Source organism: Tinamus guttatus, unplaced genomic scaffold (assembly GCF_059628265.1).
Source record: "Tinamus guttatus ecotype Peru unplaced genomic scaffold, ASM5962826v1 Tinamus_guttatus_pri_ptg000168l, whole genome shotgun sequence".
Classification (NCBI taxonomy): Eukaryota; Metazoa; Chordata; class Aves; order Tinamiformes; family Tinamidae; genus Tinamus; species Tinamus guttatus.
This window is the reverse complement of record NW_028288702.1, coordinates 28462-100168: the sequence shown is the minus strand read 5'-3', so window position 1 is coordinate 100168 and position 71707 is coordinate 28462. Positions and strand designations below refer to the sequence as shown.

Genomic DNA, 71707 nt, shown 5'->3' with positions numbered 1-71707 from the left:
GGGAAGCGGGTTATGGAGTAGGCGATGCCCTGCGTTGCCACTCACAGCCGCCTAACTCCAAGGCCTGTGTAGGGCACCCTAAGCCTGAAGAGACGAGATGGGAAAATAAGAGACCTTCTGAAGGCCCGCATGGTCAAGTTCCAGCTGCCCCAGCTAGAAAGAGAGGCACATTGGGTGCCCAACTCCAATGCCTCTATGTAAACACACGCAGCATGGGGAATAAACAAGGGGAACTGGACATGCATGTGCGTTTGCAGGGCCATGATCTCATCACAATTACTGAGACATGGTGGGACAACTCTCATGACTGGAACATGGCCATGGATGGCTTTAGGCTTTTCAGAAAGGACAGGCCGGGAAGGCGAGATGGCGGAGTTGCTCTATACGTGAGAGAGCAACTGGAAGGTATGGAGCTCAGCGTAGGGGAGAACGAAGCGCGGGTCGAGAGCCTGTGGGTGAGGATTAAAGGGCAGGACAACAGGGGCGACACGGTCGTGGGAGTTTACTACAAGCCACCTGATCAGGGAGAGGAAGTGGATGAGGTCTTCTACAGGCAGCTGCAAGAAGCCTCACGACCCCAGGCCCCGGCCCTTATGGGGGACTTCAACCACCCTGATCTCTGCTGGGATAATCACACAGCTAGGAGCTGACAGTCCAGGAGGTTCCTGCAGAACATTGCAGATAACTTCTTGATGCAGGTGGTTGATGAGCCAACAAGGCGAGGGGTGCTGCTAGACCTGATACTAACAAACAGAGATGGTCTAGTGGGAAATGTGAAGGTTGGGGGCAGTCTTGGCTGCAGCGACCACGAGATGATGGAATTCACGATCCTGCGAGGAGGAAGATGGACAAGAAGTAGGATTGCAACCCTGGACTTCAAGAGAGCTAACTTAGACTTCTTCAGAGAGCTCCTTGGAGGAATCCCCTGGGCAAGGGTCCTAGAAGGAAAGGGGGTCCAGGAGAGTTGGCTAATATTCAAACACCACTTCCTCCAAGCTCAGGATCAGTGCATTCCTACAGGAAAGAAGTCGAGCAAAGGTGGGCAGGAGACCTGCGTGGATGGACAAGGAGCTGTTGGGTAAACTTAATGAGAAAAAGAGCATGTACGTACTGTGGAAGAAGGGCCAGGCCACATGGGAAGAATATAGGAACATTGTCAGAGAATGCAGGGATGCAGCAAGGAAAGCCAAGGCCCGTTTGGAATTAGAGTCAGCGAGAGATGTCAGGGACAACAGGAAGGGCTTCTATAAATACATCAGCAGCAAGAGGAAGGCAAGGGAAAATGTTAGTCAGCTGCTGAATGGGGAGGGTGCCTTGGTGGCAGAGGATGCAGAGAAGGCAGAGTTACTAAATGCCTTTGCCTCAGTCTTTACTGCTAAGGCCTGTCCCCACGAACTACAGAGCCCGGAGACAAGAGAGAGAACCAGGAGAAAGGAGGACTTTCCGCTGGTCGAGGAGGACTGGGTTAGGGATTATTTAGGCAGCCTGGGTGTCTATAAATCTATGGGCCCGGATGGGATGCACCCAAGAGTGCTGAGAGAACTGGCAGGGGTTATTGCTCAGCCGCTCTCCATCATCTTCGAGAGATCATGGAGGGCGGGGAGGTGCTGGGGGACTGGAAAAAAACAACGTCACTCCAGTCTTCAAAAAGGGCAAGAGGGAGGAGCCGGGAAACTGCAGGCAGGTCAGCCTCACCTCCATCCCTGGAAAGGTGATGGAGCAGCTCATCCTAGAGACCATCTCTAGGCATGTCAAGGAAAAGAAGGTGATCAGGAGCAGTCAGCATGGATTCACCAAGGGGAAGCCGTGCCTGACAAACCTGATAGCCTTCTACAATGAGGTGACCGGCTGGATGGACGATGGGAGAGCCGTGGATGTTGTCTACCTCGACTTCAGCAAGGCTTTCGACACCGTCTCCCATAACATCCTCATGGGGAAGCTCTGGAAGTGTGGACTGGACAAGTGGACAGTGAGGTGGATTGAGGACTGGCTGGATGGCAGAGCCCAGAGGGTGGCGATAAATGAGGCCGAGTCTGGTTGGAGGCCTGTGGCCAGTGGTGTCCCGCAGGGGTCAGTACTGGGCCCAGTGCTCTTCAACTTGTTCATCAACGACTTGGACGAGGGCACAGAGTGCACACTCAGCAAGTTTACAGATGACACCAACCTGGGAGGAGTGGCCGACACTCCCGAAGGCTGTGCTGCCATTCAGAAGGACCTGGACAGGATGCAGAGTTGGGCAGAGAGGAACCTCATGAGGTTCAACAAGGACGAGTGCAGGGTCCCGCACCTGGGGAGGAATAACTCCAGGCACCAGTACAGACTAGGGGTTGAGCTGCTGGAAAGCAGCTCTGCGGAGAGGGATTTGGGAGCCCTGGCCGACAACAGGTTACCCATGAGGCAGCAATGTGCCCTCGTGGCTAAGAAGGCCAATGGGCTCCTGGCCTGCATGAGGAGGAGCATTGCCAGCAGGGCAAGGGAGGGGATCCTGCCCCTCTGCTCAGCCCTGGTGAGGCCACATCTGGAGTATTGTGTCCAGTTCTGGGCTCCACAGTACAAGAGGGATATGGAGCTTCTAGAGAGGGTCCAGCGTAGGGCCACAAAGATGATGAAGGGACTGGAGCATCTATCGTATGAGGAAAGACTGAGCGAGCTGGGCCTGTTTAGTCTGGAGAAGAGAAGGCTGAGAGGAGACTTGATCAACATGTTCAAGTACCTGAGGGGTGATTGTAGGGAGGATGGGGCCAGGCTCTTCTCCGTGGTGGCCAGTGACAGGACGAGGGGTAACGGGTGCAAGTTGAAACACAGGCAGTTCCACCTCCATGTGAGGAAGAACTTCTTTCCTGTGAGGGTGCCAGAGCCCTGGACCAGGCTGCCCAGAGAGGCTGTGGCGTCTCCTTCCCTGGAGATCTTCCAAAGCCGCCTGGACGCCACCCTGTGCCACGTGCTCTGGGTGTCCCTGCTGGAGCAGGAGGGTTGGACTAGATGATCTCTAGAGGTCCCTTCCAACCTCAACCGTTCTGAGATTCTGTGACCTTAATAAGCAAGTTCTAGTCTATGAAATCAAGGGTTCCTTTGCATCAAATTTTAAACTTCTTTTTAAATGACTTTAGGAAAAACAACTATTACCAAATTCGTGTTATCTGACTTTTGGCTTTTAGTCAGTAACACTATCTTATACATATATGGATGTGGGTGTAGGTACAGATAGATCAGCCTGTTTTGAAATTCAATCAGAATTCACTCATGATTCTCTATGACTTTTATGTTTCCATGAATAACCTGGGATGTCAAGATTATTTTTTAGAGAACCTTCCAGTGTTGGAATATCTCATATAACTAGACTTCTATACTGAATAATGTATTCCATTAGGGAGTATCACTTTTTTTTTCTTTTTTTTTTTTTTGTTTACTAACAATTAAAAGCCATCAAACGCTCTTGAAACTTTTGAGATAATAACATAATTTTAATTCCCTTTTATGGAATGCTTCAGAGACTGAGAAAGTTTTTAGAGAGACGAAGCATATGTGTTTTCCTCCCACTTTTGATCATAATTACATCCTCTTCTATAAAACAAAATAGGGTCACAATAAAATAACAAATCTTGTTCTTATGATAAACTGCCCTTCTTTTGTTAATTGATTTTAAAGCTGAAGCGGCACAAGTTTAGCAAACATATCATTTATGTTTCTTTTCCTTCAGTGGAAGTCTAATATGCATGTAGAAATCAGTCATTTTCCATGATAATAATTTGCCTCTTCTGAAAATAATCTAAGTGAGTGTTTTAGTACTGCCAAGATATTTTTCCTTTTAAGGTTTGATAGCCTGTTATAACTGTCAAAGGGAAAATTCAAAGGGAAGAGTTATTTATTAATTTTATTTTTTATTATGAACTCTTGTGCAACAAACGTCTCTAATTTCAAATTATGCTGTCTCTACAACTCTGCATGAGTAGCTCTTAAAAACTTTTAGGGCTCTTTTCTGTGTCTATCCCTACTCTCTCCTGCATACCTTTTTACTTCAATGCAAAACAGAAAAGCAAAAGATTCTTAAAAAGCCATTCTTAAGTGGATGTGCTTTGCTAAATCTTAAAGCCTATATACTACCCCATGAGAACATGAACTGTTTCTTCTCCTGAAAAGGAGAGCATAAACCCCGCATTATTACACACCCTCAGGGACAGAGGGACAGACCAACTGATTTGGTGTTTTTTTTTGTTTTTTTTTTTTCTTTTGTTTATAAAAAGAAGGTCTTGAGATACCCATGAAAGATGTTGTTATTACAGATTATTTTATAAAGCGATGCCATACAATTGAATGCAAACCCTCTGCACAAATCTTCTGTGTCTACACAGATCATAGGCCACTCTCACTTTTTCTGTCATTGCCCTCAGGTATAAAGATTGAGGGGGAGAAAAACAGGAAAAGTCCTGTATGCCATAAAAAAAATAAGATTAAGATATGAGCCTAGAGATTTTTGTGAGAACACTGTGAAAGTCCTACTCAAACTGGTTAGCTGGTTACCTAATTTACAGCTTATTGTCACCTCTGCTTTACTCCCTCTGCTCTCTGATATTTCTAGGAATAGTTCCTTTTTCATCTTTATAGGAAAATCAGACATCAATATTATGCCTATTCAAACTAAACCAAAAGCTACCTTATTTTCCTTCAACACTATATCTTTCCTATTTAATGTTTAACTTATTCATGTATCTGAGTCTTTCTGTCAGCTTCACTTCATGTCTGCTATTACATTATTCAGAATTTCTCTACCATACATTTTCTCCTTTGTAGTGTGGTGATCTGCAATACTATTTCCAACAGCTGATCCTTAGATTTTACCTACGAAGCATCTATTTTTTATATCTGAGATTTAATTTTACACTGCAGCTAACTGCAGTAAATTTCCTTCGTTGTCTAAAGCTGGGTTCCAGGTTCACTAATTCCACATTTGTGCACTGCTGTGTCACCTTGGAGTGCAGGTTGGAGCCAGCTCAGGCACGAGGCCACTTTTCCAGCAGCGCTGCCCAGTTAGCAGCAGCAATAGCAGGGCTTGGACGGCATGAAGCCTCATACCCCGACTGCTGCATGTGGAGCTCTTCACTCCTCCCTCCTGCCTCGCCGTGGGGCTGCCTGTGAGTAGATGGGTCTCTTTGGAAGGGCTGGCCTTCTCTTCAGAACACCAGAGTTTCCCTTATGTTGCTGGCCAGAAACAATAGCTCTTAAAATACTACATCATTGCCAGGACACTGAATGTAATGCAGCACTGCAAAAGCAATACATCACTTTTGCTTTTGCCTGAGCAGTGGCTGCTTCAACAGAAGCATGAATCCTTGCCTGATGACAGCTTTACATGTCCTGATGCAGCTGCAGACTCTCTGTGCCAAGCATGAGCCTTCTTCTTCATCAATGTTCACATACAGGGAGAGAAGGTGCAGGTAGGGATGGAATAAGGGCAGGTCAGATCGGCCCCAAAGCAATAACTGGGCTGCAAATATGCAAGGGCTGACTGCCTGGTGAACTTCAGGGAGGTAAAGGCGATGTCTGTGGAGACCTGTGCCAAGTCCATTCCTTACTTTGTGTAAGCACAAAGAACATGACTAGTTTGATGCTTTTCAAAACCTTCTAGCTAATCTGGAAAAGTGACTTGTCGAGGCCTTTCACAATACTTATGTGTATCTGCAAGATCAGCAGTCTGGGCTAAATCTATCCAGGTGGACAGGGTCACTGCACTGTACCTGATATTTCGACTGTCCTACCTTATTCCCTGATATTGGAGTATATAAAATTATAAATCATTTGAAAACTCAGCAGTATCCAGGACTACTTCAGTTAATATAAGAGTTGGTCCCAAAACATGTTTTTGTTCCACAGCAGATGGAAAATGAAAACTGGAATTCAACCTCTGTTGCCTTATCTGTTTACCTGTTTACCTGAGGGTACAGGTATAAGAGGTGGGATGAGGAAGTCTGTGTTGGACTACAGCCAGCAACTGTCTGTCCTGACTCACCGACTGCACATGAGAATCAGGAGGGTCAGATTGTGAGGGATGCCCTTATGAGCTATTTTATGCATAATCACATATATCTTGTGCTGCAGAACTGTGTATAGGTGACTTGAAACCCATAAGGCATCATTCCCCACAGTTTCTGCTCTTGGTCTCTTTTTCTGTCTTATTTCTTGCTCACAGAACTCTTGACATCTGAGGATCACAGTTTTAAATGGCTGACTGACACCCCACATCCCAACACATGCATACAGACTCCATCCTAGACTACTGTCTAGATCCCAGATTTGTAATTTAATCACTTAATAATCACAGTTTAATTGCTTAATAATTTCAACATAATAATTGCTCAATGAAGAAAACAAAAGGAGTGATTAAAAAAGCAATGCAAAATGCATAAAAAGTACAACATGCAGACAACTATTTACAGATATGTTCAATTTTAAAGTGAAAGGGATAAGGAATGTCATGTTGAAAAGTTATTTGCCAGAATCACTTATTTAGAATGCATCCTATCAGAAGTCCTGCTACTGTCTAGAGCAGGGGGTCCTCAAACTACGGCCCGCGGGCCGGATACGGCCCCCCAGGGTCCTCAATCCGGCCCGCCGGTATTTACAGAACCCCCCCACCGGGGGTTGGGGGGGAAACCAAGCAGCCGCAGATGACTTCCCACCACTGAATCCGTGCGCCGGCCTCCGCAGCCCCCAAGCACCCGCCGGGACTGGGCTGAAACCAGCGCCTCGTCCTCGACCTGCCCCCCCCAGCAGGCGCCTCTCGGCTACAAACCGCGCCTCCCCCCCCCCCCGCCCCGCCAGCAGCTCAATATATCATCACTTCGAGCAAACTATCAAGTTGCCAAGCTCATAGCGTGCACTTGCAGAGCATTCATAGAGGGAGAATTTGTTAAAGAATGCCTTCTTTCTGTTGCCAAAGAGATGTGTCCAGAGAAGGCGGATTTCTTTAGTGCAGTGAGTTTTTCAGGACCTACAATTACACGAAGGATTGAAGAAATGGGGGAAAATTTGAATCTGCAGTTGCAGAACTCCTCAAAAAAACTTTGCTATTTCTCATTGGCGCTCGACGAAAGCAATGATGTTCGTGATTCTGCACAACTTCTAATTTTCATTCGTGGGACAAATGATTCTTTCGAAGTCACAGAGGAGCTTGCTGCACTGAAAAGCATCAAAGGAACAACTACAGGAGAGGATATCTATGAGAAAGTTTGCCAAACTATGAATGATTTGGAGCTGGACTGGGGTAAACTATTCAGTGTGACAACTGATGGTGCTCCTAGCGTGGTGGGGTCCATGAAAGGAGCGGTTGCACGCATTAACAAAGAGATGGACAAACGCAACCATTCACATCCAATAGCCATACACTGCATCATCCACCAACAAGCACTGTGTTGTAAATCACTGAAGCTGGACTCTGTCATGAAAATTGTAGCTTCTTGTGTTAACTTCATTAGAGCTCATGCACTAAACCACAGACAGTTTCAGGAATTTCTGTCTGAGCTAAATGTTGCCTATGAAGATATTCTGTACCACACAGAAGTCCGTTGGCTGAGTCGAGGGAGAGTTTTGAAACGATTTTATGACTTACTTCCAGAGGTTTATGATTTTATGCTTTCTAAAAACAAAGAAGTACCAGAGCTCAAAGATGCAGAATGGAAATGGCACCTTGCATTTCTGACAGATGTAACAGAGCTACTCAACAATTTCAATGTCCAACTTCAAGGAAAGGGGAAGCTCATCTGTGATATGTATTCACATGTGAAAGCATTTCAAGTCAAATTAGACCTGCTCATTAACCAAGTAAAGGAGGAAAACTTCTGCTGTCTCCCCACAACTCAAAACCTGTCTGCAGAAAAACCAGCAGTTGCATTCCCAAACAAAGCATGTATGGAGGTACTAGAAATGTTGCAAAAGGAGTTTCAAATTAGATTTAAAGAGCTTCGTCTCCATGAACAGGACATACAGCTTTTCCGGAACCCATTTTCTGTTGACATTGAAACTGTTGATCCGATTTACCAAATGGAATTGGCCGAACTACAGACTTGTGACTCGCTGAAAGATGCATTCAAATCAAGCAGCCTTACTAATTTCTATGCATCTCTCCCCTCAGAGACATATCATCATCTCAGGAACCATGCACTCAAAACTGCAACCATCTTTGGCAGCACCTATGTCTGTGAGCAGACTTTTTCCCGAATGAAACATCTGAAATCTCCAATCAGATCCAGACTAACTGATGAACACTTGCATCGCTTGCTACAACTAGCAGTGACAAATATGGAACCTAACATTGACCATCTCATTACCAAAAGCAGGCCCATAGTTCACATTGAAATATTATTTGTTTTTGTTGATTACAATTGTTCTTCATTTTAAATATTGCATGCTTTTTCCTGTTTTTTTGTGCACTACTACAAATAAAATACGTGCAGTGTGCATGGGAATTCGTTCATTTTTTTTCCAAACTATAGTCCGGCCCCCGACAGTGTCTGAGGGACAGTGAACCGGCCCCCTGTTTAAAAAGTTTGAGGACCCCTAGTTTTTGGGAACAAGGGCGGGGGTCTCCCACAGAGTATTTCATAGGGGGATAGTCCTATCTTATATGGGGTGCACCGTGCTCGTAAAAGCGCCATTGGGAGTAAATTGACCCAGTTAGCCCCTGTTTCAATATTCCATTTAGTAAGTGTTTCCTTTAAGGTACAGTTCATTCTTTCTACCTTTCCTGAGCTCTGGGAGTGGTAGATACACCTCAATTTCCAGGTGATTTCCAAGGCTTTTGCTACTAACTGTGTAGTAAACCAAATCGAGGAATTATTTCTTACATGAGCTTTTTTGCAGTTATAGCGGCGGTTTCTGCTTTTGTTGGGTAAGCCTCCACCCATCCCGAGTATGTGTCCACGAATACCAGTAGATACTTATATCCTAACTTTCCGGGTTTTATCTCAGTAAAGTAGTTCCCAGTAAACCCCCGGTGCGTCCCCCACTTCTTTAGTCCCCTGGTTTGGTGAAGATATTTTTGGGTTCACTTGAGCACATGTAGCACATCGGGCAGAGATCCTCTCCAACTTCTGACGTAGGCCTGGCGTCAGGTTTCTGCCATCTGTTCGGGTAAACACAGTATTGCTCCTGGCAGCTACCACCATCCTGCATCTCCCTCTTCCCCTTGATGGTGGGGATGGCAGAATTGCCAAGTGTTGGAACCAGGCGCAGGACAACTGCACAGGCCTTTACGGGAGCCGAGCCGGATTACAAGACACGATCCCAATATGAGTTTAGATCTTGCTCCGTTTATTAGCGGAAGTGCGCATATATTTATACCTACAAGCATCTGAGGGATATCCAGGTTAGCTACGATTGGTTGCTAGGGAGGTTGCTATGTCCCGGCCGCATAGGCTCTTTCCCAGCTCTGCAAAGTGGTTTACCCGAAACGGCTAATTACTCTTTCCCACATAGCTCCCCATTCCCAGCCGGCCAAGGACAACTCACTAACACTCCCCAGTACATTATCAGCAAGGCGCAGGTGGTGCAGATTCCCAGCACAGTGCAGATTCCCAGCACAGTGCAGATTGTCAGCACAGCATTTCTCTACAATTCCCCCTTTTTTCTTTTGCACTAATCAAGCCTTGCTGGTAAGTGAGAATACCTTATGTCTAATACATGCAAAAGCAGAATACCTTATGTCTAATACATGCAAAAGCACAGCCAAAAACTACAAGGCATGAACAATAAAACAACTAGTAATATTATCCGTGATTAACTAATACATGCCCCGATCCCCAAGTCCGTGTTGGTCTGCAAGGTTTTTCCAGTCGAGAGTCCGACGTCCTGCTGAGCAGCGCCCGTTGTCTATTGATCTGCTGATGGGCAGTTCAAGGACTCTCGATCATTTCATCGCTGAGGTTTTACCAACCGCCTGGAGCCGTAAGGTGTCCTCGATCTCCAAGCCATTCCTCTATAAGTCCTCCTTTTTTCTTTTGCATTAACCAGGCGTTATGAGTAAGGGAGGATAGCATTCGCCTTAAGCATGCAAAGGCACAGCTGACTAAGCCTAGGATTAAAAGCATAATAATCAAAAGCATCAAACTTGTTTTAAGCAAGGATTTCAGCCACCCGCCAATACCCAATAAATTATTTAACCCATCCAGTCCAAAGAAGCCCACATCTTTCTGTATCTTCTGGGTGTGTTCCATCAGCTGTTGGATTTGCTGGTGGATTGCCTTAGAGTGGTCTTGCAGATCCATACAGCACATTCCTTCAAAGTCTTCACATCCGTGTCCATGGGCTAGCAGCAGGAAGTCGATGGCCGCTCTGTTTTGTAGCACCGCGTGTTGCACCTGTGATAAATCTAGCGCAAGATTAGAGAGGACATGACTGGTGACATTTGCTTGTTTAACCACCCAGCAGGATAGGGTGTCTAAAACTTTGTGAGCTCGCGCCGCTGCCGCCCCCGGTACAAAGAAGGATGTCAAAATTACCTCCCACTTGGACCAGAGATGGACGTTGTCATTACAGTCCTCCGTCTGGGTTATGCTACGCGCCATTCGCCGAGTTCTTCTTTTGACCCTGGTGCTGTTAGGATGGACCCAGGGCAAAGCCATACTTACTTGGCCTACTGTACATGGACCCCCTATGGGCTTTGATGGAATTCCGGACCAAACCCGGTTGCCGCATATGAGAAAATATCCTGCAGGCAACGTCCGAGGGGTTACAGGGCTGGATCCCGGATGTGAGGAATTGTGGGACATCTTACCACACCATTTATTCCAACGACTCCCGTTGCCGATTGGGTACAACCAGGTGGGCGCCTGAGAGCTACTGCGACAATTATTACTATAACCCGAAGCGCAACCCTTATGCGATCCATTAATATAAAGGCAAATAGAAGCATTAAGAGAATCTATTAACTCTATCTCCTGTGGTTCAGGCCCTGCAGGCAGGTTGTGGCTCCAAAGATCGAAACGGTTGATTCCCGTTGCCAAGTTCTCGAGTGCTGTCAATCTTTTCAAAGTTTGGGGATTCCCCAACGATGGCATTGCCTTTACTGCATTCCAGAAATACTTCCACGTGGTCTCGTTCACAGGTACCCCAACTAGACATGTTACAAAGGGGGTACTAGGGGTGGCCAGACTAGCGCAGAAGCGCGTAGTATTTAGCTCTCGAGCTAAGGTCACCCAGATGTTCTGTCGAGGATCAAACAACCGTGGATGGTACCCTGGAGCCCCTTCCGTCCCAGAGCCCAGTACCCAGCAGTGCTGCTGCCCACCACTGTCCTGCATGTCCCTTTCGACAGGACGGTCCCTCGTATCCGTGGGTCCTTTCGCAGGGCGAGTCCATCTGCTGGGAACCCATAGTGGAGCTGTGGGTGTAGAAACACACATATGCCCTCGACCATTGGATACAACTTCTGCTGGACCCTCCCATAACCCGGTCCGAGGGTGCCGGTAGTGCACGCTCATAGATGATTCTTGTATCTTTTGATTACAGACCCGCTGCGCGTGCACCCACATAGGGGGTTCCGTGTCATCTCCAAACACACAAAGATGGTTTAATACAAACAGTGTATAGGACAACCGTTCTTTTGGGTCTGTCATTTCCTTAAATTTCATCAGGTAATCTTTTAAGGTGCGATTGGCCCGTTCTACCATGGCTTGGCCAGTGGGTGAATTTAGAATTCCCCTGACATGCTTAATACCCCATTTTTCGCAAAACTGACGAACACTGTCACTGGCATATGCCAGACCGTTGTCTGTCTTAATCACTTCTGGGACTCCTAACACTGCAAAGCAAGCGGTTAGATGTTTTTTCACATGAAGGGCTCTTTCCCCAGGCTGAGCGGTTGCCCATATTACATGCGAGTAAGTATCAATAGACACATGCACATACTTAAGTCGAGCAAACTCCGGAACATGTGTGACATCCATCTGCCATATCTCTAATGCCTTCAGGCCCCTGGGATTCACACCAATGCCCAGACCTGGCCCATGATGACTACATTGGGGACAGGCCTGCACAATTCCGCGGGCATCGGACATAGTTATACCATACATCCGGATCAGGCCTTTGGCATTAGTGTGGAACTGTTCATGAGCAATACGGGCAATTTCAAAACAACTCAGTGGCCCATGCTCGCGCACCAAGCTCACTAACCGGTCAGCCCGATCGTTACCCTCCCCCAAACCTAGTGTCCATTGATGACTCCGGACGTGGATGATACAGAATGCTTTCGAACGCCACCTCACCGCTCTTTTGATTTGTAGAAACAGCTGGAACAATCGCTGGTTAGAAGTTTCTTTCAAAAGAGCATCCTCAATTCGCTGTCCTACTCCGAGGACGTACAGGGAGTCCGATACAATATTCAACGGGGTGTCCTTCCAGTGCATCAGCGCCCATGTGACAGCTGCCAATTCTAAAGTCTGCAACGAGTCACCTTCTACCGCTTGTAGGGTGTGGGCTTTCCATAGGTCTTTCTCCTTCCAGGTGATGGCCGCCCTTCTGGAGGTTTTCTCTGCATCCGTGAATACCGTGAGGCCATCACGCAGAGGTCTTTCTACACACGAATAGCTGGTAAGGAAGTGACCAAGCTTTCCTGCAGGCCTTTCCGAAGTCACCTCCCCAGGGAACTCCAGGAGCGCTAGCTGCAGCGCAGTGGAGTGCCACAGGGCCCATTCCAGATCCGCTGCCTGCAGGGGAAGGTGGATCGCCGCCGGCTCACCCCCTGAGATTGCCAGCACCCGAATTCTCCCACGGCGGATCATGTGAACCACCGCTTCCAACCGAGGGGTCACACTCTTGCACGGTTAAACTGAGGAGAAAATCCATTCTAAAACTGCAAGGTAGTCTTCTCCCCCTTTTTTCTTTTGCCACTGCATGACTACCGCCACCAGGGAATTCTCCCGTGAAAGAATGAGAAGGCGCAAAGGCAATCTTGGAAGATACCGCGGGCATAAGCGCGTAGCTACTAACTCCCCTAATCGTTCAACACAGGCTTGCTGCGCTGGCGTGAGCGAAATCGGCTTCCCAGCGTCTGTACTTTTGAGCAAAGGACGTAGTGGCTCAAGGTCCTCATTAGAAATACCCAGCAATGAACGCACCCATTGTAGGTCTCCCATTAGGGTCTGCACATCAGTTAATGTACGTAAATTCACAGGTAAGGTAACCTTTTGAGGAGCGACTGTGGATTCTGTAATAACCCAGCCAAGGTATTTCCAAGGGCTAGTATGCTGTAGTCTGAGTTATTCCTGGCTTTCCTGTTTTCAAATTCTGGACTTTCTTGTTGTGCTTATTTAGCCCTCTCTGCTGATATATATTACACAATAAGGATCTAAAGACCACAGACACAAACAGCACAAACACAGTTTCTGTCCAGTGGCACGACCTCACGTAGCTGTGCACTCCACTAGTGAGTTCCACTGGTCATCGGCAGGACACTGAGACTGAACATTCTCTTGAGTTGGCAGATTAGAGGGTTGCTGACAGGCTCCCAACTCGGCGGGCGTCCCCGCAGAGACAACGTGGGTCTCAGTGTTAGGAGTCTCACCCCTCCTCTTTCTCTCTGCACTGTCTGTTTAAGCCTGGTGCATCCTGCCACGTAGGGCAGTAGGGCCAGTACGTGCCAGCAGGCAGACCGGGGGCGGACAAACTCCGCCTTCAGTCACATAACCTTCCCTCCTGGGTGCGCAGGTGCGCATACCAGTAAGTGGTCCCAGCTGTCAATCTGAGGGTCCTGCCTTTCTCATCTCCCTCCCTCTCGGGTGTTTGACCTTCAAATTAATTTAGAGGATGTTTGCAGTTAAGTTGGCTACAAGCCCGGTCGAGCAGCCGCCTTCAACTGCTTTTCTGAGGAGGTCGTCTCTGAGCCTGGCTGGGCAGCCGCCTCCGCATTCCTTATCGCTCAGCCTGGGCAGGCAAACATCTTCTTTCTCAAGATCTTGGATTCTATTTCGCACAACAGTTTTATGACTCTACGGATCATACAAATTTCCAGTTTTCAACCATACCTCGTGTCAGCATCAATATACAAAGGATACAACACATAATAGAGATGAACATAGCAAACAGAAACAATAGCCCTAATAACGGTTTCCGTCCTCACTTAAAGCATTACAGTTCTACAACCCCCACTTTTAAAAGATGAATCAAATTCCTCTGCACCTCCCTCCTGGCTTTCATCAAGCCTTCAGCAACATAAGTCTCCTTGATCTCATTTGCCTTTTCTTCGCCCCCCCTTTTTTTTTTTTTTTCCAAGGCGATCTAACAAGTCCTGGACCCAGCCAGGCCGTTCTTCAGGCGTGACGGGGGCAGTCCGGAAGCGGGGGCACAGACCATGTAGGCACCGCAGGTGTGTCGAGGGTCACTCTCGCGCCAAGTGCCAGGGCCCTCCCCACAAGCCAGAGCAAACAACACCTCCACACAAAGTGAGGTCAACTCCCCTCTGCTGTTGTCTGTAGCAGGGCTTTATACCCATGCAGGTGGGCATGCGCTGAGGAGCAGCACTCATTGGCTACAGGCTCCCAGCTGGTTAGTGCTCCTCCAGGTGCTTGGTTGCTAGGCGTCAGTCCAGTTCCCCACAAACTCCACTTTCCTATATATTCTTACTAAGGCCCCAACATCTCCCCCTCTTTTTTCCAAAAAACAAAAATTAGCAATAAACATTACAGCATTGGCAAAACAAAGTAACATAGCTGTAAACCTCAGCATTTTCCCCCTCTTTTTACAAAAAACAAAAATTGGCAATATCATGCATCAAAATATTATAAACAAAAACAAAGCAACATAGTTGCAAACACAAGTATGATCATTCTAGTCACACTTTTATGATAATGTTTCATTTTTAAATTCCCAAGACAAAAGAAAATGGTCCCAAAGGAATACACAATTTCATTTTGCTTACAACCACAGAAATTCTTCTTGGAAAGGTAATTGTGCTCTTCATTTCAGCAACAGGAGAAGGAAAAAATCTTGCCCTTTGGAGCTGGGGAGGATGGGGGTCCAAGTTAGTATGGTCAGACTGGATACGCTATCATTTTTAGTTTTCAACCGCTGGAAAGTTCTTCCAGTCACGGAGTCCGCTGCTCTTTTCAGTTCCAGGTCTTGAGGAAGCTGTCCCACGATCCTGTTGCCACTGCCATTCCATCATCAGTCACACCTAAGCAACTGACACAGTTATCATGACCGGCAAGGACACCTGCTCTATCAGCTTTCAGTGTATCCCAGACATTGTAGTTGAAGTCGTCATAACCAGCTAGGAGGAGACATAGCTGTCCCAGATTATAAGCTTGCCATCCTGGGAGGCACTGACTAGAAGCCTGGAATCAGTCCCCCAGTGCATTGCTTAAATTTTTGCCAAGTGTCCCCGGAGTGTTCTTCTAGTACGCATTTGAATTCTCCCCACGGGGTCAATGTTGGCTGTGATCTGAGCCAAGGTGGCGTTAGCACATGCTTTCCTAGCATCCCTGATTTGGTTTTTCAGTTGCTCGGCCTCCTGGCATAACTGGTCAAGCTCACTCATTTTCCCATGCTAAAGTTGCACTTCACTGCCACCTCCGAGAGGATCACAAATCTGCTCTTCCATCCGCTGCTCATTATCCTGCCCGGTTTGTCCGCCCGCCCTGGCCTGCTCCCAGCAACACTGCAGCTTGGGGGGCGGGAGAAGGAGAAGAGGGTGGCAGTTGGGGGGGGGGGGGGGGGGTCGCTGGCTCTCAGCTCCTCCCCAGGGGACCAGTGCATGTTGATTCTAAAATATGCACGTCAGAGTCTCTAATCACTGTGGATTTTGCCACAGAGAGGTCGACTCCTGCGCTTCCTCGGGTTGCGGCGGAGAGTTCACAGAGGCAGCCATCATCTGGGGATACTTGTTCGCCGCGTCCCTCACAACGTGGCAGCTCCCGTTTCCCTGTATCGGCATGCCGTTCTTGCGGAACCGTGATCGGCACTCCGCTGCCTTATGCCCGAACCTTTGACATCTCGTACAGGTCCCATTAAATCCTCTCGGGGCCATACCTTCCATCCTGAATCTGTTAGGACACTTCCTCCTCATGTGTCCTAATCGACCACATAGGAAACATGTTCCATGAAATCTCTTGTCTCCCTTTCTAGACATTCTTTCTCCTTTAATTGCTGCGGCCAAAGCCGCACTATGTATTTTTGCCTTCTGTTCTTCCTCCATCATTGGCGCTCAGGCACAGGTCTCTATCATTTGGACAATTGAAGCTCCTGGTGGCAAAGTAGCTAATAGTTGCTTGCAAGTTTGGTTTGCGTTCTGAACTGCTAGATCCTTTGCCAATATTGCTTTCATTTCCGCAGGCACATTAGGTGCCATATCCAGGGCTTCCTTCAGCCGATCAAAGTTGAAAAAAAGACTCATTCGGCTTTTGTATTATTTTTGTGTATGGTAACTGTGGCGTTCCTATTTGTGGTAGTGCAAGAAAAGTGGCTAGCGCTGCATTTTTTGATTGCTGTAGTATCCTGGGGTGGAGCGCTGCCTGGGCCTCGGTTGCCCGGTAACGCCCATTCCCCATCAGTTGATCAAGGGTGGCAACCCTTAATGGATCATCCATACTGCGATTTAGATTCTCCAATTGTTTTTCCTCTAATCTTTCCTGCCATTTTGCTAACCAAAGCATGTAAGCGGTAGAGGAAAGCAGGAGCTCCATTATCGCTCTGCTATCCGCAGGCACCATATGGGAATATTTAAACAGAGCGGAGACCTGATTTCTCACCAACTTATTGTCGTGCCCATACTGCATTACTGTTTTTTGTATGCCTTGAACAAATTTCCAATCGAGAGGTTCCCACCTGGGGCCCTGGGCTCCCATTACTACAGGAGCTGCTAGTGGTGTTAATACAAATTCTCCTTGTAACTGAGCATTCTCTGAGTCCTTTATACCGTGCTCCCGCATTAAATGTTGGATCAACAGGTGGCATTCCCTCATCATTACTTCCACCTGCAGTGGCTGGGAGCTCCGGCAACAATCCTTCTTCAGCTGGGTCACTTGCTCCAGCTGCTTTCTTTTGAATCTTAGGAGTATCTTTTCATGCCTCCCACTGCTCCAATTGTTTGTCTACATTTTCCAACCCTTCCACTATAGCCCTGTGGGCAGCCTTATATGCTGCCTTCACATCTCTGGCCTTGGACCCACAGTCTAATCGCCGCATTTGTTCTAATAATTCTGTCATTCTCTCTGCCTGTCCCCGAAGTTCTTGTCGCATTTTTTGAACCACGGCATTATCATCGTCCGATCCATCTGGGATCGGTACTTTAATTGGGTCCACTTCCATTTCGGGCGCTGTGGGGGTTGGTCGCTTTTCCCCCTCCCATTCGGGCGCTGTGGGAGGTGGTCGCTTTTCCCATTCGGGTGCTGTGGGGGGTGGTCGCTCCTCCCCCTCCCACGGGGGGAGATATTCATCCACTCCCCCCCATACTTCTTGTTCAGCCAAAGTTACCGGACATGCCTGTTTAGGTGAGGTTACCTTTCTCTTATTATCTATTTTCTTACACTGATTTGGCTCAGTATTGTTGGTACATTCAGAACTTTCAGACCTGTTTTCCTCTTCTTCTCCATGGAGCGCTTCCCAGAACGCAATAGCGACTAACCGCTCAAACATAGGCCATATGAGACGATATGTCTTTGTGAGGCGCCACACTTCCTCCGAGCCTAATTGTACACCGTCCCATAGTTCTTTTCCTACTCGCTCCCATGATTCAAATTTACATGCCTGGCAGGCTTCTTCTATGATTTTTCTCTTCTTACAAAATAGCAACAAATCAGTTAACTCGGTTTTCGAGACCTCAATCTTAGTTTTTTGAGCAAGCCTTACGAAGCGTTCAACAGTATCATGTTCCATTGCTGTTGCAGCAACTTTCACTCTAGATGCGCCAATTCCCATTCTGACTCACCAGGTCGTGGTCACAATCCGCTTTTCTCCAGTAAGATCCCTCGCGTTCTCGCACGATCACGTCGGGGTCACCAGATGTCGAGGGTCACTCTCGCGCCAAGTGCCAGGGCCCTCCCCACAAGCCAGAGCAAACAACACCTCCACACAAAGTGAGGTCAACTCCCCTCTGCTGTTGTCTGTAGCAGGGCTTTATACCCGTGCAGGTGGGCATGCGCTGAGGAGCAGCCCTCATTGGCTACAGGCTCCCAGCTGGTTAGTGCTCCTCCAGGTGCTTGGTTGCTAGGCGTCGGTCCAGTTCCCCACAAACTCCACTTTCCTATATATTCTTACTAAGGCCCCAACACAGGTGCAGGCACCGGCGGGGGGTTTGGCGATGGATCTCCAAACACCAGCGGTTTTCGGTGGTGTGGCGGTCCCGGTCCTGAAGTGCTCGCAAAGGCGGACATGACTCCGGCGGCCACTTTGCTTTTGGCTTTCACATCGGATTTGAATACTAGGTGGGGCTCGGCTTTGAACCCATTCTCTCTGCACCAGATCAATAGCTTGCAAAGGGTCTGTTCTTCAGTAGCTTGCTGCAGGGATTGCACGAGCCTATTCACCAAATTTCCGTAGGACTTCTGCAATCCCTGCTTCACCATCGTAAATGATGGGGCCTTTCGTTCTGACGGCACTAAAAACAGCGCCTGCTTCCGCGAAGCATTATACATGGGCATCGAGTAGGTTAGCTGAGTCGCAGGGTCACCATAGAGATCCCGTCCCATAAGCATCTGCCCAGTCACACCACACAACGGATCTCCCGAGATGTTACGTGCGTTCACCACCTTTTGGATTTGTTTCTCCCACTCCCGTTCCCATAACAGATATTGCGCGGGAGTGAGGAGGACCTTCGCTATCATTATTTCTCGCCATGTACAACCCAAGCCCTTAGCCGTTTTACTACCCCCAATGGTGGCATCACAGAGAGAGTCCCCTATCTCCTGCCACTCAGTGGCACTATACATAAGTTCCAGAGTTTGCAGATGTCCCATCTCTTGTGCCCATCGTAACAACTTGTAGAGTTTCTTCGTACTCACAGCCGCCTCTCGCTTGGTGAGAATATACAGTAGCAGCTGTGTTACCGCCCCCCAGTCCATGGTTAAGGCGGTCTTCGCGGAGGGGTCCCGACGGCTCAACCGCCCCCGCCCCTGGACCCTGTGCCCAGCACTGTCCTGGCGGTGTGGGTACCTCACACCGGACGCCGCTTCCCAGCTCCTCAATCCTCCGTCACGCTGTGGTGACCCTGGATTTTCCGCGATCCTCCGTCAAGCCGCAGTGACCCCGGATCTTCCGCCCGCGGATCTTCCCCCGTCAGCCGTGGCTATCCAGGATCTCCGACCTGCCACAGCACCTTCCTGCCGCCAGGTCCCGACGACCCTGCCGTTGGGTCCCTGTTCGGGCGCCAGATGTTGGAACCAGGCGCAGGACAACTGCACAGGCCTTTACAGGAGCCGAGCCGGATTACAAGACACGATCCCAATATGAGTTTAGATCTTGCTCCGTTTATTAGCGGAAGTGCGCATATATTTATACCTACAAGCATCTGAGGGATATCCAGGTTAGCTACGATTGGTTGCTAGGGAGGTTGCTATGTCCCGGCTGCATAGGCTCTTTCCCAGCTCTGCAAAGTGGTTTACCCGAAACGGCTAGCTACTCTTTCCCACATAGCTCCCCATTCCCAGCCGGCCAAGGACAACTCACTAACACTCCCCAGTACATTATCAGCAAGGCGCAGGTGGTGCAGATTCCCAGCACAGTGCAGATTCTCAGCACAGCATTTCTCTACAGCCAAGGTACACTGCTTTTGAACTATCAACATGCATCATTGAGTTCTGATATACTGAATATTAGAAAACAACATGATTTAATTTGCTGTCACCATGCATGAATGACTGTGATTGATACTGTAATACGCTTTTGTTGATCACACAACAGCTGCCCTTGCATTTTTTGAAGTATTTTACACTTCACAGAAAGAAACAGTTGAAAGTGTTTCGTTCCTTAGAAGCTATGCTTTTATGATTTGTGCCATTTGCGTACCATCTTATATCTGACAGTCTTTCATGAGTAATTGAGAAACTTCTGCATAAATTACAGCCAACCCCCATGGCAATTAGTGCTTTCTTTACTGAACCATACCAAATCAATCCTGTGTTCATGGCAGATTATTTCTGGCTTGTTGATGGACCATCACCACCATAATCACTGCCAGGGCCAGGCTCAGCATAGTGATATAAGTAGATTCACTTAAGTTCATAAAAATATGAGCATTCTGAGCCAGCTTTAGCGCACGTTTATCCTGTTTGCTCTGCCTCTCTTCTGTGCTGGCTCAAGGCATGGAAGAGGGAAGCTCAGGTCACAGTGGCGCCCCAGCACAGCGAGAGCACGGGGACTGCCGCCTGCTCCACTCGCCAGCGCCTTGGCCAGCAGCTGCACAAGGCGTCTGCTAAAGGCCCTAGGGACACGTTTCAATGCTTCAGCCTACATACGGCCTTAAGGAACCGCTCTGTTTGACATCCGAGAAGCTACACGATTGGCACGTTATTTATCTCACAAACAAAAGCAGAGCAGGAGCGGTTGGGGAAGGTAGCACTGCCCACGGCGCTATGCCTCTCCCCCTTTCCCTCCCGCTGTGGAACCGCCCGCCCCACCCCTGGCTATGGCAACGTCCCGCTCCGTGGAGCGGCTCCACCCTATCTCGTCATTTCCGGGACGGCCATTTTGGGAGGTTGTCGGTTGTGGACTTTGGGGTGCCGCGGTTTGAGGTAGTGGCCGCGTTGGGGGGTGTCGCCTCCTTCCTGCACGCCTGAGTGTGGGCGCTGAGCACAGAGCTGCTGTCTGGCTGTGTAGTGCTCGCCTGCCGCGCCATGTCGGACTTCGACAGCAATCCCTTCGCGGACCCGGACCTCAACAACCCCTTCAAGGTGAGGCGACATTTAATACCCCCGCCCCGGCGGCAGCGGAACCTCCTCGCAGCCTCCGCGGAACTCGGGCCCGCCGGCGTCTCTGGGAGAGGCTCGCGGCCGCGGGGGAGCCCCGGAGCGTGGGACCGCCGCGGGGAGTGGCATTCGTGGGCGCTCTGGAAACGGCTTCTGCCGTCTTACGAGTGGGAGTTTCTGTGTTTTATTTCACCCCGCTCGCAAAAATTTCACAAACCGCGTTCAGGTATGCTAATCCGAGAGAAAGACTATTTAATTTAGTCGGGAATCAGGCTATGTGAATGTATGCTTACTGGTTTATGGGCTATCACATGCAGAAACTCTTCACTGGCTTTTTTTTTCCCCCTCTGTTTCTTGCTATTAATAAAAGGAACTAGAAAATAAGGCATTTAACTTGATTTGTTATATAGGTAGAAGATCAAACATGGAGAAAAAGAAGCTATGCCTAACTGGATATATTTATTCCTATAGAATAGGATAATTTTCATTATCTGCCTCAAGATGTACATCTTCTGTAATATGCTAACTCGATAGCATCCGTTCAAGGACATCTGTTAAATGGCTCTTTTTCTCCTTTCTTTGGGCATGTGGCACCACGTAATTGTTAATTATTTGACTCCTGATTAACTTCTAAATTAAATGTTTTATTATTCTGCAGCATTAAGTATGAGAGCTTTGGTTTTTTTTTGTTTTGGTTTGATTTTTTTGCCCTATAGTTAAATGAGTTGGCATTCACTTTTTTTTTCATTGTTTTAATGAGATGCCAAGAGCATAAGGTAAAACATGCACAGTCATTTCAGATATTCTTTAGGATGACAGGTCCAATTTTTAAGTGTTCCAAGTACTGTCAAAAATATGAAGTGTGGCTCCTTGGAGCTATTCACTGCACTGTAGATATTCAGGACAGTTCAAAGTCCCAGAGCCTCCAAGTGGACATTCAGATCATATAGAGCTTGTTTGTTTTGAGACTAAGTGGTTAGGCTCTTCACCTGTATTGCAGAAGATCTCGGTGAATGAATACAAGAGAGTTTCAAACTCCAGGCTTGAGCTCATCTAGCTATTTTTTTCCCCCTATAATCTTGGATTTATTTCTCCTCAGGTCTTCCAGCTTCTGGAAGTAATCAGGCCATGGGCTTATGGTGAAGCTTAGACTCTCTAATTTAGGTTTTCTGAGAGCAGAACTCAAATGCAAGTTGGCATCATGGGGCCCAATTTGAGTATTTTTAATACACCTATAGTAGTTCTTGCAGTCTTTCTACTAGAAAATAAAACTTTTCTTATACAGAGATATAAATGCCCTTGAAAAAAATCTCAGTGGCTCAGAGTTCCTGGTACATTAGCAAACAACAGATAACAAGTCAGGAAGAAATAGTAGAGTTTGGCAGAACTATAGTGATAACAACAATTGCTAATTAAAAAGGGGGATGGGGTTGTGATTGGAGGACTCCTTGCTGTAATCACTGTGTGTATCGAAACATGTCACCAAGGGTTTAAGAATACATTGTTAGCTTGCTTAGGTGAATCAAGAGAAACATCTATTTCTGCCGTTCTTACAAGTCAGTGATACAATGTTGCAGTAGCTTTGTGGAAAGATGCAAGAAACTTTGTCCCTTCTTTAAAACACTTCACAAAGTTTTTCTTTGATCAAATATCTATTATTGTATAATTGTCTATGTAGACTCTGTTTCTGAATTGACTTGACCATTTGTTCCTGCAGTTTGGAAACCTGCTGTTGCTCAGTGACTGTTTCATTAGTCTGTCCTGTTCCAGTTATTCAAATAGTTGCTTTTTTTTTTTTTTTTTTTTTTTTTGTCCCCCATGGGCAGAATGGGGCTATCAGTTACTGAACAAGCACAGAAATCTAATCAACCAAGTCAGCACTTAGTACTTCAAGTTATTTGAGTTGTAATTATGCAGACTTCCTTTTTTGCCATGTGGCTGATGGATAGCGAGTTTCATATGTGTCTGCACTTTAATAACTTTATCATGTGTAGGTATGTGGTCATTTTCTTTAAGGTAGACTATGTTCTGGGTAAGTTTAGTGCTTTGCTTTTGTCTTCTGTGCCATTAAAAATATATAGTAATTCTCAGAAATTATTATTTAGATGCAAATGTTTCTCGGACAGTGGACTGAAACACAGGTCTGAAGACTGAAATCTCCAGATCTAGAAGACTGAGAAACAAATAATGTACTTTAGATTCATCTACTTGGAAGACTTTTTGGTTCAGGTTAGTGGTTTATGTACTAAGGCTCCAGCTAGCTTCACAAGTTGGTGTAAAGTTTGCCCTAGTGTTCTGGATGGAATTTTCTGATCTTCAGATAGGGTGCTGCCCAAAAGATTCAATTTCTTTGCTCTTGCTTTTGATTCTGCAGGACCTTATATGAAAAACTAACAGAGAAGCAGATATGAACATGCTGTCAGGCACACACACTCTTTTGGCACACTTTTTTCTTTTTCCTCTAGTGTTTTTTTTTTTCTCTCTCTCCTCCCCTTCCTGTTCATATTCACGTGCAGTGTACTTGGTTTTATTGCAAAGGGTTAATAGCTGGCAACTCCTTTTGTTTGTTTGTTTTGCTTTTAGTGTTGATTTAGTTGCATGTTCCTGTGTGATTGTTTTAAGGAGTAGGAGAAGAATTACTATTGGAAGGACTAAAAGCAACAATTTAGTAATCTGATCTAGTGCCAGATGACAGTCCATAGAATGGCTCCATTTGATGTTATTCTGACAGGTCGCTTGTTAATATCACAACACTGGTGTCTGATATGAGGAGTGGCACATTCAGTGACAAGAAGCATTGCAACATTTATGCATTTTCTCATTAAATACTGTCTTACCAGATTGTGACTTACAAAGAGTTTTCTGTCTGTCAAAGAGAATTGAGAGAATGCTTGAGAGAGTAACCTGGAAGCTCCTGGCAGATAATCATGTGGAAGCAGCCATGATTTGAGGGTGTTTATGCAAGGGGTGCCGTACCAAGTGGCTGAAGCCAATGCTAGCATGTTTTCTGCTCTGCTAGTTTCTGCTGCCCTTAAAAGGCCAGAATAAATTCAAATATAGGCCAGTCACCTAGCTTTCCACAATTGTGTACTGAGTTATGAAGCATCTTGTGTTAAATATGTAAAAATATTTTTTGACTTATGCTATTTCTGTATCTATACAGTAGGTTACTGCTTTCAAGATTAAATTAATGCTGTAATGTTGATTCTAAGAAAATAATTTATTTCTCACTACCTTAGTAGTTTTATTTAATCCACACAGCCTTAAATATGCATTTACAATAACTACTTAAAATTAAAATTAGTGTTTCTTTTTGAGGTTTTAAATTTTTCTGTCTTTCTAAGAAATATAAATATATGTAAATACTGATTTTTTTTCCATCCTTTATTAATTGCAATTTATTTCCTAACTTTGAAGTGACTATTGAAACTATATAGCTACTCAGCAGAGATGCAAATCTGCTATTTATTTGTATCATTTTAATCTGCTTATAATATGTACATTTGTTTTGTATATTTGTTTAAGTGTAACTATTGAATAATAATTTAAAACAAACAAACAAACAAAAAAAACTTCCTCTTATTCTTACCCCTTCTTGAAGGGAAGGGCTCTGGAGCGGATGCTTGTGCCGGAGCTCCTTGTCTAGAGGCAAACAACTGCGGCGAAAGCTGCCGAAAGAGAAGAGAGCGAGAGGCAGCCCCAGTGCCGACCCACGTGCAGGCAGTGCTGAGTTCTGGGCCAGAGGCGCTGCCCGCAGGGAGCGTGAGCGACCAGGAGCATGGCGCAGCGGTTGGTGCAGGCAGGGATCACGGAGTCTCCTCCCAGGTGTGGAAAAGAATTCTCTCCACAGACTCTTCCAGCAGTGGGAGATCAGGTGAAGTCATGGTCTCCACTCGGCAGAGAGCTTCCCCCAGGAAGACTGTGACGACACAGACTGAACCACCACAGAAACATGCAGCGGTCCAGGTCTCTGGCTGTGGGGAATGCCTGAGCCTCTCCATGTTACCAGGGAGTAGTGAAAACAGCCTGCCTTAGGTGTGAGCAGGTGGAAAACCTGCTCACCCTGGTAGTGGAGCCGAAGGAGGAGGTAGAAAGTCTGAGGGCCATCAGGGAATGTGAAAAAGAAATAGACTGGTGGAGCTGCGTTCTGCAGTCTTCCCAGGAAAGCCACTCGGAGAACCCCCCAATTCAGTCTGTAAATCCAGTACCCTCTTGCCATAGGGCAGAGGGGGCAGAATTAACAGTATCCAGGGACGATCAACAATGGAAACAGGTCCCTACTCGAGGGGGCAGGAGAACCCTTCCACGGCCCACCTCACCTCCACCTGTGACCACGTCCAACAGGTACGAGGCCCTGGAACTTGGGGATCAGATAGAGGAGGCCTTGAACCAAGGCCCATCTAGGGGGCTGTCTACAGAGAGGCAGTCAGGTCCACACCCTGAGGCTGCTCCCCCTAAGGAGAAAAGGAGCACCCGGAAGAAGAGGCGGGTGATCGTCGTGGGTGACTCCCTGCTGCAGGGCATGGAGGCACTGATATGTAGACCGGACCCCTCATCCAGAGAGGTCTGCTGCTTGCCAGGGGCCTGAATAAAGGATGTCACAGAAAGGCTCCCAAGGCTTGTTCAGGAGTCTGACTATTACCTGCTGGTGCTGTTTCATGTGGGCACTAATGATGCCATGGGGAAACTGAGGGACATCAAGTGAGATTTCAGAGCCCTAGGGATGGCCATCAAAGGTATGGGAGCCCAGGCAGTGTTCTCCTCTATCCTGTCAACGAGGGCAATGGATTGAAGGAGGAGAAAGCAGATAGTGTGGATTACTAACTGGCTGTGCCACTGGGCTTGGCAACAGGGTTTTGGCTTCTGTGACCATGGGACACTCTTTGATGACCACCAGCTGTTGGGGAATGATGGGATCCATCTCAGCAAGAGGGGCACGGGTCTCTTTGCCAACCTGGTTAAGAGGGCTTTAAACTAGGCAAGAAGAGGGAAGGGCAATCAGTACCATGCAGGAAAAGTCAGATGGCTTCCAGCGGGAGTATGGTAGTGGGGAAGTGAGGATAGGACATGATTATAGAAAGTCTTCTTTCACCCCTCCTGGGAAACCTGCAGGCTCGGTTACTTCCCTGAAATGCCTGTGCACTAATGCGCGAAGCCTGGGGAATAAGCAGGATGAACTAGAGATCTGTGTGCGGTCCCAGCGTCATGATCTCATTGGAATCACAGAGACGTGGTGGGATAGCTCACACGACTGGAGCACTGCCATGGAAGGCTATGTGCTCTTTAGGAAGGACAGGCTGGGAAGGCGAGGTGGTGGTGTTGCTCTTTATGTGAGAGAGCAACTGGAATGCATGGAGCTCAACCTGGGAGTGGATGATGAGCGAGTTGAGAGGAATGAGGAGGTTGATGAGGCCTTCTATAGTCAGCTGGCTATTGCCTCACAGTCACAGGCCCTGGTTCTCATGGGGGCTTCAACTACCCTGATATCAACAGGAAGGACAACACAGCCAGGCACAAGCAGTCCTGGAGGTTCCTGCAGAGCGTCGACGATAACTTTTTGATGCAGGTTGTGGAGGAGCCGACGAGGAGAGGTGGGCTACTGGACCTTGTGCTAACAAATAGGGAGGGACTTGTAGGAGATGCAAAGGTGGGGGGTAGCCTTGGCTGCAGTGACCATGAGTTGGTGGAGTTCAGGACCCAACGAGGAGGTGGCAGGGCTGTAAGTAGCCTTGCAACCATGGACTTCAGGAGGGCCAACTTTAGCCTCTTCAGGGACCTCCTAGAAAGAATCCCATGGGCTAGACCTCTAGAAGGTAGGGGGGCCCCCAAGAGACCTGGTTAGTTTTCAAGCAGCACTTCCTCCATGCCCAGCAACAGTGCATCCCTGTGTATAAAAAGTCAGGCAGAGGGGGCAGGAGACCTGCATGGATGAGCAAGAAGCTTGTGGCAATGCTCAAGCAGAAGAAGGCGGTGTACAGAATGTGGAAAAAAGGACAGGCCCCCTGGGAGAAATACAGGAACGTAGTCAGGGAATGCAGAGATGCGGCAAAGAAAGGTAAGGCATGCCTGGAACGCAATCTGGCAAGGGACGTTAAAAATAACAAGAAAAACTTCTTCAAATATATTAACAGCAAAAGGAAGGTCAGGGAAAACGTGGGTCCGCTGGTGAACGGGATGGGCACCCTGGTTACGAAGAACACAGAAAAAGCAGAGTTGCTGAATGCCTTCTTTGCTTCGGTGTTTACCAAGGGCAGCCCTTTAGAGCCCCAGGCCCTAGGGATAAGAGAAGAAGCCTGGAGAGAAGACTTGCCCTGGGTGGAGAAAGTTAGGGTCAGAGAGCACCTAAGGAAACTCGATACCCACAAATCCATGGGCCCTGATGGCATGCACCCCAGAGCGCTGCGGGAGCTGGTGGATGTCACAGCTAAGCCCCTCTCCATCATGTTTGAAAGATCCTGGAGAACAGAGGAGGTGCTGGAGGACTGGAAGAAGGCCAATGTCACGCCAGTCTTCAAAGAAGGAAAGAAGGAGGACCCAGGCAACTACAGGCCAGTGAGCCTCACCTCCGTCCCTGGAGAAGTGATGGCATGGGTCATACTGGCTGTTGTCTCAGGGCACATGGAGGACAAGAAGGTGCTCAAGAGTAGTCAGCATGGATTCACCAAGGGGAAATCTTGCTTGACTAACCGGATGGCCTTCTATGATGGAATGACCGGCTGGATAGATGAGGGGAGAGCAGTGGATGTCATCTATCTTGACTTTGCCAAGGCCTCTGATGAGTGGACAGTGAGGTGGATTAGGAACTGGCTGGATGGCAGAGCTCAGAGAGTGGTGATCAGCGGTGCAGAGTCTAGTTGGAGGCCTGTAGCTAGCGGGGTCCCCCAGGGGTCAGTCCTTGGTCCAGTCCTGTTCAATTTACTCATCAGTGACCTAGATTTGTCACAGAGTGCTCCCTCAGCAAGTTTACTGATGACACAAAACTGGGAGGGTTGTGCTGCCATCCAAAGGGACCTGGACAGACTGGGCCACTGGGTGGTGAAAAACCTCATGCAATTCAACAAGGCCAAGTGCAAGGTCCTGCACCTTGGTAGGAATAACCGCAGACACCAGTACAGGCTGGGGACCGACCTTCTGGAGAGCAGCTCTGCAGAGAAAGACCTGGGTGTCATGGTGGACGACAAGTTGACCATGAGGCAGCAGTGTGCCCTCGTGGCCAAGAAGGCCAATGGGATCCTGGGGTGCGCTAAGAAGAGCGTCTCCAGCAGGTCGAGGATCCTCCCCCTCTACTAAGCCCTGGTGAGGCTGCATCTGGAGTATTGTGTCCAGTTCTGCGCTCCACAGTATAAGAGGGATGTGGAGCTGCTGGAGAGAGTCCAGCGCAGGGCTATGAAGATGATCAGGGGCCTGGAACATCTGCCCTATGGGGAAAGACTGAGGGAGCTGGGCCTGTCCAGCCTGGAGAAGGGAAGGCTGAGATGGGACCTGAGCAGTGTCTATGTACCTCAAGGGAGGCAATGAGGAGGATGGTGTTGGCCTCTTTTCAGTGGTGGCCACCAACAGAACTAGAGGAAACAGCCACAAACTGAAGCACCAAAAGTTCCACAGGAACTTAAGGAAAAATTTCTCAACAGTGAGTGTGACAGAGCGCTGGAACAGGCTGCCCAGAGAGGTTGTGGAGTCTCCTTCTCTGGAGATCTTCAAAACCCGCTTGGATGCAGTCCTGTGCCACGTGCTCTAGGTGACCCTGCGTGTGCAGGGGGGGTTGGACTAGATGACCTCTAGAGGTCCCTTCCAACCTTAAGCCTTCTATGATTCTTACATACTAAAGATGTGAAACTGTTCAACCACAAAACTAACATGTGGAAGCTGTCATTACATAGAACATATATCGTTTTTCTTCATACTAAGTTAAACTTCTCTATCATGAGTAATTCTGTTCTTCTATAGAAGGAAGTTTCCCTGTCTCTAGCATAGGCGGGTGTGTTATTCTTGAAGCCACTTTCTCAGCCAAACCCTAAGCAGTCATCCTTGCTGTTAAGTTCCTTGCGGAAAAAGAATGCCATTTTCTACTGTGGATAGTTCAGGCAAGAGATGCTTTTTCTGAAAAGCATTTTTTTTTCTCACTTCCTGAAATGCTTCCACTTTCGTTGAAGGTTTGGGAAATAGTTTTTGGTACAGAAAATGCAAAGTTAAAGCTCTTTCTGTTACAGTCTTTTGTGTGTAGCTGTGGTGTCTAGCAGCCTAAATAGCCAGTTAGGGTTTTCTATTGAGAGCTTTTGTAAATCGGCTGTATGACAGATGGAGTTTCTCTTTAGACTGTGTTAATCTAGGCTTGTAAGAAGCTGAGTGGAATGGTGTCATTTAGGGGACAGAGAAGGAAAAACAGATTTTTACTGGCTCTTTAAAGTGCAGTGCCCTCTTTTACATTGATATTATTGAGTTTTATGTGATATTAGTGATGCAAGTGACACTGTGCTTTGTGTTTGTGTGTATTTACATAACTGTTTTCTTTTCTAGGATCCTTCAGTAACACAAGTGACAAGAAATGTTCCTCCAGGATTAGATGAGTACAATCCTTTTTCTGATTCAACAGTAAGCACATTTATTAAGCATTCTCTTAACATCTCTGGGTAAGATTTATGGGGACTGTTTAGAGAAGTTTAAAATCTGCAAAGTACTAGCTAGAGGTGATGGAAGTTCTTTAAGGATAGTCTCACCAAGTATGTGGAGGATTTGCTGGGTAGATCTGAATTAAGTGAGCTTTGAACTCTCAAGGAAGAGTGGCTCCCTGAAAGGGAGCAAAGCAGAATTTCATTTTTGCCCTGTTTAATAAGAGTTCTGCCCTTTACGCTCTCTTAAAGTTTGTCCTTATTTTACAGCATGTGTGAATGTGGCACGCTTCCTTTTTGTCTTGCTTTTGGTTCCCATTTCACTTACAAAAGTGCTTTTTGGAGTGGGAATTTTACAGCCCATGGATGACTAGTGGCTGCGCTGATCTAAAAGTTATAACTTAAGACTGAGAAATGCAGTTGTTTTTGCTTCTTATATGGCTATGGCTTAACTCTTAATGGCTCCGTTTCACTGTAAATAACAAATAGTTAAAGTTAATGCCATCTTTGATCCGAAATCTTTTTTGTTTATGTTAGCGAGTGATAAGATGGGAATGTGATTGACAATCTATAGCATTAACCTTATTCTGCCTTTTTCCTCTGTCTCTCAAATTCAAGTTAAAACATATTGGGCAGCACAAATATTTATTGCAAATCCAAGCAGAATTGTTTCCTCTGTGAGAAACTGACTTAAGACTCTGAATGTTGATGCTGGTTTTCATAACTGAGTTATTTCTGTTGTTAAGGAAGATGACGCCTGTCCTGATAAGCAAAGAAGAAATGATAGGACAGAAAAATAAATGCTTACTTTGGCTTTTCTCTATTAATATGTAACTTTCATCCTTCACATCTCTAGTAGGAATTTCATTAGAAAAATAACCAATGCATAAGATGTAATGAAGAAAACATGGACATAACAGGTTCTAAGTCTTGAGAGTTCCTTGATACCTAACATGTGAAATAAGGAATCTTGGTTTCCTGACTTCTTATCAAACTTAAAAGCTTCTATTGTTTTTGATTATAAAACCAAACCTAGTTTTCAATGAATGGTATAAATGTCAGATTAAATGTCTTTGCCTGCATCTTCAGCAGTTTTCTCTCCAGTGCTAAGTCCCCATGGAGAGGGCTTTGCTTTTTTTGTTGTGTTACTGAAATCAACAAGGACCAGATGAGATGAGAGAATGAGTGTTGCTACTTAATCATTCCATGGAATTAGTGCTAAAGGGGGCTTGCAGTTTCTTCCTGCTCCTAGAGCTTCTGCTAGTGCATGTTGAACTCTTGCCCTGAACCCTCAGTGTGTGTGTGTGTGTCCATATACTTATGGATGCAGTAATACAGATAGCATGAGCTTTCAATCTGCATGTTTTATAGAGTAAGAAAAAAATGCATACATAGTGTGTTGTTGTGGATCTTTCAGAAGCATGCCCCTTAACTGACTTTTTTTTGTAAATTTTTGGACAGTTCCCCTTCTTATATCTTGCATCTGAACACAATGAAGATTTAACAGAAAAATGTATTAGCTGCACCTGGCTTCTCTTGATCTTTTTTTATTACTACTTCTGATACCAATGTACTTTTCAAAGTAAATGAAATATTCTAGTTTCATGGGGGAAGCTATTCAAAATAACTTATTTTGACAATTGGTTTCCAGACAACATCAGTAGTAGTAATGTTAATTTGCATCTTTGCCCAGTGTAGCTGTGACAGTATGATGTGAAATAAAAAGGACTATCTGGATAGTACCATTTGTGGGGGGAGGGGAGAAGACAGGTGCTGTATTCTAAGGCAAGTTAAATTTCAGGGTTGATACAAGTTAATCTGAGAGTCAGACATCGGCCTTTGAAGTTAGGTCTTTGTAAAAAAATAAAAATAAAAATAAATAAATAAAATAAACTTGGTTCCTATGACCCAATGTGTGTGGTAACCAGTGAAGCCTGGAGGTCAGTGCAGTGCTCATAAGGCAAATTTGAATAACTAGTGTTAGAGCTGCTTTCTTGTAAAAGATAGAATTGCTGACCAGTCATCTTTCTCATTACTCACCATTCCTATTCAGGTTCTTAAAAGCTTCGATCCCTCTATGCTGTGCCCAGCATTGGGCTAGGTAACAAATAGCATTGAGATAGGTATAACAAAAATAGAATTGCCAACTTGGAGCTAGGAAGAAACCTCTGGAAATCATATTTTTCCATCCCCTGTTCAAAGTGGGTCCAACTATATGAGGCTGCTTAGAGTCTTGTCCAGATGAGTTCTGAATATGTGCAAGGATGAAGATCCCCTGACCTACTTGGGCAACTTCTTTGGGTGTTTGACGGCTTTTAGAGTGAGTGTGTGTGTGTGTGTGTGTGGTTTTGTTTTTTCTCCCAACCTCAACATACAATTAGAATTTGCTCTGTGTGTTGCGATTGCAAAGCTAATCCTGTATAATAAAAGCAGCAGTATCCTCCTTTTCCCAACAGCTTATATTTAAGCTGTTATCACGTTAGACAGAACTTGTCTGCATTTGTCTGATGCTTGGATAGGCCAGACAGCTCCTGTAAATACGAGTTAAGAAATAAAAAAAATATTTTTACAGAGTGACTGACTTTTTTTTTTTTTTTTTTTCCCTGAGGTAAGAAGTACTGTTCAAGTCTTGTTTTCAAATCTTTATTACTTACGATGGGAGACCAAAATTATCTGGAAGTATAGATGGACTGCAGAGTTTAAGGGGAGAAGGAAGAGGTTTGACTTCTGCTGTCTTGAAGCCACTTGAGATGACTCTTCCTATCTGTTTCTAAGAATGCAGAAGGCCTGGTGGTAGCTGGAATGCTCTGGTATGAATTCTTAAAAGAGCCATTCTGAGGTAAATATCGGGGCAAGGAATTTTCATCTCTGCTTTCTGAGCCTCAGCTCAGCAGGAGACTTAAGAGAATTCCCTCACTTCAGAGCTTGATACTGAGCTGGAGTTTTTTTCTTCCTCACTTTATGTGGCTGGTTTTGGTTCTTAGGCAGCTTGCAGCTTTTTTTAATTGTTGCTGTTGAAATTTTGAAATCAAGTATGAGGAAAATCCACATTACTTGACCGATTTTTCTTTTCTATGTTTACCTTCAAAGAAAACTGAGAATGGAATATATTTGGCTTGCAAATAAATTCAGTTTTGATAAAGCCAGTCTTTGTTGCTTTCCTTTGCCTAGCCCAATGCTTCCACTAAATAAGAGCTCATGGAAAGTGAGCCACTTGTTCCTTAACTTTACTGTTGGCACTGAAGTAAAATGGGCACAGTCAACCTTCCTGTTTTGATTTGCACACAGATAGTCAACATTTATGCCTTAGCATTCTTTAAACACCAAACGTAAAACGCATAGCTGATTTCTATGCTTAAAAAGTCCTTTTGATTAAATTCAATTCCTTTTTTTGCCTCTATCATAAGGTATTAGTTAACTTCTTTAAAGTTAACAGGCAATGCCAGATTCAATGGTTTTTCAAAGCTGCCTCTATCTTTTTATTCTTAGGAATTACTGACAAAAATCAAAATAACATGAAATGTTGTGCTTATTTATGAACACTAGTGGCCTTAAAATGCTTGTTACTTCTCAATTATTTTTCTGTTTACCTGGTTTGTCAGGTTCAGGGTTTTCAGTTCTTTTCAAGATTCAGTGTCTCCCATTAATACCTCTTGTGCAGACAATATTTGAGATGACTGCAGAACCTTAGTTGTTTGTTTTTGGTTCAAAATAGTAAATCAGCTGCTTCTGTGACTGTAGGTCTAGCTTGATTGCTTGGGAATAGTTCTTCCCCAATGAAGCTTATACACACAAACTGTACATAGTAAGTATAAAATGCATTTTTCTCTTCCAACCTTCCTTAAAGTCTTTAAGGCCTCCTATTTCAGACTTCTTGTGTCTTGAGCAACATGACTTAAGCCATTTTGGGTGACTGTTGATACAACAGCTTGCAAGTATTTCACCATTTCAGACTGTAAAGAACCTATTGTATGCTGGCTAATGTGCCAGCATCAGAATTGCTTTAGACCGTTTTTTAAAAACAAAATTAGTTAAATTCTTTATAAGGCTGACTGCAGTGATGTCAGAAAGATCAAATCTGTGCCTATTGTATATTTGGAAATTGATATGGGATAATTGTGCAAATTGGCACATGAAATTTTGCTCTGTATTGCCTTTTTAATAAAAGTATGAATGTCTGTCTGCTATACTGGCTTATCTGCTAGCTAATAAATGATTCTTTTTCTTGAGGATGTTTTGTATGTGATGTAATGCTTATGAGTGCCCTCTATTTTTTTTTAAGGTTTGAGGTACACAGCTTCCATTCCTCCTAGTTCTTATTTGCTTGATCTTGGCGTGCATTTTACTAAACTTCTGTTTCTCCAGAGATTGCTAAATATTGAGAAATATTTACAGGCCAAAATAAATTATTAGCAGTTTTATGAAAGAAGTAACTGGTTTCTAACAAAATAACACAGATAATCTGCTATTTGTTGTTTTCCTCTACCCTTTCCTTACTATTTATGTAAGGATAGTAAATAAACAATCTTGTCAGCTGCGTTTTTATTGAAGTATGCAGGTCTGCAGCTGTGTCATGTATCATGCATGGCTTTATGCAGAAAATCTCGCTGTCAAGAACTGAATGTCCAAAAAGGAGACAGAGGAGTCCTAAAACTTTATTCAAATAAAGGGAGGGTCCACCGGGCATATCCCTGTGGGGTCTCTCAAATTGCTGGGGGACGCAGCCCCCCTTTCATCCTAATTTCCCGACCGAGGGACGCCCTCTCCTTTTCCCCATTGGCCAAGGTACTCAGAAGTTACAGCCTTCCCAGCCTGCCTACACCGAACTCCAGCCTCCCGCCATCTGTTCTCACCTGAGCTCACCTGACTCCTTTGTCCCCCTTGCTGAAGAATGTGGAGGAATTCCCTTATTTCCCTCCTTTGTAAAGGCCCCCCAACTCTTGGCAGATGGCTCTTTTGTCCCACTCGCTCATGGCTCCGCACAGTCTTTCCCCTCCCTTTGTCCTGCTCTTCAGCCAGACTGTGGAGGAATCCCCCTTATTGGTGAACACACAAACTTGAGCAGTCTGCTCAGTTACAAAACTCCATCGCGTTTCGGTTCAAAGGGAATACTGAGTACCAGGGAGCGTGAACGAAATTATAGCGAAACAAAAGACAAGCGGTAACATGGGCATAGGGAGGAGCAGGGTCCCTGCAAGGGTGAGCCACAGACCTTTATTTAGGGTTAAACGCCACTTACAGAGCTTCCGCGCTGGAGCAGTCCCCGCCCTGCCCAGCAGCACGCGGAGCCCAGCAACCCAACCAGCCAATCAGGCAGGTGATCCCGCGGACCACGCGCCGAGGCCGTCCAATGAGCTGCCTGGTCACGCGCTGGCCGCGTGGCTGCAGCTCCCGCCTCTCCCGCTTAGCCCCTCCTCTGCCGAGGAGATGCTCCCTGTCACCGGCCCCAGGCTGACCGCAACACAGTAACAGAGACAGTAATGAAGATTTGAGCTCTTCAGCCGCTCATTGATGGGACACCAAGAAACACAGCTAGCGCTGTTAGTGAGCTATGTGGCCCTGCATGTGTGTGCCTCCATGGGCTACATGCCCTGCCCTGCTACTGTCTGAATCAGCACATGGGAAAGCAGCAGCTGCTTCCATCTGCCTGGGATGGAGAGGCCTCAAAGTCTCAGGCTGCACTGAGCTGTGCTCAAGCAGTTCCTGGGCCTTGGTGTCTGCCAGAGGCCCCTGGAGGCCATGGCCTTTATAACTTTTCTTAGCGGCTCGGGTGATTATTTTGTCCTCTGGCCCTTGGCTTTCTTAGCATTCCCTGGCTGCAGCCGCTGCTCTAGCGTTGCCTCCTCGATGGAACACACGCTCCTCTTTGCAGGCTCCAGGACTGGACCTTTTAGCAGGTCTAACGCTATATATAGAGGGCCAGCTAGCATGGAGTGGTAGCTGAACAGTCAGGAAGTCTGTTCCATACATGCATGTTCCACTCATTAGCAGCACTGCAGGCTGTTAGGGCCAAGTGTCTTGCAGAGCCAACTAGCTTTGGATTCTTTGTTTTGAACATTCCCCCGTCTGCCAGGACATCTTGAAACGCTATTGCAGGCATCTGCAAAGGGCTTCTGGAGTCTTTCTGGGGACTGTAGGCAGTGTTGCCCATTAGTCTAGCAGCCAGCTGCTTCTCGGTGCTGCTTTCAAACCCACTGTCCCTTCACCCGCAGAGCTGCAGTAAGGCCCTTTCTTGCTTTGGTAGCATTACTCTGGCCTACAGTGCATGAGCCATAGAGTTTCTGCTCAGCAGATCTGTGGTATTTTGGTGCCAGTCCCAAGTATCTTATGTAAGTATCTTATGGTTGTCTAGTTTTTTAGGAGTTATCAAATGAGAATTTTTCTTACCTTAGAAGGCTCTACCATAAAAAACAGAAGTAGTAACTAATCAAGTTCAGCTATTTTCATCCTAGAAAACTTGGTAATCATAAGATGAAAAGCATAAATCGCTGAGCATTTCTAAGGAATGAAACCTTTCTGATATCTCTGTATTCGAAGTTGATGCATAAGGTGTCAAGGTAGTTCTGAAATGCTGGAAATGAGACTGCAGTGTATCTCAGCAACAGTGGCTATGTATAGGTGTAGTTTCCTAAGGTGTGATGTTTCAGCCTCAGAGAATTTCATTTGTGTATGTAAAAATGGTTGGAACAGATGCAGATAAGCTGGGCCAGGTCATTTCCCAAGTCAGTGGTATTTAGTTATGATTCCTGCTGTGCTTTGAGGTGCCTTATATTTAAAACATCACACCTCCCTCCATATTTTCATTCTTGATTTCAGCCTTGTTAAGAACGTGTCGTCCCCTGTTTACAAGATCGCAGAACAGGGAAATCATATTTTAAGCACTGTGCTATACAGAGAAAGATGTGAATTGTAGGTTTTCTCTAAGCCTATTTAATAATAAAATAAGATCATAGTAAGACTGATCTGGTCTGCTCTGATAAAGCTCAGCTGACAACTTCCAATTTATGCAACAGCTATTTCCTTGATTTGATAAAGAAATGATAAAGATATGATAAAGAAATACAGATGAGATGACAATCATAGAAATAAGCAGGAAAGGATTAAAACAACCCCTGAAAAGATCAGGAGATACTAAAAACTTCTCATAGGTAATGAGCAAGACACAAAATTGCCTGTGTTGCTTGAAACTAGGTAGTACAGTAAATACTGGTATTGTTAAGCATTAGATTATGGATGCTGGATTTGAAATTTAATAGGGTGCATTGTTTCTCTAGCTAAAGTATATAAACCTTTGTTAACTGTGTTAGTCCGTAATCTCAATAATCAATAAACCCCTGTTTTTTGGGAACAAGGGCGGGGGTCTCCCACAGAGTATTTCATAGGAGCATAGTCCTATCTTATATGGGGTTCACCGTGCTCGTAAAAGCGCCATTGGGAGTAAATCGACCCAGTTAGCCCCTGTTTCAATATTCCATTTAGTAAGTGTTTCCTTTAAGGTACAGTTCATTCTTTCTACCTTTCCTGAGCTCTGGGGGTGGTAGATACACCTCAATTTCCAGGTGATTTCCAAGGCTTTTGCTACTAACTGTGTAGTAAACCAAATCAAGGAATTATTTCTTGCATGAGCTTTTTCGCAGTTATAGCGGCGGTTTCTGCTTTTGTTGGGGAAGCCTCCACCCATCCCGAGTATGTGTCCACGAATACCAGTAGATACTTATATCCTAACTTTCCGGGTTTTATCTCAGTAAAGTAGTTCCCAGTAAACCCCCGGTGCGTCCCCCACTTCTTTAGTCCCCTGGTTTGGTGAGGATATTTTGGGGTTCACTTGAGCACATGTAGCACATCGGGCAGAGATCCTCTCCAACTTCTGACGTAGGCCTGGCGTCAGGTTTCTGCCATCTGTTTGGGTAAACACAGTATTCCTCCTGGCAGCTACCACCATCCTGCATCTCCCTCTTCCCCTTGATGGTCCTTTATATAATCTTTCTCGGCTTCATTATATTCAGGGGGCGTTTCAGGCCACTGGGTCTGAGGCATTAATGTTAATATTTGTAGTGGCCCCACTGGCTGTTGAGCCACCTGTTTTGCTTCTCTATAGGCTAGAGCGTTGCCCTGTATCTGGGGACTATTTCCCTTTTGGTGTGCTGGCCAATGGATAATAGCTACTGCTCGGGGGGGCCCACACAGCTTCCAGTAGGGATGAGATTTCTTCTTTATTTTCTATGCCTTTTCCTTCTGATGTTAATAGTCCCCTTTCTTTGTATATCTGCCCATGCACATGGGCAGTGGCAAAGGCGTACCGGCTATCAGTATAGATGTTTACCACCTTTCCTCTTGCCCATCGTAGCGCTCATGTCAGAGCAATGAGTTCAGCTCTTTGTGCCGAACTACCACACGGCAACGATTAGGCCCATATTACTCGGCCTTCTTGTGTTACCACTGCGGCCCCTGCATACCGGACTCCATCTTTTACGTAACTGCTGCCATCCGTCCGGTGGCACCCTGTACCCTTGTTGCCTGACATTGGCAATCGACTCCGTCTGCCGAGGCGGCCAGGCACGTCCAACCCGCACCCGGGCCAAAGAGCACAGACACCAATATGGGGATGCTGCAAATGGCGTTTAATGATGGGTAACAAGGTGTTATATAGCTACGGTTTACAACGTCACATCCGTCTGCTTACATCATAGACTAAACACTATTGGCTATTAGGGGCCCTATCTTCCCGTACAGCGCGATATCTTCCGGCGGCCGGACCCTAACTATCTGCAACATCTCCCCCCTCCCTATGCATAACAAAACTAGCTAAAATATAACTATCTTATTCTTACTTATTCTTATCTTATTCTACTTACTTACTCTTATTATTATATTACTCTTACTTATTCTTAGTATTATATTATTCTATGCTTATAGTTTATAACAATCTTAAAGTTATGTATCATAAACTTGACATAAAAACATAAGGCACAAAGTGTAGAAGGTAGGGGATGACAGGTAATACCGCGGTATAGGAATAGGGTGTACCTTGGGATAACTTGGGGATAATACTGAGTGGATATATTCTTAAAGCAGTTGTCGGCGTTCCACTAACATGATGTTAACCTTCTCTAGCCGACTCTTGACAAACGGCATGAGCTTATTCAATATACAGGGTCCAAAGATCAGTGTCATCATGATCATTGCTATCAGCCCTATCAAGGTGGATATCAGGGTGGTTAACCATGGCAAATCGGTGAAACAATTTTCGTACCAGCTGCGTTTGGAACAGGGTTCAATGGGTGCTGGTTGGCAAGGCATGGCACTGAAAATTGGTGACCCTGTAGTTACTTTTGTACTAATTGCTCGAGATTGTTCCATCTGTTCAAGTACCCATTTAAAGGGCTGATGTGACTCTACTTGTCCTATAGTGACAAGCTGCAAAATTAAGATAACGCAAAGGCATCGCAGCCCCCTCTTGCGGAGGCTGTTTTGTTGTTTTCTGGATTCGGTTGGCGTGGAACTCACAGGCTCGGGCGGGACGCCTGTCACCAGGGCGTCCGATGATCCGGTCCTGTGAACAGAAACTCACAATTTTCATTAGTTTTATTTTGAAGGTCTGGTTTAATAGACTTAAGCGGGCACCACTTGACTCTGCCATCTTTCCTGACAGTGACCTTTGGGTCGATCTTGGCATGGGGGGAGCACTGCCAGCGAGTCCCCCAGCCAAGGGCAGTTTATTGCAACATGGCCTGCCTGGCCACATTTAGAACAAGCCATTATGTTGGCTATTGCGGTGTGAACAGCCACCTGAATTGGGGTCAGATGCTCTTCCTTTGCAACATGCTTAACCATGTCTGCGATACTTGCCCCTACCGGCAATGATCGCAAGATTTCTTTGGTTGCGGAATTGCATTGTTGGCGTAAACATTCCGCTACGACCGGGCCTTTTGCCTCCGCAGGCAGGGCCGAAGAGCCGACCGCTGCTTGGAGACGATCTACAAATTGTGTAAAGCTCTCACTTTCAATTTGCTTTATTGAGGACCATGGTGATGGTCTGGCAACGACTCTACAGGCTGTGCGAATAGCTTCTCTGGCCGCACGAGTAGTTGCTATAACTTCATGGGCCCGCAGGCTGTGGGCCTGCGCCTGGGTGGTGATCATTGTTGGATCTGTACCCATTAACCGCTGCAGGCTGGAGCCGTGTAATGGATGATCTGCCCCAGTTACTTGGGCTAAACACTTTGTACAGTTGTCTTCCCATTCTTGTCTGAAAACGATCATCCCTGCTCCATCAAAGATTAGTCTACAAGTTTGTTTTATATCGAACGGGAGCATATCGCCCCCCCCGAAGATACCATCTATGAGGGTTGAGACCATGGCAGAATTAATCCCTTTATCTGCAATTGCCTTAACAATCATTTGCACATCCTTAGGGTTTATCGGCGAGTAGACCCTCTGTCCTGCCTCCGTCACCCGGACTGGGAACGCTAGCACGGCCGATGGGGCCCACTCGGCACACGCGATCTTTATTTCCTTCCAGTTCATGAGAGGGGTTTCTTCCTTTTGCAGTTTTTCTTTAATTCGAATGGGAATATTTTGGCTCTTAATTCTTTGGCTCTTAGTTCTCTTTACCTTCTTTTTCTCCTTCCTTAAGTTTGAATCAGTTGTGAGCCGCTCGTCCTCACTAGTGTCTGAGCCGGATCCGGAGCCGGAACTCGACTGACTGGTCACTTCCAGGCTCCGGTACTTTTTCGTTGGGCTCCGGCCCCGCCTCCTTCCCTTGCGGGCGGGCGGGCGGGCTGTTCCCCCCTCCTTGGCTCGCCCCGCCTCCTACTCACGGAGGCGCGTTTTTTCAAATGGCCGCTCTAATTGGTTCTCGGCCCCTCACTCGGGCCTCCCTCACCTGACCAGTCACCCCCCCCCCCCCACCTTTTTATCTAACGGTTACCCTCTGTTCTTGTTTTTCTGTTGCAGCCCGTTCCCTTTCGGCAGCTGCTGCCAAAAGGGCTTGAGATTTACCAAGTCAGTTGGAAAGATTCTTTTCAAATTTTTCCCACAAGGAGGTTTGCGCTCCCAGCATGGCTTGTAAATTTTCTATCTGCCGAAGCAGTGGCCGTGTAGCAGATGTAACACTTTAGCTCGGTTCTTGGTTCCGACTCTCCTCTTCCTGCAGTCTCTGTTGTAGTTCACTGATTTCCTGCCGTAAGTAGTCCTCTCTTCTTGCTACCTGTTGTTCTGCACGTTGCAGCGCTAGCCGCAGGTCTGCCACCTGAATCGCCAAAGATTCTTGTTGCTGCCATACCTCATCCTGGGCCTTCTCCAAAGCTAAACCAAGTTCTTCCTTTGCCTTCATTTCCCGACTTAGGGCTGCCTCTTGTGCCTCACTGTCCTTTGTGGCTTTATGAAGATCTGCAAGTTCCTTGTAAGCACTGTCAAGTGCTGCCTGGATGTTGGGAATTGGCTACGAGAGCGTGGACATGAGTATGGTTCTACTGACTTTGGTTCAGGCCTGCAACTGAGCAAGCAGGGGCTTCTGGGAGATTAGGCCTCAGGAGAGAAGTGCTGAGGACGTGCTGGTAAGGCAAGGACACTCTGTCCTTGGCTAGTTTCGTAAACAACTTTGAGGGGATAAGGCAGGAAGAATGAAGAAGCTGCTTGCTTATCGATCGTAATCTGGGCTGGCCAGACTGAAGTTATCTTTCTAATAAACAATCAAATACCGTTAGCAACCAATCATGAGCTCAAGCTTTGTAATATGCATGAGGTTAATTAAGAAATGTATAAAAAGCAGGATAAATGACTAATAAACGAGTCTTGTTGATGACCAGCTGGTGTCGACAGTCTCCCTTTCTCCTACACCTGGACACTTCTGTTCCTTTCTTCAAGATCTTCCACCTCTGCCTGGAGCTTATTAAGATCCTTTTCTTGTCACTCTACAACACTGTTCAGTTGTTTAAAGGAATACCTAACACCAGTGCATCAAATTGGTCTGCTGTCCCACAAAACCAACAACTCTTAATTTGGATATAATTAACAATATGCCTAAGAAGCATAACATATCCATTAGTGTTAAAAGTAGCATCAGCTTCTATAATAGCATTAAAAGTAACATTACCTCCTAACAGCCACAATATACAGCTAATAATAACAGTAACACTTCTTCCTCTCATGTTGTTCTTCTGCAGGCTCACACTTTCCACAGCTAGGGTACTGGCTGCTTGTCTGCTACATCTGATGTATGCGAGTTTGCTTCCAGCCAAGGTTTCACCCATTTTGCTGGCACCCATCTGGTTCCAGCATCTGTAACGATACAAGCATACCCTTTCCCCCAGGTTATCAAGTCCAAAGGTCCTGTCCCTTTTCCCGTGTTCCAGTCTCTCAGCATCACCTTACACGGACCCGACTTTACTTCTGTCAGGGCTCCCTTTAGCCCAGCCCTGTGTTTGACCATCAGAGGGACTAGGCCATCCTGGGGTAATCTCAAAATTTAAAACATATACTGCTCTTGCCAATTTTTCGTCTTTTGTAGCTGGCATTTCTGCATTTGGTTCATATGTTCCACTATGTCATGGTCCTCAGGATGCGATAGTATGGTGAAAAAACAATCTTTCAAATCGATTATTAAGATGTCCCAATCATTTTGAAAGGTTCTTGATTTCCATTTCTATTTATGTTTGCATAGCTTCAATTTGGTTTCCTCCCCAGAAATTGCTTGGGATTTCTGTATATTAAGGAGGCCCCCGCTCCAGTAGCATTGAGGCTTTTACAATTTGTAAGGACTGTTGCAGGTCCTTCCGTGCCAGTTGCACTGGAGCTTGGCCGTCGCTTCATTCTTGTTTCCCATGCTGAAGTACTTCCCTAGTCTTTTTCCAAGGATACAAGTCAGAGTACGGCTCCCAGTCCTCCACTGGTTGGGGGGGGGAACGCCATAGTCTGAGTTATTCCTGGCTTTCCCGCTTTCAAATTCTGGACTTTCTTGTTGTGCTTATTTAGCCCTCTCTGCTGATATATATTACACAATAAAGATCTAAAGACCACAAATACAAACAGCACAAACACAATTTCCATCCAGTGGCACGACCTCACGTAGCTGTGCACTCCACTAGTGAGTTCCACTGTTTCAATTGCCTAATCCCATCCTCGTTGCCAATTAGGTTGCGAATGGGTTTGGGATTCGGCAATTATCACACAGAACAAAGTGGCTATGGCTATTCAGGTGAAAGCACGTTAAAGAAGCAAAGTATGCCTAATTACTCGTGAGGTAATACTTGTCGGCAGGACACTGAGACTGAACATTCTCTCGAGTTGGCAGATTAGAGGGTTGCTGACAGGCTCCTAACTCGGCGGGCATCCCGCAGAGACAACGTGGGTCTCAGTGTTAGGAGTCTCACCCCTCCTCTTTCTCTCTGCACTGTCTGTTTAAGCCTGGTGCATCCTGCCACGTAGGGCCAGTACGTGCCAGCAGGCAGACCAGGGGGGCGGACAAACTCCGCCTTCAGTCACATAACCTTCCCTCCTGGGTGCGCAGGTGCGCATACCAGTAAGTGGTCCCAGCTGTCAATCTGAGGGTCCTGCCTTTCTCATCTCCCTCCCTCTCGGGTGTTTGACCTTCAAACTAATTTAGAGGATGTTTGCAGTTAAGTTGGCTACAAGCCCGGTCGAGCAGCCGCCTTCAACTGCTTTTCTGAGGAGGTCGTCTCTGAGCCTGGCTGGGCAGCCGCCTCCGCATTCCTTATCGCTCAGCCTGGGCAGGCAAACATCTTCTTTCTCAGGGTCTTGGATTCTATTTTGCACAATAGTTTTATGACTCTACGGATTGTACAAATTTCCAGCTTTTCAACCATACCTCGTGTCGGCATCAATATACAAAGGATACAACACATAATAGAGATGAACATAGCAAATAGAAATAATAGCCCTAATAACGGTTTCTATCCTCACTTAAAGCATTACAGTTCTTCAACCCCCACTTTTAAAAGATGAATCAAATTCCTCTGCACCTCCCTCCTGGCTTTCATCAAGCCCTCAGCAACATAAGTTTCCTTGATCTCATTCACCTTTTCTTCCCCAGCCCCCCTTTCTCCTTTTTTCAAGGCAATCTAACAAGCGGAAGCGGGGGCACAGACAGTGTAGGCGCCGCAGGTGCAGGCACAGAGGCAGGCACGGGCCGTGGGGTTAGCGATGGATCTCCAAACACCAGCGGTTTTCAGTGGCGTGGTGGTCCCGGTCCTGAAGTGCTTGCAAAGGCTGCCGTGGCTCCGATGGCCACTTTGCTTTTGGCTTTCACATCGGGTTTGAATACTAGGTGGGGCTCGGCTTTGAACCCATTCTCTCTGCACCAGATCGAAAGCTTGCAGAGGGTCTGTTCATCAGCCTCCGTCTGCACTCCCACTGCTTCGCTCTTCCCGAGCGCCTCCCATGCTGCCCTCCAAGTCTCCCTCTCCTCCCTTGCTCTCTGGAGGACCTGCCGTATCACTCCCCATGTCTTTAGATCTTTCGCACTCCCTTTAGACATACCATATTCCGCTAATGCGGTGGTACATCTCTGCCAGTGCTGGGGGAATAAAACTTCCCCGGCACTGTTAACCGCCCCTTCTTCAAGGAGCTGCTCAATGCAGCTCTTAACTGCATTCGATTTCATAGAAATCCCCCATTCCCGAGCACAAAATAATACGACCTTGACTATCGCTTCCATGATCCGGATCCCTCGACCGCCAGCGGTCCATCGCCTCGGAGTATCACGTCGGGGTCACCACTTGTTGCCTGACATCGGCAATCGACTCCATCCGCCGAGGCGGCCAGGCACGTCCAACCCGCACCCGGGCCAAAGAGCACAGACACCAATATGGGGATGCTGCAAATGGCGTTTATTGATGGATAACAAGGTGTTATATAGCTACGGTTTACAACGTCACATCCGTCTGCTTACATCATAGACTAAACACTATTGGCTATTAGGGGCCCTATCTTCCCGTACAGTGCGATATCTTCCGGCGGCCGGACCCTAACTATCTGCAACAACCCTAGTTGTCTCTTGGGACAGGGGGCCTAATGATTCTTTAAGTACTGATTGTGACGCTCCAGTACCAATAAGGAACAACATGGGTTGCCCTCGAACCTTCAAAGTTACCCTGGGCTCTTGGGGCTGTCAGAGCCCCGGCCCCGTCAGTCGTTTTCTTTTTTTCATAAATAGAATTTCTCGCGAGTTTGGTGGCGCATTTTGGTAAGGACACTCATTTTTCCAATGTCCTTTCTTTTTGCAAATCGTGCACTGATCTCGGTCAAGAATGGATTGTCTGGGGGCGGGGGGGGGGGAAGTTCCCCATATTATCCCCACTTTCCCTTCCTTAGGGAAACTTCCTATCTAGAGGATGACGGGGTGGAGTGGCTTGTAGAGCTGCCACTGTTGCTATTGTTGCTTTGGTGGGTTTTTTTTCTGAGCAATTTCTACTAGTTCAGTTTCGTTTTTTTTTTTTTTTTCCTGCAAACCCATCTCGTTTTTGTATCTTTTTTCTTATGTCTGGGGTTGGTTGAGACACAAAGGCCAGATTTATAGCTTTTTGGTTTGCAGGGTCCTCTGGATCAATAGGGGTATAAATTTGATATGCCTCTAGCAGGCATTCCAAGAATGCAGTTGGAGATTTAGAGGATCCCTGTTTAACTTCTGCTACTTTTGACAAATTCGTAGGTTTTCTGGCTGGTAGGTTTTTTCGAAGCCCTTGTATCAGAAACTGCCAATACAACTCAGTGGACCTTCACCCGTCCACTGTATGGTCATCCCACTCCGGCCGTTATAGGGGCACACGTTCATCTTGAATGTTTCTACGACCATGTTCGGTCAGGTCTTCTATACCTGGTATCGATTATCTAGCTCCTCTTAATATTTCCTCCCTCTCTTTCAATGTAAATAGAGCATGGAGGAGCTGCTGACAATCATCCCATGTGGGTTGATAACTATACATTACAAATTTAAGAAGGGATATCATGCTCCCACGATCTTTTGAGAAGGGAGGGTTTTGTTGCTTCCAATTATACAGGTCTGTGGTGGAGAAGGGCACGCTCCCACTTCCTCCAGGGACCTGCCTTAGTGGTAAAACTGATACCAGGGAGCTGGTGGAGTCAGGAGAGATGGCTTCACCAGTTCCCACTGGGCCATAAGTTTGACCCCTTCTGGTGTGGGTGGGGATAAAGGGTCGTCCTGGACAGGACCACCATGTTGATCCAGCACCACAGCAGGGCTTTGTGCTTCTTGGGGGCTATAGGGTGGTAAAATCGGATCTTCCGGTGGCTCCTGGAGGACAGGGAATTTTGGCGCGGATGGCGCAGATGGAATGGGGGGCTTCTCTCCCCCCATTCTCATTGCTAGTACTTTGTGCCCGTTTCCACATTTTACCATACACATTTGTAGCCAAATGGGGGGTTCTTTTAGGATATAATTCCACGGAACAATATAAGGGATCTGATCGGGGTGGCCAGGATCCCCCATAACGATAAAAAGTACTCTTTGGACTACGTCGGGGTCGAAAGACTCCTCGGGAGGCCAAACCACTCCAAAAGTTGGCCATTCACTTTTACAAAAGATTTTCAATTTATCTGCCTTAATATTAAACCCATAATTTAGGAGGGTCCATCTCCTAAAATTTTGAAAATTTGACAAAAAACAATCAAGGGGTCCTTCAGGAACAGAACTCGATTGTCCCATTCCATCTGGATCAAAGCGATTTAGAACACAACACAAATGACACAAATAACCATTAGCACGACAACCGACACAAATAACAATGAACATGATACTACTTGCAGAATGTTCCAACCTATTCCAACCTTTTACCCAGGGCAACACAGTGGCGTCCCACGCGTGCCGGTGGCGGGGAGTTATTGTCTCGTCAGACCTCCCACAGTCCACCACACCAGAAATCGGGGCGCCCCTTAACCTCCTGAATCGTATGATACCTTACCTCGAGGTTTTTCGAGATCTGGGGACACGGAACGTCGTCAGGTAGCGCTCCCCCTGGACCTCGGAGTTCCCTTAAGCTTGCGAGGTGCTGCCCGGTCGCCAAGGGAAGGCGGAATCCGGGGACCTGGAACATCATCAGGTAGCACTCCCCCCTAGAAGCGTTCCCCTGGCTAAGTCGGGTGGCCCTTCCCAACCAGGGAGGGCCTGGCAATTACTGAGATCCCAGACAAACCCCCAAAATGTTAGTCTGTAGTCTCAATAATCACCCACACACTCAACCTTTTGGGTTGAAAAGCAAGCTTTTATTAGCCGGCCTGCGGCAGACCTCTTACAGTTTGCCTGAGATCCACACCATCTTGGGAAAAGTTCGTGTTTTTATAGACAGCTGCAACTCCTTCATACGTTATTTGCAGTTACCAGTTCTTCACAGCTGATATCTTATCTCATGGTTGCAGCAAGAGCAGGGGAGGTTCAGCATAAGTAGCAAGCTATGTTCACAGAAGTAAATAGCGAAATTAGGTACCTAGTCACCTCCACCTTATTAACCTCTTACATGGCCCTTCTTTGCACAGGGTCCTACAACTGGAAAGCTCTAGAAGGTGTTCCTAACAGCGGATATCATCATGTGAGCACATCATTATTAAATCCTGCAATTCCCATAAATGGTACCTGTCCTTATATGTCTGAATGAAATTAGATTGTTTATTCTGATTCCTGAAATGCCATGTGTGTATATGGCAAACAGTTCACTATAAAGACAAACAAATAAAACACGTAGAATAGCTTCTCTTTCCTAAACGTCATAAATACTGTAAACAATGTATCAGAATTTCAGTTTATCTGTAATGCTTTCTTTAAAACATGGTTCTTATAGAATTGTGAAAAAAAATGCTTAATAGAAACTATAGAAACTCTTTCCTTATAATAACTGTCTTTTTTTTTCTTTTTTTTTTTAGCCTCCTCCAGGGAATGTGAAAATGCCTAATGTACCCAGTACCCAGCCAGCAATAATGAAACCAACAGAAGAACCACCTGCTTACACACAAATTGCAAAGGTTTGTCTGTAATTTTCAGAATATTTATTTTGTGTTTTAGCAAATCTAACAATACCTGTTTTATTCAGGAGCATGTCTTGGCCGAGGCAGAACTGCTAAAGCAGCAAGAAGAACTAGAAAGAAAAGCAGCTGAACTAGATCGCAGAGAAAGGGAAATGCAATATCTCAATCAGCAGGGGGGTATGTATATATATATTTTTTAATTGTAGAAATTTAACTCTTTCTTAAAGCCTAAAAGAGGAAATTAGTGTTAAGCTAATGACTGTGTAAAAGATACTGCATATCAGGAATTTTATGATGTGACCGAGGTGAGCAATATTCTTTTCTTATTGATTTCTTTCTTTTGTATGCTCCTTCAGACTCCTTCTGAAACAGGTGTCTTTATTGGAAGGGGAGGATCTTTTGCAGTAAAGCTCTAGCTACCTGCATTTAATTTAAGAGTCTGACTTCACAAGTAGGATACTTTAGCTGAATATAATGGACTACAATGCAAAGATATTCATGCTGGTAGGGCTGCTCAGTTTGTTGCCTTCAACAGCTCCAGCCCAGTGCAGCATTGTGTTCAAGCTGATTAAACTGTTGCTTTCTATTTTAGGTGGTTCATTCGGTCATGGCTGAAAAATCCTTACTGTGTTTGCATGAAGCTGTTTTGGGAATGTCCACATTAATAGTGTAGACATGTTGATGAAGTTCTTTTAATAGCCTTGAGGTGGCAGCTCATGTTGACTGGCATAACTGAGCTAGTGCTTTGCTCAGTCAAGCTCTAATCTTGGAATATGAGTATTCAAAGAGTATTTGGAGAAAGAGTACTTGGTTTGGGATGTCAAATCATCTCACGAAATTGTCTTTCAGCCTTAGCTAAATGTTTTGATAGCTGGGCCAAAGAGGAGGGAAAAAAGCACATCAGATACTATTCTTACATAATAGCTTGAATTATTGGACCATATCTGATTTTTCGTACATTTCTGTCCTGAAACTGTCAGTTCTGAGAAAAGAGAACACATATATTGCAGACTAAAGGTCTGAATTATCTGTTAATATCTGTTATGAGTTTTTTTTAATATATATATAAGAAATCCTGAAGTAGTTTTTAATATGTAGGGGAATATTACTTGTTTGCTTTCTGTATTATCCCTCTGTAACTCACCTATGTTAAATGACTTGATAAATTGATAAAAGGTCCATGAGGAGAGGAAGAAATCACAGCAGTGTTTTAGACTTGCTTGGAAAGAATTTCATCTTCTTGGAAAGAAGCTTCATCTTGTCTGAGTGGGGAAAGAAGTAACATAATCATATCTCAAAGGGAAGGGCTCTAGAGCGGACGCTCGTGCAGGAGCTCCTTGTCTAGAGGCGAACAACAGAGCGAGAGGCAACCCCAGCGCTGACCCACGTGCGGGCAGTGCTGCGCTCCCGGCCAGAGGCGGCTCTGACTTAGCGGGGGCGGAGCCAGCAGGGCAGGCGGGATTTCAAAAGCTGCCCCCAGGGAGCGTGAGTGATTAGGAGTGTGGTGTGTCAGTTAGTGCATGCAGGGGTCAGGGAGTCTTCTTCCAGGTGTGGAAAAGAATTCTCTCCACAGACTCTTCCAGCAGCGGGAGATCAGGCGAAGCCATGGTCTCCACTCGGCAGAGAGCTTCCACCAGGAAGACTGTGGCGACACAGACTGAACCACCACAGAAACATGCAGCGGTCCAGGTCTCTGGCTGTGGGGAATGCCTGAGCCTCTCCATGTTCCCGGGGAGTAGTGAAAACACAGCCTGCCTTAGGTGTGAGCAGGTGGACAACCTGCTCAGCCTGGTGGCAAACCTAAAGGAGGAGGTAGAAAGACTGAGGGCCATCAGGGAATGTGAAAAAGAAATAGACTGGTGGAGCTGCGTTCTGCAGTCTTCCCAGGAAAGCCACTCGGAGAACCCCCCAATTCAGTCTGTAAATCCAGTACCCTCTTGCCATAGGGCAGAGGGGGCAGAATTAACAGTATCCAGGGACGATCAACAATGGAAACAGGTCCCTACTCGAGGGGGCAGGAGAACCCTTCCACGGCCCACCTCACCTCCACCTGTGACCACGTCCAACAGGTACGAGGCCCTGGAACTTGGGGATCAGATAGAGGAGGCCTTGAACCAAGGCCCATCTAGGGAGCTGTCTACAGAGAGGCAGTCAGGTCCACACCCTGAGGCTGCTCCCCCTAAGGAGAAAAGGAGCACCCGGAAGAAGCGGCGGGTGATCGTCGTGGGTGACTCCCTGCTGCAGGGCATGGAGGCACTGATATGTAGACCGGACCCCTCATCCAGAGAGGTCTGCTGCTTGCCAGGGGCCTGAATAAAGGATGTCACAGAAAGGCTCCCAACACTTGCCCAGGAGTCTGACTATTACCCCCTGGTACTGTTTCATGCGGGAACAAATGATGCCATGGGGAAACTGAGAGGTATCAAGCGAGACTTCAGAGCCCTAGGGATGGCCATCAAAGGTACGGGAGCCCAGGTAGTGTTCTCCTCTATCCTGTCAACGAGAGGAATGGATTGAAGGAGGAGAAGGCGGATATGGCAGATAGCCCACCTGGCTGCGCTGCTGGGCTTGGCAACAGGGTTTTGGCTTCTATGACCATGGGACTCTGTTTGATGACCACCAGCTAGTGAGGAATGATGGGATCCATCTCAGCAAGAGAGGAACACATTTCTTTGCCAAAAGACTGGCCAACCTGGTTAGGAGGGCTTTAAACTAGACAAGAAGGGGGAAGGGGAGTGTCGCACAGACATGGCGAACAGTACCAGGCAGCCTAGGTCAGATGGCTTCCAGCGGGAGTATGGTAGTGGGGAAGTGAGGATAGGAAATGATCACAGAGGGTCCTTTTCACACCTCCTGGGAAACCTGCAGGCTCGGTTACTTCCCTGAAATGCCTGTGCACTAATGCGCGAAGCATGGGGAATAAGCAGGATGAACTGGAGATGTGTGTGCGGTCCCAGCGTCATGATCTCATTGGAATCACAGAGACGTGGTGGGATAGCTCACACGACTGGAGCACTGCCATGGAAGGCTATGTGCTCTTTAGGAAGGACAGGCTGGGAAGGCGAGGTGGTGGAGTTGCTCTTTATGTGAGAGAGCAACTGGAATGCATGGAGCTCAACCTGGGAGTGGAGGATGAGAGAGTTGGGAGGTTGTGGGTAAGGATTAGAGGGCAGGCTAATGTGGGAGACACTGTGGTGGGTGTCTGCTACAGGCCACCTGACCAAGACGAGGAGGTTGATGAGGCCTTCTATAGTCAGCTGGATATTGCCTCTCAGTCACAGGCCCTGGTTCTCATGGGGGCTTCAACTACCCCGACATCAACTGGAAGGACAACACAGCCAGGCACAAACAGTCCTGGAGGTTCCTGCAGAGCGTCAACGATAACTTTTTGACGCAGGTTGTGGAGGAGCCGACGAGGAGAGGTGGGCTACTGGACCTCGTGCTAACAAATAGAGAGGGACTTGTAGGAGATGCAAAGGTGGGGGGTAGCCTCGGCTGCAGTGACCATGAGTTGGTGGAGTTCAGGATCCAACGAGGAGGTGGCAGGGCTGTAAGTAGCCTTGCAACGATGGACTTCAGGAGGGCCAACTTTAGCCTCTTCAGAGGCCTCCTCAGAAGAATCCCGTGGGCTAGAGCTCTAGAAGGTAGGGGGTCCCAAGAGACCTGGTTAGTTTTCAAGCAGCACTTCCTCCACGCCCAGCAACAGTGCATCCCTGTGTGTAAGAAGTCAGGCAGAGGGGGCAGGAGACCTGTGTGGATGAGCAAGAAGCTTGTGGCAATGCTCAAGCAGAAGAAGGCGGTGTACAGAATGTGGAAAAAAGGACAGGCCCCCTGGGAGAAATACAGGAACGTAGTCAGGGAATGCAGAGATGCGACAAGGAAAGCTAAGGCGCGGTTGGAACGCAATCTGGCAAGGGACGTTAAAAATAACAAAAAAAACTTCTTCAAATGTATTAACAGCAAAAGGAAGACCAGGGAAAACGTGGGTCCGCTGGTGAACGTCATGGCTACCCTGGTTACGAATAACACAGAAAAAGCAGAGTTGCTGAATGCCTTCTTTGCTTCGGTGTTTACCAAGGGCAGCCCTTTAGAGCCCCAGGCCCTAGGGACAAGAGAAGAAGCCTGGAGAGAAGAAGACTCGCCCTGGGTAGAGGAAGATTGGGTCAGAGAGCACCTCAGGAAACTCGATACCCACAAATCCATGGGCCCTGATGGGATGCACCCCAGAGTGCTGCGGGAGCTGGCAGAGGTCATAGCTAAGCCACTCTCCATCATCTTTGAAAGATCCTGGAGAACGGGGGAGGTGCCGGAAGACTGGAAGAAGGCCAATGTCACGCCAGTCTTCAAAAAAGGCAAGAAGGAGGACCCAGGCAACTGCAGGCCAGTGAGCCTCACCTCCGTCCCCGGAAAAGTGATGGAACGGCTCGTAGTGGCCATTGTCTCCAGGCACATGGAGGACAAGAAAGGTGCTCAAGAGTAGTCAGCATGGATTCACCAAGGGGAAATCTTGCCTGACTAACCTGATAGCCTTCTATGATGGAATGACCGACTTGATAGATGAGGGGAGAGCGGTGGATGTCGTCTATCTCGACTTCACCAAGGCTTTTGACATCGTCCCTCACAACATCCTCCTGGGCAAGCTCCGGAAGTGTGGGATAGATGAGTGGACAGTGACGTGGATTAGGAACTGGCTGGATGGCAGAGTTCAGAGGGTGGTGATCAGCAGTGCCGAGTCTAATTGGAGGCCTGTAGCTAGCGGGGTCCCCCAGGGGTCAGTCCTTGGTCCAGTCCTGTTCAATTTATTCATCAATGACCTGGATGAAGGCACAGAGTGCTCCCTCAGCAAGTTTGCTGATGATACCAAACTGGGAGGAGTACCTGATACCCCAGAGGGCTGTGCTGCCATCCAGAGGGACCTGGACAGACTGGACAACTGGGCAGTGAAAAACCTCATGAAATTCAACAAGGCCAAGTACAAGGTCCTGCACCTGGGAAGGAATAACCCCAGACACCAGTACAGGCTGGGGACTGACCTTCTGGAGAGCAGCTCTGCAGAGAGGGACCTGGGTGTCATGGTGGACGACAAGTTGACCATGAGGCAGCAGTGTGCTCTTGTGGCCAAGAAGGCCAATGGGATCCTGGGGTGCGCTAAGAAGAGCGTCTCCAGAAGGTCGAGGGAGGGGATCCTGCCCCTCTACTCAGCCCTGGTGAGGCCACATCTGGAGTATTGTGTCCAGTTCTGGGCCCCACAGTACAAGAGGGATGTGGAGCTGCTGGAGAGAGTCCAGCGCAGGGCTACAAGGATGATCAGGGGCCTGGAACATCTGCCCTATGAGGAGAGGCTGAGGGAGCTGGGCCTGTTCAGCCTGGAGAAGAGAAGGCTGAGAGGGGATCTAATCAGTGTCTATAAGTACCTCAAGGGAGGCAGTGAGGAGGATGGTGCTGGTCTCTTTTCAGTGGTGGCCACTGACCGACAGAACTAGAGGTAATGGCCACAAACTGAAGCACCAAAAGTTCCACAGGAACTTAAGGAAAAATTTCTTAACAGTGAGGGTGCCAGAGCACTGGAACAGGCTGCCCAGAGAGGTTGTGGAGTCTCCTTCTCTGGAGATCTTCCAAACCTGCTTGGATGCAGTCCTGTGCCACGTGCTCTAGGTGACCCTGTGTGTGCAGGGGGGTTGGACTAGATGACCTCTAGAGGTCCCTTCCAACCTTAAGCATTCTAAAATACTGCAAGTATTTTAGGTTTGCAAGATTTTTATCTTTCCATATGAACTACTAGTAAAGTGATGATTGAAGGTAGAATTTGCAAGCAAAAGCTTGTGAGAATATCAAAAAAAGGGTCTTTGGGTTAGACTCTAGATTAGCTCCACTTTTGCAGTATATGGTGATTAATGTACCTATTGCGTTCAGAATTTGAAATGCTCTGGCAAAAGTTTGTTCTATCTCAGTTGAGTCTGAATACTGTGTTTGATGTGACTTGCATTCAGCAGAATGTATACTGTGGCATGTGAGTAGATCAGTGTACAGGAAATCTATGGTGACTGATAATGTGTTATAAACTTTTTTTTTTTCTGATTTGCAGGTAGAAAAAATAACTGGCCACCTCTTCCTGAGAATTTTCCAGTGGGTCCGTGTTTCTATCAGGATTTTTCTGTAGACATTCCTGTAGAATTCCAGAAGACAGTGAAGATTATGTACTATTTGTGGATGTGTAAGTATTTTGAACAGAAAAAAACAAAATGCCTATTCAAACATGATGATCCTTGTCTGCTAATTTGACTTTTGCACCATCTGTAGTGAGAAATGTATTGTTTTAATCCAGAAGTCAAATGCTGAATTTAAATCTTTGTGTTAGATTCAATTTTAAGAGTATTGAATTATTTCATAGAAACTTTGATGGAAGAAAGGGGAAAGTATTACCTCTAAAGCAGTTTGCTTTATACCTATTGTAGTTTTTGTTTAAATATCCCTCTTGTTATCAAACAATCTCTGAGCATTTATTACATTAAAAATAATTTTACAGTTTTTAAAATAAGCTTATATATTAAGAAATCTATATCACAGTATGAGACTTGTGTCAAATGTGCAATGTTCCTTTTTCTAGAACTTACTATAGGTTTAGTCTATTTAGAAAAATAAATAGTATAACATAGAACAGCAGAAGAAACAGCCCACATTTATAACTATTCTTTGTACTGCACAAGTGCTCTAAATAGTCTTTGAGGGGTTAATTTTGCATTCATTTAGGTGCTGTGCTTTGATAGGAAAAATGCTGGATGAATCAAGTGTACAAATGCCATGACCTTTGATTGTCCTGTCTTGTCTGGTGTAATGAGACCTGAGGCAGAGGAAATTCCACAGGTTTAGGTGTTTTGATGCCATTAATATATATTTTAGTGTCCTGGGGGATGTGAATTTCAGACTTTTTCTGTATTTTTTCAGGGTTTCAGATTTAACAAATTTGCATATTTTAACAGTTAATTTAGTAATCTTATTGTTGTGATTGTACCATATATTTGAATCACGTAAAATGAGCAGTCAGCACTAAATCTAGTGAATTTCACTTCATTATCTATAGTTTTATCCACTTTCTTTAAATAAGTAACTGAATAAATCCTATTATAGAATTTGAGATTAGTCACTCTCATAAATCTGACAGACATTTAAGATTTATATCAAGTCTAAAATCGACTCCAGAATTTTAGAATAGTTAATAACTTTGGCCATTTGCAGGATTGAGTTCTAAAAGTGCTGATGTTTTAAACTCAAAGGGACATCGGGCAATGAGAATTGGAGTATTAATACTCTTTTTTTTTCCTTCTTATGAGAATAAATGAAGAAACCACTGGTGTTAATTATTTCAAAATAGATGAGAGTTCTGCTTTCATTTTAGGCTGACATTTTCTTCTAAGTAAACTGAGACTTTAACTGAGTCTCCTGTTCTTTTCCTTCTTTAGTCTTCATTCTCTATCTCTGACTTAGGAATCACGAAGGAAGGAAGGAAGAGGGCATATTAAAGGAAAAGAAAAAAATGAAATGAGGAAGCCTGAAGAATATTGCAGACTACAGATAATGGTTGAATACAGAGCTCCCTGCTTCATGGCTGGCTGTTCAGTCAGTCCTTGTGAATCCTCTTTTTTGGGAATATACCTCCATGGTTTGGTTCATGCTTCATTAGAGTGGCTGTGCTTCCTTAACAGCTGCACTCATTACCACAGCAAACCAACCTACTTCTGCTTGTTGCTCTGGTCTATATTTTATTTCATCTTCCAGAACTTGCTAGGTCGTAAAAGGCGATGAAGATAATAACATTCAGAAAAATCTAGTTCTAGCTGCTCAGTGCTTTGCAAAGTAGGTTAATTTTCCTGCAAGTCTTTAGCAGCCCTAAGAATACACCTTTCTATTTCATTTTTTCTGTGTTGTCTTGATTAGTAACAATGTTAATATCTTTATTCTTAGTCTTTACATTTCTGAGGAAACCTTCTCATCTTTTATGGGATCAATAAACTCTGTGGTTTGAGAATAGAGGTCAGCCTGTGTTCCAATGCCAGTGAATTTCTTCACCTTTTCTCTGTTGGTACCAGAAGTCAGAATGATCTTATTCCTTCATGTGGTTTGCTCTCTGCAAGGATGATTTTTTTTCTTCTGAGACTGTCCTTTTTTGCTTGTTGTTTTAACTGACAGAGTGCTCTCAGGTGTTTGTACTGTCTTCTTTTTAACACCCATTGCTGCTTTAGGGAGAAGTGGATAGAATGGCAATTTTGCTGGCTCCAGTGGCTTTGAGCACTACTCTTCAGATCATTGTATACTATTACTAGTGAAATGACCCATGTCTTCTGACCAAAAAACATTTTTGACTTGAAAGCCTGTGTTTTCCAGCTACTTTTCCACAGCCTGATAGGATGCAAAATGAGCAGTATTAATTTTCAAAGAATATTTGTTTTCTGAAATTAAAACTGAAAAGTGGCTCAATCTCATGGCAAGTATTTGAGGCATTTGGATTTGTTGTTTTGTATCGTTTGTGAGACTTTTAAAGATTTTTAAAGACAAATGACTTAAGCTATAGATTCTGATGAAAATCTACCTCAAGGTACCAATTGTTACAGTATTTGTTCCATTTAGGAGAGTTTTGTTTCCTCCACCCTTCACTCTGATGAACAGTCAGTAGCACCTATATCAGTCTGTGCTGATTTTTGTTTTGTGCTAATGTTTGCTCTGCCTGCCCTTGAGGACCTCCAAGGAGGGATAATTTGTAAGATCCCTGTTCCTCCCCCTATCTCAGCCTGTTCCAGTATGTTGTCTTCCTTATCATTAGAAAATGTTTCCCAGCATATAATTTAGTTCTCCCTTGCTGTAATTTATTTTTGTTTCTCTCTCTACTGTTTCTATGGAGAACACATTTTTTTCCCCTTAGTTATCCTTTTTTTTTTTCTCTACATTAGTATAGTTCAGTCAGTCTTTCTTTGTAGGTCATCTTTTCTAGACTTCTGATTGTTTTGTTGCTATGTTGTTGTTTCATCATTTCATCCACTCCAGATTATCATGTGGGTTTTTTTGAGTGTATAGCATCCAAAATTGAACAGTGCGAACTGTGTCCAATATTTCAGCAGTCTTAATATACTGGGTAGAGAGAAGAAAAAGCATTTCACATGTCTGGTAGGTAGAATGTGCTCATGTTCCTATATCATTTTGTCAACAGAGGAGTGTTTGCATCTCTCTGTGTTTCTCTCTCTCATGCAAGCTAAAAAAGAGCAAAATAGACAAGGAGCAAAAGCTAGACTCTAACTGAAGCCACTCTGATACAACCCAAGGTTGTACATGATCAAACTTCGCCAGCTTTTTCCTCGCTTACCAGGTGCACATGGCTGCAAAATTCTCCATTTTAGGGACATTGTGTTCTAGCTGGGGCATTCCACTACAGGGCGACAGTCCAGCCCATTCCTGGGAAGAACACTCATTCTTCAGCCTATCCTAACGAGGACTTTGGCTTCCTCAGACTAGCCTCAATAAAACATTATTACAAAAATCTATTTCATACAGTCCCAATTGAGACTGCAAAATAAATTCAATAATGTAGGTGTCAGCTAGATAACATCAGTGCAACTTGAGGTCTTTATACATTATTCACTTTGAAATATTAATGGGTGCTAAAATACAGTTAATTAAGATGGGGAATGTGGTGCATCTAAGTAGGATTCCTTTATAACAGGAAGTTACACTAATACAAATGAAGTTGCGAGTGTGAATATTTCATCAAACCAGTATAATTTCTCACTTCTCATTCTTATTTTGGCATGAGTGCTCTTTTAAAACTCACCTTCTTTCTCAGCTAAACTAGAAAAAGGCTTTCTTAGGTCACTTCACGTTGAGTGCTGCATTGCTCTAGCCATGCTGGTTCATTGTGATTTTTGTCATATAGATGTTCTGTGATACGGAGCTCTAGCCAAGCCTTGATTCATTTCAGCCCTCACATAGCTATTATCTTGTAATAACTTTTAGCACACTTGAATTTGAAGAGACACATAGGGAGAAGATACTTAAAATTGTTAGCCTGAACGTAAAGACAAATGTCTTTTTATTTAATGGGAAAATTCATATAGATCCACTGTCTCAAAGACTTAATGCCTTTCTGTAGTTTGCAAGAATTAGAGAAAGGAGAGTGGAGGGAAGAGGGAATTATCAGTGAATTCCTGTGTCTTCCTCTGGTGCTGCTCCTGAGTTTTTGGAGCTAAGATTCCTTGTGACTTCAGTGAAGTACTGAAGCAGCCCACTGTGTTACCAGTTTTACTATGCTGATAAGCATCAGTGGATGTGTGATGGGTTGAGCCCTCTTCTGCATTCATAGCAGTGCTCTCTCTAAACTCATCCTGGTATCTGTGGAATTGCAAAGAGTTTAGCCTTTCTGCAAGTTCAGATTCCACCAGAAGCTGGGACCTTTCTAGTAATCAATGGGGTCTTTTTTCCAGTAAGGAGTAGATTAAAAAATAAGTATCACTCAGGAAATTTTCTCATATTTATCAAAGAAAGGTTGGGATTTGGATATGTTCTCTGTGTTGTACTGTATGATGCACACACAGCAAATCTGAGAAGTGAGTTGCATTGTTAGCTTCTTGGAAAAATGTTTAACTATTTAAATGAATTAAATGCTCTTTATTTAAAAAGCACAAAGTTTTCTGTTTCTGGTGATTCTTACAGGGGAATGGGATTTCTGTGAGGAGAAAGCGTTTTGAGTTCCTTTAGCCCTTCATGTTAAGATGTGGGCATTTTAATTTAAGGGTGTTTTTTTGTTTTGTTTTTTTTTGTTTTTAATTTAGAGTTTATTTAAGTACTAGTTGAGAGGGAAGAAAAAAATTTTGACGAGACTTTTTCAGCATCTTACCAGCTCTTTGGTTAACCTTCCCATCTAGTAAAAGCAACATGGATAAGTGAGAATTTGAATGTATGCACTGTATTACTCTGAGAAGCAATAAAGAAGTAAAGCTGTAAGGAAGGGCATGAACCATGAGGATTTCTACGTTTGAATGATTAAAATGCTTCTCTGAACTTTAAATAAATAAATAAATCACCCTTGGTGCGAGGAACTGTTTGTGTACTCTTATTTATAAGTAATGTATTTTATCTTGGTCCACAAGGACAGAAACTGTCCTTGAGACAACAAAATCCCTCCTGAATCACTAGGTATTGCTGAACTGGAAGAAAAATTCACTTCCATCTTTTAAGTGTCTGCAGAACAAACCACTCTGCCAGATAGCTTGAAAATAGTAGTTTTTGCTAGAAATCACCCTTAGGAAATTGATTAGGATATTGATTTATTGTTAGCATGCCTGTTTTCTTTACAATGTTCCATTTATTTGGGATTTATTTTAACATTTGAAATACATTATGTCTTTACAATAAATTAAGATGCTTTTTTGTTTGTTTGTTTTGGATCTACAGTCCATACAGTGACACTGTTTCTTAATATCTTTGGATGTTTGGCCTGGTTTTATGTTGATCCAACACGAGGGGTTGATTTTGGATTGAGTATCCTCTGGTTCTTGCTTTTTACTCCTTGCTCTTTTGTCTGCTGGTACAGACCACTTTATGGAGCTTTCAGGTAACAACTTCAGCTTGGCTTAAGATGCTAATAAATAAATAAATACACATATATCAACTTGCTGAAATGTGTTAACCTAATAGAATTTGCTGAATTATCTTTATGATAATCCTTCAATATGATTGAGTGACTGCCTGTCGTTAGAAACAGGTAATATATTTGTCATTAGGTCAACTGATATATCTGAAATAGATGGCAACATTTAGGAATGTCATGGAATATTTAAATATTCATAGCTTCTGCAATTGCAAATAATATTTGCAGGAAATATTTAACTTTGTATTGGGCTAATGAGGTTTTTAATTGAAATTCTCATTGAATCTCTACCCCATCACACCAAGAATCTGAGCAGGTTAGTAGGTAAGGGTTTATTATTACCTGTTTGGTTTGCTGAAGGAACTTGCTAAAACTCTACACTTTTTACATTACAAATTTACATTTTAAGTAACCTACAGCATGTGTTATTGTAATAGATTGAGATTCTTGAGAACAAGTAGAGCAGGTGTAGGCATAGCTACCAAACTCCAGTATTTTCTGCAGCTTTTAGCACTCTGCATTTCTCAAATTTCACAAGCCTGAGGTGCGGTATCTTTATGGTCCAGAATACTGTGGTTTGCATGCTAAATAGAGCATTTTGGTGAAAAGTAGCATACAGACCTTCTAAAATCTTGTGCTCTTGCAGTATTTCTTATGGATTTATTTTATTATTGAAATGCATTCAGGAGAATTAGGATATTGGAAAACTCAGTTGAAGTACACTATTTTTTGTTGAGAGATTGATAGTCATTAAATGCAGTTGAGCATAACTTTTAGGCTAAAGTAGATTTTTTTGCCAACCACAACCTGCTGCAACCACACATCTTGGAATGTGTGTTCTTGTATTCTTATGGTTAAAATATGAGGACATTCTTTTACTAGACTAACTTTTGTTCATGATTTGTATCACAATGTGGGTTTAAATTGAGACCAATAGAAAATATAGAAAATGACCAGCATTTTGACATGTTAGCTTTTATTAATTGATTTTAAACCTTACATATCCTCCTTTAAGAGTGTTGTTTTCTATATAATTATTATTTCAAAATTAACTGATTTTTTGAAGGTGTTCACAGTATTACATTATCGTTCAGGTTTTTAGATCTAGCAGATGTTGGTGTTTCTTAGTTAAAATTGATTGTTTGGAAGAAGAAAACTGCTGCTTTCATTTTCAACTTTCAGTTTCTCAGCTGAAAATGAAATAGTTATTGAACTGAACATGTTGAATAAACAGAAATTAAGAAACCCTCTTCTGCAAAAAATGCTGGATTTAGCAAAATCTGGATCCAGGTTCTTAATCTGTGACCTAACTAATTCAATGATTTTTACCTTCTTTACAACTTTGGCAGGAGCATGCCACGTTATTATTAGTTTTGATAATAATAATTTGAAGTCTTTATTACAACTTTTGCTTGTGCATTTATTTTAGATACTCTGTCTTGAATGTTTCTAGTCTCTGTCAAATTGGCATTTTAGTAATTTGAACAGCCAGTGTATTTTGTATATTTTGTATGTTTTGTTAAACTGCTTCAGTATTCTGATCTGCATTATTTTCTAATAATTCCATATTAGATTTTATTTCCTTTCACTAGTAAAAGAATTTTCACTCACACTGACAGTGTTGTAAACATCAACCTGAAAGCAGACTCTTATTCTTCAAGCTCTGTAGCAAAACTTTCCCGGTTAGTTGTGCGTAGGAAAGCTGCTTTGGGAACATAACGTTATGATGACACACACTAACAGTGTTTTGTGGCTTTCCTGGCCTCTGCTAGAGACACAGGAGGCTAAAGTAGTGTAGTGTGGAATAAGCAGCTTTTTACAAAAAAAAAAAAAAAAAAAAAAACAAGAATATTTTACACTGATACTATAGTATTTGTCAAAAGGCATCAATTTCCTGTTGGCTTTATTTTTTTTTTCTGCAGGAGCGACAGTTCATTCAGATTCTTTGTGTTCTTCTTTGTATATATCTGCCAGTTTGCTGTACATGTACTTCAAGCTGCAGGATTCCAACGGTGGGGAAACTGGTGGGTATTTGGCTCTCTGTAGCATTGTACTATCTATGTACAACTAACAAACAAGCCCAAACCTTATATTTGAGGTATTGGATAGTTTTTATTTTTCTTGTTTTGTTTTTTGTTTGTTTTTTCCCCTCAGGAAAATCTTATTTCACTGGAGTTGTTACATTTATCTCTCAAAAAAGCATTCTTAGATTTTAATATTAATATACTAACCAATGAAAATTCTAGCTAAAATTTGAAGAATGAGTAAACACTGTATTCAGCTGAATATAGTGGCTATATCTTTCCTTTAAGTTAATATTATTTGAAAGCTAATTACTGTCTGAATCACCTCCCTATTCTGTAACAGTTGACTTTTCTTTTTGATGCTTATAAGTTAAAAATTGCTTTCCATAAAGCAACCCATAATTAGCTACTTTTACTTGAATTACAGTTTCTCTTTGAAATTTCAAGGTCTAATATTTAGATTTTACAGGGAATAGTTAGTAGTTTGCATTCATAGTCACAGCTCCTGCAAAAAAAGGCAATGAATTTGAATTAACTTAAAGCACAAAACCAACTGACAGTACAGAGAGCTGGGCCTGGCATTCCTGTACCAATGACGTGGTGTATGAAGGGGCTTTTGCAGTTGGCCTCCAGGTGTAGGCCAGTTAGGCAAAATAGTCCCCGTTTGGAACTGGAGTGCAAGGAAAAATCTTGTATCATTATTGTTGCTGTCAAACCTAGTGTTTTGATTTTCAATGGGTACCTCTTGATTGACATGGACAAAATAGTAATATAGTTTTAGAGGGGCAGCTCTTCAGGTATGTGATGTGTTTGGTATTATAGTTTTATGTTGATGTTAAGATTTTTAGGAATGGGAAAATGTTTGAAGTTGCTACCCTAGTATCTTCTCCTTCTCTCCATGTCTCATTTCTTCACCACTCTGCTCAAGGATAATCAACTTTCTCAAGCTTTTGCGGACAGTTCCATTGCATACATTGGGAAAATAGAGTCAAAGTGCAAAAACCTTTTTATATAATTGATTTATGTATTTATTCAATAATTCATCTATAATTTCCATTACCTTTTCTTCCAAAATACTCCCAGTTGATCAGAACCAGGAGGTTCTAAAGCTTCTCTAGAGGTAGATACCTGTGGCTGAACAGTTCACGTGCTTTGACGATAAAGCTTGTCCTCTTTTGTTTTTTTTTTTTTTTTTCATTCAGTGGTTGGATTTCATCTCTTACTGGTCTTAATAAGAGTATCCCTGTTGGCATTATGATGATAATCATAGCTGCACTTTTCACAGCATCTGCTGTTATTGCATTAGTTATGTTTAAAAAGGTAAGTTACTTTTTATTTTTTTACTTTTTACTTTTTTTTTACTTTTTATTTTTCCACGCTTCTGTTGCCTGTGTTTCAATTGGACTCACTCTACTTTCCTGCTTGAGAGAGGTTCCCTCTCGCAAACTACTGGGGATTAAAAGATATTCTCGGGAGTCTTTAATTAACAACTGTGCTTTTGCAGTACTGTCTGCATCTACTGTTGGTGACTTAGGAAACACTGTGCTACAGTGCACTTTCTGCAAATTGAAATGTGGAGGAATAGCATGGAGCAAGAGGAGTTGGGAGGGAAGCCCATGCTGAAAGTGGCAGAGTGCATAAACTGCTAACCGATTTTCACATCTGTAGCAGTTCCTCAGGCCACGTGAAGCACGGCCTAATTCAAATGATTGCCAAGTTTCAGCTCTTTGCAAAGCCTTCTTATAACAAAAACGGAGATGCCTGGCACCTGGGAAATGCATGGTTATTTCTCTGCCTGCAATAGTTAACATTTTGTTGCCAGGTAATGATTGCATAGCATAAAACTTCAGAGGATTTTTTTTCCCCTTGCTTTCTTTTATTCTGAATTTCCAGCCAGAAGGCCTAAGTTAACACTAACATGCTAATAAAGTTTTGATGTTCTTTTGATTAAATGTAACTGGAAATTCCTGTGATCATGTGCTGACACTTCTAGTAATTCTGCCTAATTCCCAAGTTAAAGTTAGCATTAAATTTTAAGCATATCCTTGAGCTCTTCCATCACCTTATTTGCTTTCTGTGTAAATACTCAGGTGCAGAAGAAAGAAACAAACAAAAATACATGGTGGAACATTTTTTCTCACACTCTTTCTAGCACCTGCATCTGGATTTTTTTTGAAAACCTGTGTTTTTTATCCTTCATAATATTCATTTTATCCTTTTTAATATTCAGTCATAGCTTAGCGCAGTAGATTCTTGTAGACATGTAAATCTTAGAGACATTAAAATGTGTCAAGAATTGGCATAGGAAAAAAAAAATAACCAGAATATTATTGAGACAGTGGATTCAGAAAGTGCTTTTTTGGTTTTGTTCCCCAACATTTTTTTAACATGCAGTTACTCAGTCTTCAATGTGTAGGCCAAGTTGTATAGCAGTTGAGACAGAAAAAGCTTTTGCAAGCAGCTGCAGCCCTGTGCTACACTAAGGATGCTGCCTCCTGTGCATTGAACAATGGTGTTTCAGGCAGCACCCTGTTTTTAGAAGGAGCTGTGGGACCGCACAGAGCTTGCCTGGGAGCGCAGGGAGCAAACACGGCAGTGGAGCAGTGCTGGCAGCGCGGGAGCCAAGGCTGCCGGGCAGTGACGGGGAAGGCGCTTGCTCCTTTCCTGATTCTGCCAAGCACAGGAGCAAAGCAGGTTCCCCCTGCACGGTCCCCTTTGCTCAGGGCCTTTGCGGCTGCCCTGCCAGGCAGCAGGAGGCCTCATGTGCTGTTCTCCTGGTTCTCCCGCCCGCCAGGTGCATGGGCTGTACCGCACAACCGGCGCTAGTTTTGAGAAGGCGCAGCAGGAGTTCGCAACAGGAGTGATGTCCAACAAGACCGTGCAAACGGCTGCAGCAAATGCCGCCTCCACAGCAGCAACCAGTGCGGCGCAGAACGCATTCAATGGTAACCAAATGTAGAGAAATATAGACAGTCCTGATGGGTCTCTCTGTACTTTATTTTCCAGTCACTTTTACTCTATTCCCTAAAAGCCTCTGTCAAAATACATACAGCATGTTTGTCTATTCTTCAGCTGTGCATGGGTAAAATGGGAAATGTTGGTTTTATTCTGTTACAAATGCGTTTATTTTAGAAAAGATAACCATTCTTTGCCCCCCTTCCCCCTTAAAATGTCGCATTCAGGAAAATAGAACACTCTATATTTTGTGAAGGTTGAATAATTTCAACAATTGACCTGAGAATGACATTTGGTACGTTATGATCAAATAAATTTATTAGAGATTTGGAAGTTTTATAGTAGTTCACTGCACTGTTTTTTTTCCCTTAACTTCAGGAAAGCACTTTGGATCAATTATTTTTGTTTATAAGAACTTGTTTCCCTATTTCTCCTATGAGAAATAGGGTAGACAAAGAACTGTAGAAAGTTAGGCTTGGCTGCTGCTTTTGCAATTTCAGCAGCTGCTGTAGGACAGCGACAAGTAGAGACTATAAATTCTCCTGTTTTGTTTAGGATAAGTCTTTTGCTATAACCCTATAAGTTTGCATGAATACCGTTATTTGATCATGTTTAAATAGTGTTCTGGTCTAGAATTTACCTGCTCCACTTTTTATAGGGTTTGTTTATATCTCTTTTCATGATGTATTCTGTTCCTGTGAGGAGTAACTCTGGTGCGTAACCATTCTCTGGCGTAGAAAGCACAGGGCGAATACAGCTTAGGGACATGACCTGACGGTTCTGATCAGAGAGGCACATAGTTATATACTTGCTATCGTTAATTTTGTTTTTCATGTCTTGGGGTAATCATTCTGCTGAGAATGAAACCTATATTGACCTTTAGCACACTAGTTTCTTGCCCCCCCCCCCCAACTTTCACATGCAGTGGTAGTTTTGTTGTGCTTGGGATTTCTGTTTTTCTTTTTGTTTTTGGTTTTTTTTTAAGTAAGTGTAGATTTGTGTTTAACAGTGGTACTGAATCTCTAGCCTTGTCAGGCACACTGTTTACTGCTTGTCCAAATATCCGAATATACGGTATTTAATTTTCTAACAGGAATATTGTCTCAAATCAAGCTTTTTAAACAATGGCATTTAACAGACACTTGAATTCATTTTAACGTAACTCAGCCTTTGTGATTTGATTTAAGCTGTGAGGGGAAAAAAAAGGCATTTTAGCTATTTTGATTTGGTAAAGTGAGAAAAATCTTCTTATTTTACAAGATTAAATTTTAACTTATTAGACTGAATGCCTAAAGGGTTAGACAGTCTGTAATAGCAATGGTATGTCTCATCATAATATTTAAAAATGTATTCAAGTCTAAATCTAAAGCGATGGTTCTCTCTAGTGACTCCCATCTGACTAATGACTATTATTTTGCACACTATCTTAGGCTGTTTTTTTAAGCTCCATTTTAGCAAATGAAGAGCTGCATGGCCCAAGCTGTTAAGCATGTGCTGCAGCTGAAGCAATGCAGACCGTAACGCGGATCACGTTTAGCAAGATTTGGCTGTAAAATTCAGCAATACCTCCATGTTCTGAATGTGGGTCTGCTCCCTTTCACTACAGTGTATTGACAGTAACCTAAGAGCATTACCAAACATAAAACCTGTAGCTTAACCCCTGGATCAGTATAATAGTGGGAGCATAAAGACTCTGTCAATATCTTTTTATTTACCAACATCTTTAAATCCTACTTGCATTAGACTAAGTACAGCCAGCTCACCTGTGCTGCGGTTGATATTCATGAGTGTATGTATCTCTCAATATGCTTCATGTCAGGCAGTTAAATTAATTCAAATATTCCATTTAATAAGGAGGCTAAAATTTTATGCCAATGGCATAAAATTCTCTTTTTACTCCCCCCCCTTCTCTTTTCCCTCTTGAATATGAAGACATATACAGACATCATCCTTGCAATTAAATTGAAGTTGAAGAGTGCATAGTAATATACATTACCAGAGCATCATATAAAAGAAAAACATTAGCAAATAAGACCTGAAATTGACAGGTAGATTTTTTTTTCCCCAAATGTTTAGTGTTGAGAAAACATATTTCTCAACACTAAAACATTTGGGAAAAAATAATTTAATTAATAATTAATTAAATTAATTAAAACAATGAATTATTAAATAATTTAATTGCTGGGGAGAAATAACCCCAGACACCAGTACAGGCTGGGCACAGACCTTCTGGAGAGCAGCTCTGCAGAGAGGGACCTGGGTGTCATAGTGGACGATAAGGTGACCATGTGGCAGCCGTGTGCCCTCGTGGCCAAGAAGGCCAATGGGATCCTGGGGTGCATTAAGAAGAGCATCTCCAGCAGGTCGAGGGAGGTGATCCTGCCCCTCTACTCAGCCCTGGTGAGGCCACATCTGGAGTATTGTGTCCAGTTCTGGGCTCCACAGTACAAGAGGGATGTGGAGCTGCTGGAGAGAGTCCAGCGCAGGGCTACGAGGATGATCAGGGGCCTGGAACATCTGCCCTATGAGGAGAGGCTGAGGGAGCTGGGCCTGTTCAGCCTGGAGAAGAGAAGGCTGGGAGGGGACCTGATCAGTGTCTACAAGTACCTCAAGGGAGGCAGTGAGGAGGATGGTGTTGGCCTCTTTTCAGTGGTGCCCACCGACAGAACTAGAGGTAATGGCCACAAACTGAAGCACCAAAAGTTCCACAGGAACTTAAGGAAAAATTTCTCAACAGTGAGGGTGACAGAGCGCTGGAACAGGCTGCCCAGAGAGGTTGTGGAGTCTCCTCTGGAGATCTTCCAAACCCGCTTGGATGCAGTCCTGTGCCACGTGCTCTTGGTGACCCTGCGTGTGCAGGGAGGTTGGACTAGATGACCTCTAGAGGTCCCTTCTAACCTTAAGCATTCTGTGATTCTATGATATTTAATGTTCAATGTATAGGGAGTATTGATTTGTAATATCAGGAGGTGGGTGTACAGATTTCGACCTCATAAGTGAAATTGAAATTTAACTACATAATTTGTCTAATTCAAAAATCTCTGATGCTTTTACAGCTCAGGAGGGAAGAGTTTGAGTTTGGCTCAGAAGGCTGAGGTTTGTTAAAATATTTTGTACTTAGCTGAAACTAGATTTTACAATCTCTTATTGATTAGACTACGGCACCCAGTTATCATTTTGTAGTAGTGTGGCAAATTGGGTACAGCATATGAAGTTTAAACACTGGAATGGCACTAGTCATTGAGCTGTAATTTAGGAGTTGGCTTTATTTATCTGAGAGATGTTTGTATATTTTGTAAATTATTAACAACACTGTGCCAGCCTGGTGACTGTCCTGGTTCTGTACAAATGCACTTATTCTGTCCCTCTATTGCATGTCTGAGTAGTTCAGAAGTTTTGTATATTTATTGTATTAACACAGTGTCATAGAATAAACAAAAAAGACACTTTTTCTGGATGTTTGCTCTGTATAGTTTTGAACAATATAGGGACTTTTTTTTAAAGGTCAGGATTATGTGTAGGAGGGCTGATCTGTGTAAAATTATCACTTGTTTTTTTAATAATCCTGTATATAAATTCTGTAATGCTGCTGAAATGAGAAAATAAAATGTCCATTACTGAAATCATCCACATGGGCAGTGGCAATTGGTCTACCCTGATATTAGCAAAATGGCCCAAGGGCCCCGCCACCGCTTACCTGCGCTGTACAGGGGGAGGGCTGCACTCATCGCAGGCTCTGTCACTGCTGGTACAAGTACAAAAAGTGATGCCTCAGACATTATTCAAAGTAAAATGAAATTGCTGAAAACAGCACTGGTTTGGTACTGTTTATTTTCCTCATTTCTGTGTATTGAATTGACATGTCTGTATCACTGCTGAGTCCTGCAGTTTCTGTTTAGGTACTATCAATGCCTGTTGATTGTTTTTCCATATAATATCAACTGTAACACCTGCTATTTAGTCCCGAGTTCATGACCAGGTTTTCTTTGAAGGATGCAGTGGGTGAGTTAACAGTTTCATAGCCCTCCCACTCTTGCTGCTGGTTAGAGTTACGGCACAGTTTGTGTGCTGCTCCGTGGAGGTCAGGGAGTCGCTTACCTTGAGAAGCTGCAAACACCAAGCTGAGAAAGCAAACAAGACACACAGGAAAAGTACGAAGCAGTTTAAAATATTCAGTGGTACTGCTAGAAAGATACTTTGGCCAAGCAAAAGACACATGTCTATTACCAATTCATAACCATGCTCTACAGTGGATCAGTTTGTTTTAGGTATAGAAATAGCTTGTAATTTTTTCCACAAACCAATTTTGTGTCTGCAAATAGCTTTTATTCTGATTTATAGAAAAAAAAAGCACAAGCAATTTTTGTTTTAAAAATTGTATATCCTTCTTTTCATCAGAAAGGAGCTTCAGTGCTTCATTTAAAAATGAAAAGCATTTAGGTCAAAATACATTAATTAAAGGAGAAAGTCTTTTCTAAAACCACTGCATTGTGGAATGCATACAATTTCAGATACCACAGTTTGATCAGTAAGTGGCAATAATTATTAAACTCAGTGGCAAAGTTAAAAGACTAGCAGAAATCACAGGGTTCCCAAATGCTGTAATGTAGACGCCTCGCTCAGGCTCAGCATACCCAAGATGTATGAATTAAGGGAGTCACACTTTGGTTAAAGCTTGAACACTCACATTTTAATTGAAATTTTTTTATTAAAAAATCATTAGGGTAAACCATTCATGCTAACAATTGTACATAGTTGTGACTCAAGAACACAATAGCAGTACCACAAATAAACCATGGTTCCAGAACAGGCAGATGGCCCTGGCCTTGCCCCTCACGCCGCCCTCCGGCCACCCCGCAGCGGCAGCGCCCGCTGCTTCCGAGGAAAACATAAGAAACGCTCCCTTTACCATGAGGAAGGCGCGTGGTTGGATATGGGCTAACAATGCAAAACTGAAATGGGTTATCCGAAAAATCTCCGAATCCTGAGAATGTTACTTTTGCTGAGTAAAACAAATAGAAAGATGATAGAGACTAACCAGAAGTAGCTCAGTTGTTGCCATGTTTTTTTGCCCTGTCATGTTACTGTAAAGCACGCTCAGAAACACTTTTGAGCCTTTTCAGCTTTTGCCATGGGAATTGCTGAAGAAGGCTACAGCTTCACCTCCGAATGTCTGCATTCCACGGCTAGGAGCATTCCAGTTAGGCCAAAGGAGATTGGTAGTTAATGCTTTAAGCTACTCTCATTAGTGTTGCCTAAATCTTCTAAAGCAGTGGGTCTGTTGCAGTATTCTGTGCTTAATTTGTCCACATGATCAGACCTTCAGCCACACCTTCCCTGGGAAGTCCCTTTTCAAATATCTTGTTTAAAACCAAAAAAAAAAAAAATCTTGTTATTGCACCTCACACATATTTGTGTGTATATATATATTTATATATATATAAACATATGCTACAGTTCTTAAAAAAAAAAAGTCTATGGCACTTTACAGAATGCAAGTTTACAGAGGAGATCAAACCACAGATGTTTGAAGACTTCTTCAATACCACAATTATTAAAAAAAAAATCAAAGTTAAAACTGAGCTAATTGACACACAGGTTTTCAAGAATCCACAGCAAATATTTCTAGCTCCTATACAGTGCATGTACGTTAAGAAGATGTTAGTTACACTCCACAGTCCCATCATGACATTAATTAAGCTGATTTCCTTTTATTTTTGCAAAACCTCTTTGAAAATTACTGCTGAAGTGAATTTCGGGAATAACTTTGAACAGATGTCAGATTAAATGAGTGCACCATACACCTGAAAAACCTCAGAAAAAAACCTGCACGGTATATATGTAATATATATACACAGGATCTTCTCACTTGCTAGAAGAAAAGAAATCTGAGAAGAGAAATTCCGACTTGTTTCTGCCTTTCTTCCCAGCCCCTCTTCCAGGTGGGCTTGTGCTGAGCAGGGCTGTTCCTGCAGGTGGGTTTGTTACACTCTTGCCGAGCAAGTTGGCCGTAACAACAGCAACAAGTGGAAAAGCTGGTTCTTGGTTACGAATGCAAACAAAAGCAAAATATTCCACTGAAAGTACTTCCCTTTGTACTTAACAACATTAAAAATTGTAAGGTTTCTAGAGCTCATAGCAGAGGTCATCTAGTAGCGTGTATCTATATCTATATCTATCTATATATATATATGTATAAAAGTTGTTCCTAGTTTCCTTTAAGCCACAGTAGTGTGTGCCCTCTCTATCATCTTGTTCATACTAACCATGTGGGGAAGGCAAAGCAGCATTTGTCACATTGATGTTGTGTCAGGCTTCCCTGGCAGTGGCAACATTGCACTGCTGGGTCACTGCCCGCCTAAGGAAGGCAACAGCAGCAGCTCCACACACAGTTTCAGGGCACTCCTGCCACTTGCCCTGGGAGCTCTGGAGCAGCGGTGCCAGGTGGGCAAACCCTGTGAAACCACATGCGCATACGGGGCTGTGCAGGGTCCCTGAGCCTGTGGGCGAAGCACAGCCATGCACAGGAGGTGCTGGCTGCTGCCTGGGTTTTTCCCTCAGACACCACTTTGTGCTAATGCTGGCTCTGTGTGCAGCTATTCGCACAACTGGCTCCAGAGGACAACTTCGGGCATTTTTTTTTTTAATAAATATTTGAAAGATAAAAGTGAATGTCTCATTTTAAAATCTAGAATAGGGTGCAAGCGGGCAAGAGAAACAGGTTAATACAAGTAGAGATTAAAGCTCTCCCTTTTTAGTATCCCCGGATGTTGGCCTTCATTTGCAGCATCCCTCTGGCGGCAGCAGGAGAGCGCGGGGCCCATGCAGGCTGGGAGCAGTGATGGCCGAGGGAACCATCTACCTGTGCAGCAACAACTATTTTAATACCTATAAGTAAGTAGCTTGGGGCCACATTAACAGACTTACCAGGCATCAAAGCAGAAATAATGTTCCATATTGTGCAGTGAGCAGCTGCAGAGGCAACACTGTCATTGGGCAGGGTTAAACATTACTGACCATTACGAAAAAGGGTCTAAGATGCACTTAATATTTCATTAGACTTACTTGTCGGATGCACGCGCCGCGTTAATACCTTTTACATTTGTTTGCAAAGGTAGTTCTAGTAAGTGATGAGACACCAGAAGCAGTAACAACCACCTGCCTTTGAGAAAGGAATGTTGTCGTGGCCAGCTCTGTTTTATTGCTGATGATGTAGTTGGAAAACAGTCCATACTGCATGTGGTCAAAAAAACGGGAAAAGCTCTTCTTAGCCATTTAGAATTTGGCCTGGCTTCCTGAAAGATATAAATGTATTAAACAGCTGGCTCCGGGACATTAGACACACTGGTCTGTAGACTAGGAATTAAGTTTCACCAGCAAAGGAAAGACTGATACCGCTGATGTGCTACGTGAGAGCTGCATTTGTGGAGGAGGCTGAAGTCCAGCCCACACAAGGTAAAGCCCAGCTATGCTGTGGAGTCATCTGCGCTTGGGATTCTAGGTGTAGTCATCAGGGCCCACCTGCTGTATAAACATTTTGCCCAGTGTGTTGTGTGCTAAAAGAAGAATTCTGCAAGTTTCCATCAGCCACAGGTGCAA

At 44.5% G+C, this 71707-nt stretch overlaps 1 protein-coding gene and 1 long non-coding RNA gene across 2 annotated transcripts; one reads left to right on the top strand and one right to left on the bottom strand.

The window, feature by feature from the left end:
- The first annotated feature begins 20749 nt into the window (after positions 1-20749).
- LOC104569993 (secretory carrier-associated membrane protein 1) lies at positions 20750-64632 on the top strand. Its single transcript, XM_088522832.1, has 9 exons — positions 20750-20873; positions 29406-29480; positions 47393-47491; positions 47560-47671; positions 53580-53708; positions 58934-59093; positions 61052-61153; positions 62356-62473; positions 63948-64632. The coding sequence occupies exons 1-9, from the start codon at positions 20817-20819 to the stop codon at positions 64110-64112; spliced, it is 1017 nt and encodes a 338-aa protein (XP_088378958.1). The 5' UTR covers positions 20750-20816; the 3' UTR covers positions 64113-64632.
- Positions 40803-41403, bottom strand: LOC148594997 (uncharacterized). The gene is made up of 2 exons (XR_015913273.1): positions 41339-41403; positions 40803-40922 (listed from the first exon to the last, which is right to left on the bottom strand). It is a non-coding gene; the product is annotated as an uncharacterized LOC148594997 (long non-coding RNA).
- Positions 64633-71707: the final 7075 nt, after the last annotated feature.

What these genes read in the sequence shown, in the direction of transcription:
- LOC104569993 (XM_088522832.1), top strand. Translation starts at nt 20,817, where the DNA reads ATGTCGGACTTCGACAGCAATCCCTTCGCGGACCCGGACCTCAACAAC. An exon ending in ATCCTTTTTCTGATTCAACA is followed by an intron (nt 29,481 to 47,392) that starts GTAAGCACATTT and finishes TTTTTTTTTTAG; the next exon opens with CCTCCTCCAGGGAATGTGAA. An exon ending in CATTAGTTATGTTTAAAAAG is followed by an intron (nt 62,474 to 63,947) that starts GTAAGTTACTTT and finishes CCCGCCCGCCAG; the next exon opens with GTGCATGGGCTGTACCGCAC.